Source organism: Taurulus bubalis (assembly GCF_910589615.1).
Source record: "Taurulus bubalis genome assembly, chromosome: 10".
NCBI classification, from domain to species: domain Eukaryota; kingdom Metazoa; phylum Chordata; class Actinopteri; order Perciformes; family Cottidae; genus Taurulus; species Taurulus bubalis.
The window spans coordinates 16810516-16882604 of record NC_136598.1 but is presented as its reverse complement, the minus strand read 5'-3'; the positions used below and the strand labels follow the sequence as shown (position 1 = coordinate 16882604).

The following is a 72089-nucleotide window of genomic DNA, read 5'->3' as shown; positions in this document are numbered from 1 at the left end:
GGCCTGGTGGGGGTGCTGTCACCCCCAGTGTTTGGACTACAAGCCTCCGTTTGAACCCCGGCAGCCCCTGGCTTTCTGTAAGGAGTATACCAAGTTTGGATGCTGTGATCTGGAAAAAGATGAAGAGATATCAGTCAAGTTCTACACCATCATGGACCACTTTGACCATTCAGGTTATACGGCCTGTGCCCATTACATACGCAGCATCCTCTGCCAGGTAAGCGAAACATTCACATTATTACATGTGATTATGTGTCAACATGCTCCGCTTCTTGGGAATCCAGATGTTCAAGGGAGGGATAATATTTGTTTGTATTTACATTTGAGTATGTGACTGAAACCATGACCTTGAACTGGAAACATACACTTTTCTATAAAGTAATTTTTACAGTTCAATCCACATTAATCTTTTCAGCTATGAAGTCCCACATTTTATTAATCTAAATATGACTCAAATATGAATAAATGTTTGCAGTCCCAACTCGTGAAACCGGGTTTTGGTGTCCGAGGTATGACGCCACAATGTCTTGAAGAATAGCACAGTGTGCATTTGTGAGCAGTTTATTAAAATGTGTTTATTCCTTTGGTTTGTTTTGTCAGGTTACAACGATGACGTATACATTTCAGTGGGAAGCAAAAACACTTGCAAAAAAACACACTCAAAAGGAAACTGAGGTGTGGTTTGTCAGTAAGAATCCGATCTCAACGATGTACCAACTTAACGTGGTTTAAAGGCTACATGTTGGCGTCTGTAAACCAGAATTTACTCGTGCTTAAGGAGCGTTTAGTCTGGACTATTGTTAATGTTGATGGGTTTGCTTGTAATTGCACTGTGGGAACCTCAACAAGCCAAATAATACAGTGCAATAAAGCAAACTTTTCAACTGGAATATAGAACATCAACTAAGCTTTTGATTTCAACATCACACCTAAGCGCAGAGCCTTTGAGCCAAAATACTGCCAGATATGCAATAAGATAAGTCACACTACACAAAATGATTGACTTGAAACTGCTAAACAACGACCTGAAATAACTGACTGCCTTACAATTTCTCATGTGGGTAATGTGTGCAGTAAATCCACAAAGAGCTACTGTAGTGTATGCTTCATCCCTTCCAGATTCCCAGAAAAACTTTTTTTGTATTTGCTCTCACACGAGAGGCAAACATAAGCAACGTCAGCTGAACTCCAGACTCAGAAGCAGAATGACAGCACAATTTAACAACACATTACTTTACTTTTTGGAAATCCCACAAATTACATGTTGTCGGTTTAACTACATGATGAAACGAGCTGGAAGACTTTTAATGTTTTTGGCTTCTGCTATCACGCATATCCAGTCTTTCTGTTCTACCTTAAGTTGTGGATTGGAAAACTAAATGAACCTTAATTTGATATAAATATAAATTATGAGTGAATAACAAATTCTGTGTCGAGGAAACCATTCTGATTTAGTTAAAAACTTCTTACATGTACTGTGCTTGCATCCTTTTAAAAGCAATCATTGTATCAGTAATGCACGATAATCACAATACTGCAACTCCCTCCGAGTGGGGTTGTGGTATTTGTTAGGATTTGGGAATGTTGTTTAATTCAATCAGAGTTTCAATATCAGTATATTTTCATTTCTTCTCTGAGCTCACTGATCTTAAACAGATCCACCGCTCCTTCTCTGGCAGAGTGAGCCTTGAAGCCAGCCAACATACTGATTGCATAATTAGGTGCCGACTTTGCAGACACTAACTCTGTGCAGATGGTGTTGTGCAAATTGAATGATAGAAGCAGTGCAAATTTGTCCTGGCCTATATACCTCAGATACAATCTTCATTCTGCAGAAGACTAAACCCAGCTGCAAGTCTTCCTGGCAGTTTTACATCATATGCTATGTTGAAACCATTACAAAACTCCTTAAATATAGGTTTCTATCATTGTGATAATTATAGCCCACTGTGGTTCTTTCCAAGCAATGCAGACTGTGTGTGTCACGACAGCACTGCAGCTCACGTACGACTTCCCACAGTTAGTCTAGTTTGAGTTAGATATAGCGTGAGTCCAGAACAATGTCAATATAAAGCTCAGGGAGGGGTTCCTCACAACATTAAACGCAGAGCTACTTTTAGTAACAAGCTCATAGACTGTTATTTTGCAGACATACAGTTTACTAATTTCTTAAACGATCGCAATCATCTATCAAATAATTAAAATTATTTGGGTACCAAACTTTTTCCGTATTTTACGATTTCAGTCTTATATATATTATATGACTTGTATGTCAAATACAGTTGACTGCAGCACTGAGCTGTGTAAATGCTCTTTCTTTGAACTATACTTTATTTTTATTTTTTCATAAACACTTCCAAATCTTCTTTGGAGCCCCACTCAGACCCACTTTGTGCTGTTTGAGGTAAAAGATGGTCAAGTTACCCCACTGCCAAGTTCCTTATCCTGGGTAAACCCACCACACTGAGACCCTCTGTTTCAGCTTTCTGGCACAGATATCAATGAGACAGTGAAGACAGAAAGACAAGTGGAGCGAGAGAGGAAAGGAGAAAGGACTGTGTGTGTGTGTGTGTGTGTGTGTGTTTGTGTGTGTGTGTGTGTGTGTGTGTGTGTGTGTGTGTGTGTGTGTGTGTGTGTGTGTGTGTGTGTGTGTGTCAGGGAGACAAGAGGGAGATTGTCATCATCCCGGAGCTTAACTGACCAAGCAAGCAACCATTTCCTCCTCTGGCTGGGGGTACAGGATATATCAAGTTCCTGCAAGAGAGGGGTAGAGAGATAAAAGCAGTGAAGATAGATAAAGATAGAGTGAGTCATAAATTAAACAGAAAAGCAGGCAGAGAAAACTTAAAATGGAGATCAATAAACTCCAGAACAGGGGGCGGGGAGAAGTGAAATTTAAAGTTTAAAAGTGAAATGGTATAGTGTGATTATATTAGAATACCGTGTTTGAGTGTGTGTGTGTGTGTGTGTGTGTGTGTGTGTGTGTGTGTGTGTGTGTGTGTGTGTGTGTGTGTGTGTGTATGTGTGTGTTATAACTGTATTTTTGATTGTAGTAAATTCAATATTTAAAATGTAATACAACAACACACTTGGAAGCCACTTGAAGACACAGTGAGCACTTAAAATAGAACACTGAATTAATTGTTTCCCCTGTTGCATTTTTAATATGTACCCTTGCCGTGTGTGCAGGTTTTAGGCTGTTCCCCCGGCCGGTGTAGCTTGCTGTGACAGCAGCAGAACATTGTAGATGTTCAAGTTCCCAAACCGGATGTGAATGCACCATACCACAACAAATCTCTGACAATCAATTTTTGTACTTTTCCTTCTCAACAAGCTCAACACCTGAGGCATCTGAGCTTTCAAATCCAGTAACTGACTCCAGTCTCATTTTTTTCATCTTTTTCTGGGGGTCCATTCCTGATCCAGGTTTAAACATTTACCAGCCATCTGTCTTCTCTCGCTTATATATAATAAAACACCACCATGTGGACCTTACATTGCAGTATGTGGAGTCAGGAAGGCAGAGTGAAAAAAAAGCCTTATTTGCTGCTCAAGTTTTAATTTCAGTATATTCTAAACAGTGCGCGTAAACACAAATTAAAGTAGTTTGAAGTGGCTGCATTGTTAGGGAACAGCTGTTAGTACTTAAACACATTTATCCTACCCTATGATACAAGGAGCCAAAATAAGACTCAGAACAATGGCTCGTTTTTCAATTTGAGTGGGTCAAACAGGAGGGACACTGTCGACCGATGTAGTCATAGACCGGGAACAAATTAAAGTACTCTGTACTGTACTTTTTAATTTGATATGTCTCACATTTTCCTGAATATAAATACTATCAGACACATTTGCATCACCCTTGCTTCTTTACTATACAGTGTCCTACTGTATGATAAAGAAGTTAAATCAAAGTATAAACTATGAATTCAGTCAGTAAATCAAGGTTCCATCTGCTCCACATCCCAGTTTGCTCCAGAAACTGCTTGCATTAACAGACTCAGACTGAATACAGCTTTTGTTTTGCCCTGCAAAGTTGTTTCTCCCAGAAAGGCTCTGATCTCGGCCCAGCAACGTACTTTCATGTCATTTAACAAAGATTCTCTGTTCCAGTTAGCTTCTCTCTGTCTCTTTTCTGGTCAATAAAGATGTATTTATTATATATAGGAGTTCCATTGAGGTGAACCAGCAGCAGAAGTTGCTTGAGGACAAAGTTAAACACAGGCAGAAACATACATGCTTAACCAAAGATTTTAAACAATGCCACATACAAAATATGTTAAATTAATTATTTCAAGGAACCCACACACAAGAGTCCAGTGGTCTTGGCATTGTTTTGTCTGAATGAGATGGGATGATCAAACCCCAGGGGTGAACAGACATTTTGATAAATTTGATGAGTTATACAGTATATTATCATGAATTATTTATATGATAGTACATTCAGTATGAGGGCATTATAAGCAATCACTTGCACAATAACAATTCAGGAAATCAGTCTGGACTCAGAAAAGTTGAGGAAATCCAACACAGATGCCTTAAAAAAAATCAAATAAGATGATATTCTTTATTGTCCCCTAAAGGACATTTGTCTTGGATTGAAATGCTGCACACATGATATGGTACATGCCATATTGTCTTAACATAACACCTCCTTAATAATAAATAAACAGATAAACAAAGCAACCTGTACTGAAGCACAGAAAAGCCACATGTCACACATATATGTATCATAAACTTAAAGCACATACACACTCAGACCTACAGACACATCACTTTCTTCTCTTTCATTTTCTCAGTTATATTAATATTTAATAATGTGTCATATGAGAATGTTTGAGCTTGACAAGCACAACGAAATACAAGTTTCAATTATTTATAGGCAGTAGATCCAGGAATAAGTACACAGAGTTTCCTCGGCAGGTGTACACAAATTTCTTGTGTGTGTGTGTGTGTGTGTGTGTGTGTGTGTGTGTGTGTGTGTGTGTGTGCGCATTTTAGTTTTCATTTGTGCACTTTCTGTTGCCGCTGTGTTTTTGTGTATGTTTCACAGATTTCCCAGCAACATCTTTGTTATAGTTACAGCAGATTATTGGAAAACAGATTATTTTGATAAGAAACACAGAAGAAGAAATCCAATTTTTGTCCGCAGTGACATTATCGGAGAAGTGTTTTGGAGACTAAATCAACCACTTACAAAGTTGTTTTGAACAACAGCAGTGATATCCATTTGTACAGGCTGAGCAACAGAAATGTACTTTCCATCTTTTTGAAATAGGAGACAACAGCCTAGTTGCTTTCAAAACGTTCTATGTGGACTGTTAATACGACTTTACCTAAGTTCTTCTGATGTGTGCTGAATTATTTAAACTTTTTGCATTCAGTTACTTTCTCTTCCCAAAATGCCAAAATGTTCTTTAAAAAAGTGAACTCATGTCTGGGCAGGAGGCACACCAAACATGACAGCTACTTAACCGGAAGTCTTGGATCAGTTGACCAAGTCAGTTGGTTGTTTGTATTTGTGTTCTTTTACCACAGATGTGTTGCTTTTTGTGTCTTTGGTTCTAATTTTCCTGTTGATTATCGGTTAAGATGATCTGGCACTGAGTGTAAGAGCACCAGTCAACCACATGATGGTTTAGTTGTTGTGCCTCCCTGTGCCTGCAGCACACCATCCTGGGTGTGGACAGTGTGGTTGTGACTTAATAACTGACTGGACCTTCCTGGGATCCATTTATACCAGGCTGCACTCTCAGACAGCCTGTATATAACCCAGGCCTGACTAGTCATAGAGCAACTGTGGTGGAATAAGAGCACTCTTCCTGTATTTATGTGATCCATACATGTCCTTAACTGTAACTCTGAGATAAATACATTGACTTAATAAGTATAAACACACAATGACATTTAGTTGTTAAATCATCTTTCCTTTTGCAGGAGTGTTCGCCATACGCCGCCCACCTGTATGATGCTGAAGATGCAAACACACCCATGCGCATGCTGCCTGGACTGTGCGGTGATTATTGCTTCGACTACTGGCATCAGTGTCGCTACACGCTCAGCCTCCTGCTGGAGGACTCGAGGAACCCGCAGCAGTTTGACAACCTGACTGCAACTATTGAAGAAGATCGCAGAAAGTTCTGCAACTTTTTGGAGCTGAAGGACAAACAGTACTGCTATCCTAATGTATTGACAAACGCAGGTATGGTGTACACATGTGGGACAGATGCTTATGTTCAGCAGCTGGCATGGACATCTATTGAGATTATTACTTCTACTTACGTAAACAACCAACATGAACAAACAGGTTGTCATAGAGTGCAACAAATTAATGTCTTAATTCTCAATGGCAAGAACCTGAACTTGTGCTAACAAGGCAGTCTAATTATGATTTATGAGCCGACACTGCCACTCCTTGGCAGACTTAACATGAGGTTGTTTGAATGGAAAAAAAAGAAGCAGAATTAAAACATTTGATGATGACATGTATATCAATTGAAAATAGTTTGGGTCTAAATTCTGGCAGTAGTAGGTTGTACTTGTTGTTTGTTAACCTTAAGAAACCTAGAGAAAGGCAGCTGGACTAATTGAGTCTCAGACATACTCAGACTTGAATACACCTCATCAACCCATTCTGTCTTGTGTGCTAATAATGATTCATTAATTGTATATGTTTACTTTTGTTTCCCCTTCTCATCTCCTGTATCCTCTGTTCTGTCCCCAGAGCTAAATGCTAACCTGGGCTTGGTACGTGAGGATCCCAAAGGATGTCTGGAGCTGTGCTTGCAGGAAGTGGCCAACGGGCTCCGTAACCCAGTGGCCATGATCCACGCAAATGACGGGACTCATCGATTCTTTGTGGCGGAGCAGCTGGGTTACGTATGGGTCTATCTGGCCAATGGCTCCAGGATCGACCGTCCTTTCCTCAACCTCACCCAAGCTGTCCTCACATCGCCGTGGGCTGGAGACGAGAGGGGCTTCCTCTGTATAGCCCTACACCCAAGGTTCACACTTTCATTATGATGCATAGACATTAAAAGTCATTATTTGCATGATTCTCAATGGCAAGGGTCACTGTGCCCATGTGTGAAGAGTTTTCTGCTTCTTTTCTGTGCATAGGTTTACCACGGTCAGAAAAGCCTACGTGTACTACTCTGTGTCTGTCAAGAAAGAGGAGAGGATACGTATCAGCGAGTTCACACTGCAAACACATGATGACAACCAACTGGACCACTCCTCTGAGAGGTGAGGATTGCTCTGCCTCTGCATGAATGTATAAAGAGAACTGGATACAGCTTAAGAAGCGGTGCCCCGTTCAGAATTCAGATGAAATGATCCAGTCTTACGCATTATGGAACCCATAGAGCAAGTAACCTACTTACTTAAATAAGGGACATTCATGGGTTCATAGTGGACAGTTGATCTACCTTAAAAATAATACTCACAGATAAAAACTGATCTGAGACTCTTTCTCAATGTATGTCTATTTGGGAAAAATGTTTTGGGCCCTATTGCTTCACATGACGTACATGGAAGTTGTAATTCCCTCCTTCAGTCAAATGTCTAATACAAATATACAGTAATGACATTTTGGACATACATGTATGTAAACTATAACTACGACTGTTTGGTGGAGGCATGCAATTGCCAGGTGGTAATTCTAGTTAATATCTGTGTTGATAGACGCTGAGATGAAATGGAATATTAAGTTCTGGTTCGTGTACTTCTTGATTTAGGACCATTCTTGAGGTGGGAGAGCCGGCATCCAATCACAACGGAGGACAGCTTCTGTTCGGCTATGACGGGTACTTGTACATCTTCATTGGTGATGGTGGTCGAGCGGGGGACCCATTTGGAAAGTTTGGCAACGCACAGAACAAGTAAGTACAATTTAACAAATTAAAGAGCTTGATTATGGCGACTTCAGTAATTTCTAACACCTCATATCAAATTCTTCAAGTAGTACACTGTTGGGGTAACAAAATATATGTTCAGATTACAGCAACAAACCTGGAAATGTGAGCGAAAGGAAAAGTTCAAATTTGTTAACATTTTAAAAGATAAAGATGCTCATCATGTAAAATGTTGGCAGACACCTTGAAGTTGTTGAGATTTTGGCTACATACACATCAATTAAAAAATACCTCTCAAATTGCTCTGCAACTATACATTATAGCTTCTTGAAGACAGGTTATATTCCACTCATAAAAATTCCCGTAAACTGAGAATCTTGCTGGTCTGGGAACCTGCTCACATAATTATAATTATATGGTACAAATGAGTTATTTGTGCACACAAATGATCATAAAAAATATCATTGATACTTGCCAGGCCCTGTAGAGCACTTATTTAACTAGGATTGCAATGATTCACTTATCATACATTCTCGAAGGTTTTTTGAGAGGATCTCAATTATGTTTCATTTAAATGTGTTTATATATTTGATGAACAATGTGTTGAATTTTACAGTTGAATGAGTTGCTCAGGCTACTGTATTAGGGAGTAGACAGGTCAAAGAGAAAGCTTTTAGCTACCATACATATTGTCACATGATCAATTAGAGAATTGACACACAAAAAAAGAAGATATATATATATATATATATATATATATATATATATATATATATATATATATATATATATATATATTACCCAGCAATAATCATTGCAAATCTGGATATGACAAAAATAAGAAAGAAAACAAAGAAATATTTGTATAATTTATGTAGACTAAACATATAATTTTGTTGTAAATTGCAACTGTCTTTACAAGAAAAGAAAAAGAAAAATATGATGGAGATAGGTTTGCCTTTTTGAGTGCTTACATAAGAAATGGCACCATTTTGGACTTGGCCGAATTTTTCTTTAAAAATCGACATATTTCAGAAACATCAAGGCGACTCAATTGCAAGGGCCTGTTCTCTGCTCATTACGTTGTTGGAGGCCCCGCACTCTCGATAAGGCCCCCGCACCTCACGGGCCTCTATATTTATGTCCATGAATTACAGCAGTAGCAGAAAGAACTATCTGAAGATCAGGAGGCATAGAAGGACGCATTAATAGACTGCATATCTGGAGTAATGGTGGACTGTATCACTCCATATTGTATCTACATTCTTCTTTTAGTAATTAAAAATGTAAAAGGAAATTAACCACACAGCATCTGGTGGCAGCCCACAGAGGCCAATGGAAGTTGTGGCATGGTGTGTTTATGCAGAGAGCAGTTTCCTAGAGTGTAGAAAAGGGGCTTTCATTAAAGGGACTGCAGGATATTACGTGTCTTTTACTGTGTTGGTAAACATTACTCTCCTCTCCAACCACATGACCCTTTACAGTTTAATTAATCGGATAGAGAGCTAAGCCATATCTGTGTGTTTATCTGTATTTTCACGTATGTGGACATGTATATGTGGAAGCTATTACGTGTGTGTTTTTTTCTCCTGGAGTGAAGGGTTGCCCTTCATTGAGCTCTGAGCTACAACTGTCATTCTTTATTCTCAAGTGGCTTAAATGTTAATTACAGCCAAAGGACAACAAGGTATGAAGGGCAAATATTACTGCTCATTTGTAGTACTCCAAGAATGTCATGCAGTTACCCATTACACTCTTGAGTTGACAAATACTTGAACAATATCATTTTAAACATTTCATGTTGCTGGTTCATGACAAAACTAAAAATAGCCTTTTTTATCGCCTAAGTATATAGAGAGGGTAAAGCTAAATCTGAATACTAAGGGTGTTTATCTCAACAACCATGAATTTAATCAGAAGCAGGTTAATGACATATTTTAAGAAACATTAAGCAAGGTTTATTTGAGAAACTGACAGCTTTTCTCCAGACAGTTATAGTTTAGCCGCATAGCTGTTTCTGAGGGGTTTTGTTGAAAGCTTGTATTAACCGTTCTTGGAATGAGTGAGGATACAGCCTGCCAAGTCTAATATTGACTCTCTACACATTGCATCGTCACAGACTGGTATGTGGAAGAGAGAGAGAGAAAGAGAGAGAGAGAGAGAGAGAGAGAGAGAGAGAGAGAGAGAGAGAGAGAGAAAGAAAGAAAGAAAGAAAGAAAGAAAGAAAGAAAGAGGGAGACTGAGAATGGAACAGGGCTATTAGGAGAGAGCGACCAGGGCAGAGGGAGGAGAGAGGTGCAAAGTAAATGAAAAGGGAGGAGAGAAAAAGATGGACAGAGAGATGTGAAGGACACGACCCAAATAAAATATGTTGGATGAAGAGGAAGACATGAGTATGAGGAAGAATAAAGATGGAAATGTTTTTTTGAAACAAGTAGAACAATAGTTTGGTGGGCCAGCCTTGTGTTTCACCTGTAAGATCAAAGGTGAATCACAAGGAGCACTCAATGAGCTGCTCTGTCTGATCTTTCTGCCTCTCTGACTCTTTCTGCCTCTCTCCTCTCCTCTCTGTGTTGATAGATCAACTCTCCTTGGCAAGGTGCTGCGTCTTGATGTTGACGACAACGACGATGGTGCCCCGTACAGCATCCCCTCAGACAACCCATTCTTGAGGGAGAATGACGCTCGATCCGGTAAATCCATTCAACTGTTCTATACCTCTGGAATAATGCAATTACATCTGGCTTTTAAGATCAAGTCCTATAGATGAATCTATAGGACCTATAAATAAAGAAGACCATCATAAAAAAGATTGGCAAATCTTAATACTTTAAAAAAAACATGTCTTTAGGCTATGACAGATCATCTTTCAATACAGAAATACATGCCTTTGGTTTCTGTGAGCAGCCGCACAAAGGATGTATGCTATTTGTGTCAACATTTACATTTCTGTGCAGAGATTTATGCCTATGGAGTTCGAAACATGTGGCGTTGCTCCATTGACCGAGGTGACCCCACTACAGGCCGAGGCGAAGGCCGGATGTTTTGTGGTGATGTAGGCCAGAACAAATATGAAGAAGTGGACCTCATTGTTAAAGGTGTGATGACTGTTTTACTGTTGTGAGAGATTTTACCTATTTGTTTTCTTTTAAGATTCTTTTCACACTTAAGAAATGCTTCACTCTTGCACGAGATGGCCGTCATGATCTAGTCATTCAGTGAGTCAGAAATCATAGTTTAATCTTTAAAGTAGTCTGCTCGATAACAATTAAGGTCATTGGGATCATATTATGTAGAAATCTAAAAGTGGCCTGCTCTGATATGATCACAGCCAAACAGAGTTCTGTGAGTCTAGAAGTTATTTCAAAGTATATTTACTGCATTGTGAAGCAATTAAATTTCAATAAAATGGTACAATAGCTATACTGGTAGGAGACCCCGGGGAAGACCGAGGACACGCTGGAGGGATTATATCTCCCGGCTGGCCTTGGAACGCCTCGGGATCCCCCAGAATGGGCTGGAAAGTGTTGCGGGTGAGAGGGAAGCCTGGGTCGGCCTGCTGAACCTGCTGCCACCGCGACCCGACCCCGGATAAGCGGCTGATAATGGATGGATGGATGGATGGATGGTACAATAGCTTTTTCCCTGATAAGTTGCTCTAACGTTGTCATTACATGTTTAAAGGAGGCAACTATGGATGGCGGGCCAAAGAAGGTTTCAGCTGCTACGATCGCAAACTCTGTCAAAACTCCTCGCTAGGTGAGGACACTTTCTACGTTGCTGTCGCTCACCTTCTTTTGCTTTTTACTTTTTACAATTGACACTAACCTACTGAGAAAGAAACCTTTTTTTGACCATATTAGTATTGTCATTGTTAAAGGCTGTGAAGGCTCGTTTTAGCTAAATATAATTTAAGTTTGTGGGCTCGAGGGACTTTCCATATACACTATATATATTAGGGTATATAACTATATCTATATACATATACAATTCTCATTTGTCCTTTTCAGTGTGCAGAATGTTGCGATAGTTGTTGTGATGATAAACTGATGTGTTTTTCTATGCCTATGTCTAGATGACATCTTGCCTATCTTTGCTTACCCCCACAAGATGGGCAAATCAGTGACAGGAGGATACATTTACAGAGGCTGTCAGATGCCCAACCTCAATGGACTCTACATCTTTGGGGATTTCATGAGTGGGTTAGTGATTCTACGTTATTCTAAAATCAAAACTTCTAAATGACAGATAAATGATCTCCAATCACTGCAGAGACCCAGGTCCAATTGGTGGTAATTGTAACATCATTAAAACACAAAGCCTAATTAAAAAATGCATGGATCTATCTTTGTCTTTTGGTTGTGAGTTTTTAGCCGAACCTTTTCAAACATTATTAAAGAAGTTACTGCAACAGTAGGTATTACAGTAAGTGTGGCTGGAGAAACCCAAACACTTTCAATAAGCAGTATTTGTGTTTATGTGTCATTGTTTCTGTTCAGGCGTCTGATGTCTCTGAAGGAGAATGTCACTTCAGGTGAATGGCAGTACAATGAGATCTGCATGGGAAGAGACCAGACCTGCAGATTCCCCAGACTCATCAACAGTTACTTTAAATACATCATCTCTTTTGCTGAGGATGAAGCTGGTGAGAACATGCACAAACAGTCTTTGTAACCTTCACACATATTGCATTATTTAAAAGAGCTCACATTCACATCTCAAACCAAATGAGATCATAGAGATGTGGGACAGTTATGTAAAGTGAAATGATATGGTTAATTAAGGGGTTTGTTTCCTGAAAATGTAATTACTTGACTTGTGGAATTGTTGACATCCAAAAGCCTCCAGTAGAGGGTTCAGTTTGACCTTCAATCTGGTTTGAATTAAACAGACTGCTGGTCTTAATTATTATCTTCCCTCCCTCTGATAGTGACTGGGGGAGATTTAAGTTGAACAGTTCAAGTAAAGTCCAAATCCTCATGTTTACCGTAACACACATTTTGAGTTTGTTAAGTGATTTCTCTCCTCTTTCTACCCTTTCTAAATCCTTTATGTTTAAATTGTCTTGCTCTTTCACTCATCCACACTATTTGTAAATATGCCTGTCCCTCCTTCCTTTCTCCCTGCTCTCCACCATCTTTCTCTTTTAATCTGCTCCTGTCTCGGTCTGCCTGACTCTCTATCTTGCTTTTCTCTCTCTATCTTTTCAGGGGAAATCTATTTCTTAGCCACCGGAGCCGCGAGTGCCACAGCTAGAGCAGGAGTCATCTATAAAATAGTGGACCCTTCCAGGTAGATAACTGTTCTGCAGCATCACTGCAGCAACAAATACACTTTCATCATACCATGGGTGTGTTTGTCTACTTCTTCTTGCCAGTTGTGTGTGTCTTAACTTCTTAAATTTGGTTATTAACAAACTGTGACTAAGACTTGAAGTCAGTAGGACATTTATATTGTTTTTAAATTAGCTGCTCTCTTCTGTTAGTGCTTACTAAAGGATCACAATTTTTTTTTAAATGTCAATCTTTTTTTCTGTGATGATCTTTCTTTTTGTTTAGTGACTGCAATAAACATGGACACATATGTATCAGCGCTAAGCTAATACCAGCTGTCAATCAGTCTCACCAATTGACTTGTCTTGCTCTAGTTAAAGTAGACTAGCTGCTCTTAGAAAACAATACAATTACAACAAAATAACTGTAACAAGCTACAGAACTAAAAATACCTGAAATAGGTTGCATGCATATGCTTATTTCTTTCTCTCCTGACCACACAGGCGAGCAGCACCAGGAAAATGCAGCATCAAGCCTTCACCTGTTAAGATAAAGGGGAAACTGATTCACTTCTACCCCAAAGAAGGTTAGGACATCTTAAAATAATGTTTCTTTCATTGAAACATCCTGGTTTCCTTCTGTTACACTCTTGGTTTCTCAGTGTGTTTTCTCATTTTTCTTTAGTTGTTGTTCTTTATAATAGCATTAGACTCTTAGCCACATGCACTCTACAAAACCTTGTCTTAATATGTTGAATGCTAAAACAATTATGATGTCTATTATTCTCATAATCTTGTCAATATGCTACAGTTAGTTAATACATATTTATATATGTATCAAAGTCTCAATATTTATTTGATAAAAATGTATTTCTTGTTTGCAGAGTTTGTAATCAACAAGAAGCCAACCACCACACCCATACCCACAACAACCACAAGAAAACCCACAATGAAAACACCACCAAGAAGAAAATACCCAATAATAATAATAAAAACACCATTGCCAACAAGAAAAACATTAAGAAAAATACCACAACCACCAACAACAGCAACAACAAGAAAAACAATATTACAGACAACAAGAAAAACAACAATGAGAAAAACTTCACCACCACCAACAACACCAACCTTAAAAGCAGCAGCAACAATAAAAACAACAACGATACCAACAACTGTCCAGATGACCATGGCAACAACCCCCGCCACAACCTCACCCACTGGTAGGCCTACTGGTGCACCTGTTTACCAAGCCAGCTCCACTGATTATTCAACCACTAGCTCCACTATTTACACAACCACTAAGTCAACTGTTAGTACTAACATTAAACCCACCAGTACACTAATGCACACCTTGTTGCTGGGAGAAGCAACCGGCAACACACCAAGTGGTTTCTTTCTTTGCACTCTGTTTTTGCTTTACATTTTAACATGCTATTAGCTGAATTAGCTAACATCTCTGCAATTTACTTTCCTTGGATGATTCATAGAAATTTCCTCTTTGATAAAATCAAACCACTTTAAAATGTAGAAACTATAAGTTAGAGTAGCAAATAATTGCCAAAGGGGTTGCTGCACATGTTAGCTACAAGTTATTTGAATACAAAATATGAATATAAATAGTTTGGAAGCTAAATTGAAGTTGGTCAACTGTAAATATGGATTTTTTTTTTACCTTACTTTTGTTACGTAACTTACTTACTTATTTAACGCCAATAACGGAAGTGACATAACTAACAGTCATTTTGCAGAAGAAACATACTTACCTAAACTACAATCTTTTCCTAAAACCTAACCAAGTAGTTTTGCTTGCACAGGCACACTGGTTGTTCATGCTGCTCAACATTTGCAGGAGAAATAACTTTTTGTTAACCGCTGTATGAGGATACATTTACCCAATAGTACATTATTCAATCCAATTTCCTTTCATTACTTCTGCTTTGTATCAGTCTTTGCACTTTAACTGGAAAAGTAAGGGGAAAACCCTACAGAAAGGTCTTTATTTCCCAAGATTAGTAGTATTCACTTCATTAAAGCCAAGTTGTTAGAAACTTATATAAAGTACAGTAGTGTTCCAATGTCTGAACTTCTGCTTATCTTCTGCTTATTGACCGAAAGCAAATTAAAGACAAGTTTGCCTTTGCGGAGTTAGAGGGTGAGAATAATGCTTCATTCACATGGAATCAGGTGGACGGAAAAACAAATATCCTGTTAGTGGACGAGAGCAGGATAGTACATTTTGGTGAGGCCCTCAGAGAATATCGTCAACAGTAACGGTAAAGGGCATTGCTGTTCAGAGTTAAAACATTTTAAGATTTAACGTCTTTGTCCATGGAATTTATAACTGCATATTACATAGCTTCCTCGCTCGCACAAAGATAACGTTTGCAAAAGAATATTAAAAGACAGCTGCATTTTATGGCTGCATGCATTACTAGAATAATTACATATAATAGCTGTCTGCCGTCGACCGGCTGCCTGATTCCATGTGAATGCAACATGAGCCAGTCAAACTCAGGTACAGGAAAATTAGCTTGTGTTGCAACTTTAATTCCTGCTTGAATGATATTCTTTGGCTGGTACAAGAGTCTAAAGCAGGATCAATGTTGCTTATTTATGTTTGGGGTATTACTTTAATTTAAATAGGGTACTTTGGCATTATTTATTTTGAATAAATGGTTCTTCATCAGCTTCAGTTTGGACATTCATCTTTGTGTGTCTGTGTTTATGTCTTTCCTTGCCTGTCTTCAGGAATAATGTTGCTTTAAACGGCTTTAGTGAAATCACAGCTTTGTAAAATACTCCAATCTTAAATGACCAATTTATTAATTAGAGATATGTTTGACATTTTGGGAAATGTGCTTATTCGCTTTCTTTTAGTTATAGATGAGAAGATTGATACCCCTCTCGGCAGATAGGAAAGGGGTATTAATATTTTCATCCCAAACAGCCGCCAGTTAGCTAAGCTTAGTTTAAAGAAAGCAAGTAAGCAAATAAGCACAATTCCAAAAATGCTTTAAAGATCTTCAATCTTCAGCACATTGTTAAACTACATATAAAGAGGCTGATTCTGTCTCTCCATCAGGTTATCGCACAACCATCATGACTGCAGCCTTCTCTAGGATTGCTCAAATCCCAATCACCACACTTCCAACCAGGAGACACTGGAGACCCCTTCAGTACCGCCATTTTACCACCTCCCAACCCTTGACCTCACCACCTTCTCCACACACAACATCCCTATACTCTGAGCATCCTGAAGCGTTGACCACACCACGAGCGCCATATTGGAGCCAGAAACCCACGGCATCAGGCTCCAAGCCCCAGAGACCACCAATCAACACAACCCTGCCCAAATCACAGGAAGACAGGCTGTGGCTCGGAGAGAAGCTGGAAAGCGCCGGGGAGGGTAACCAAGTATATAAGAGGCCTCGAGGAAGAAGTCGCGGCCCCAAGAGAGGAAGAGAAGGAAGAAGGCTGCGGGGCGGCTCGGTGAGACTGGTAAGCGTCGATGGTTTATCAGATCGAGGTCGAGTGGAGATATTTATCCGTGGCGAGTGGGGGACAGTGTGCGACGACCTTTTCACCAGCAAAGCAGGTACTGTAGTGTGTCGACAGCTCGGCTTCACAACAGCGTTGGCGGTGATGAAGAGGGCTGCGCTGGGGGAGGCAGACCGCAGCGTCAGGATCCTGTTGGATGATGTGGAGTGTGAGGGCGGGGAGAGATCACTGCTGGAGTGCAAAAGATCCAAGGTGGGGAAACACAACTGCTCACATGGGGAAGATGTAGGGGTGATCTGCGGTTAGCACAGTGTGAGAAGTATAGGAAAGAAAAGAGGAGACAGTGGAGAAATAAATAGATGTATCACATGCAGAAAGTTACAGGATGAAAGAAGAAAAAAGAACAAGAGAGAGTTTGAAGAAGGTATAAAAGGCTATTACTGCTCATTAATGTTGGTGCTGTCAGTTTGCAAAAACATCTATGAACTGTATTTTTCTGTTTTCCAGTTTTCATATTGTTGTTTTATTTGTAATTTCCCGCCCACAGCCAAATGCAAAAATAATGTCCATATATATCACCTTAAAATACATTCTGTTTTGGAATTTATTTACACATTCCAGAGGAGCATAGCTTGAGAGTTTCTCCAAAACTCACTCAGTCCACTGTTTTGGCATGATTTGGCACTGTGAAGCGCAACCCTGCTGATACTCCTGCTGATACTACTGATACGAACTGCTCTCCCTGGATAAATATTATCTCAAATTTGGAAAAACTAAAAAGTGATTAGAGTGAAGCAGACAGAATCGTCTACAAAATGGGGTTGTATAATACATCCAGGATGTCAAACTGATTCAGTGGCAAAAACAGGTTAAAAAGATAAAGATGGAATCGAAAACCTACAGATCACAGTGTAAAGGTGAACCTCCACATCACCTGACAATTGAGACAGATTTCAATTAAATTACAATCAACATGTGTGTGTGTTAAAATCAACATGTGTATATGTTACAATCAACATGTGTATATGTTACAATCAACATGTGTATATGTTACAATCAACATGTGTATATGTTACAATCAACATGTGTATATGCTAAGATTGGCCAGTCTGCATTTGAGGGGCAGAACATAGCAGAGGGTCAATTATAATAGTTCATATCAACACATAAACCATTATTTAGGATACCTTTCCCTAGGAACTTCTTGGTCTGAAGAGTGAAGCCAATGCAGAAGTGCCTGGATTTAGATTATTTCTAATGGCCATCAGGTGGCAGCTCGCTTGGTTGCAAAGAGAAGTCTGATTGGATATGGTCATATGAGGAAATGACGGTACATCTAACATACATTTTTTCCTCAGTAAACATTGAAACCATTAGTTTATGGTCTCAACCGCTAGTTTCAAGTCATCTTCAATACAACTTGATGTTCGTTTTGTAAATTATGGTCCCATTTAGAGTAAAATAGATGATAAACCAGAGTATGATTTAGGGCGCTGTTATTTTAAGATTAACAGGTGTTAATCGCTGTCTAATCTGGAAGTTTTCTGTGCAGCCTAAACATGTTTTATTCAGTTGTGTTTAGCTCCGTCTGGTTACAAAAAGAAAACAGATGGCAATGGTCAAAATGCCGACCTCGAGGCTTCAAACTGGCCGTCCACAAACCAATGGGTGACGTCATGGGGACTACGTCCACTTCTTATATACAGTTTGTGATCTCTGGCCAAAGCAACCTCATCATCTTTTCCAACCATCACTCATTCTCAACCACTGTGTAATGAAGAACCTGGTCATATCAGAATGCCTTCTAGTTGTATTTCAGAATGAATCAAGTAATTACAGTGGAATTGCTTGCGGGCGCTTATTAATGATACTCAGAGATTTTAACTTTGACAGACAGATTTGCCCTGTTGATCATCCAATTATATTTAACCCTGCAGCTTAGACTGTAATGTATTCAACAAAAGAGCTTCTGCATGGTTTCAGGGAATGTTATAAGTTCATTGAAATAACGGTGCTAACTTACTGTCTAGTTAGTGACCTAATTGTCAGCACGTCACCAAGCTTCAAGTGAAGGACGGCCAAATTAATTTCACTGTTGATTAAGTATCATTGTAAAATGAACTACAAAGTGTTTTGATGTTTGTGGTGTTGCATTAACACTTCTGATTTTGATACATATTGGTTTGACCCACTAAAAAAATGATTAAATGACTCAGTGAGTGTTGGAGAAACTTGAATCATATTCTGGATTTGTGTTCGGTTCGGAAATTTGAGTGCACTTTGAATGTCTGTTATATTAATAAAAGTTTATTGCAAAATTAGCTCCTTTTTACTCTCTACCAATGCATTCTAATATGCCAAAGAATGATGGCTGTCATTGATTTGTATACAGCAGCGAACACACACACTCTTAAAGTAAAATTGTTCTTCCCATTTTATGGCTCTGGGAGGGAGATGGTGTCCTTGGTAACCAGATTTTCACTGTCCAGTGTCTTTACAAATCTTAGGAAACCCTGTGGGAATGGAGATGTTGCTCAACTTTGATCAAACAGAAAGGAGTGCAATGAAACAACAATATTACTGATTAGCATTGATGTCAGTCTTCATTCACCATATTAGTCAGACAAATAAAAATAAAAAGAGTTTTCCACAATGCAAGTATTCTGTCCGTTTAGTACACTTTTTCTCGGAAGATACATGGTTGGTATTTCAAATATTTAACAACATCTTGCTATCTGAAAGAAAATTGGGGATGGAAAGGTCTTTTGTAAGAATGCAGGACAAATGCAGAACAAAACTGTCTGTAAGAATATCTGAAGAATCTAAATCATTTACATCAAAACAAGAGCAGATAGAAGCATTGTTGGGTTAACGAAAGAATAGATATAGCCTAAACAGAGGTGATCTTGCTCTGAGCTCTGTGAGTGGAACGTGTTAAGTCTCTTGCATGTGAGAAAACACCCAGCAGTGATGTCATTTTGCACAATAGTGTAAACTTTAACATTTTTTCCAACTGTTTGTATATGAAGACTGAGTGCAGGACGTTCTGCTGTGAAGTCTAACATGAAGCACATTTGACCTGAACTGACTGAAGCAAAATTATTTTAGGTATGAGTCTATATTTAGGTATTTTAGAGCCCAAGAGTCTCCAGGCAGTCAGGCAGGTAGGAGGCATTGGAGCAAATGAATAGAGACAGAAGATTGCGGCCTATTTTAGCTCTCAATTTTTCCAGTGTAGAACCTAAATATATGCACAGAGGACAGTTTTAGTTTCATCAAAGATTAACCTCTGTTTTAAATTAAAATAATCTATATGAACACACGCAGAATGGTTCAGTTTTTCAACAGTCTACTGTGAACAAATAATCTGTTATACATTTTGCTTCTGCTTCTAGACCAGAGGGAGGCAGTCATGTATCAAGTTTCATCACCAGTTGAAGATGTAACAGTGCATACGACTCCTCATATGAGCGGTAACTGGTGAGTCTAAAAAAAAAGGAACATCTCTTTGCACAATTTACTAATAATTAATACATTTTCAAAAGTGCATGTTTTCAAATGAATGGCTCTGTGAGGAACCACGCTGGCAGGCATGAGGAGCTACATGTGTATTAAAAACATTTTTTTTTCAATTCACAAAAGTAGGAAACAATTTACAAAAGTGACTAAATAAAAGTTATGGCTCCATTAAAGAGGTAATTTTTGTTAGCCTCTCTAAAAGCAGATTTATTTTATTTTAAATGAGGAAAGTTTGTCAGACTTCAGTCAACAGCTTTTAGGTTCCGGAATGTCAGATTCCAGAATGTCCGCGTTAATACATTCATAGTAATGCCAATAATGTTGTGTACTTGTTTCCGCTGCCCCCAAGTGGCCCAGAAATTTTGCAGATTTATGTTGATTTGAAATCCTAGCCCAGAATCATGGCAGTTCTTGAAATTTGTTCACTATTTTCGTGTTGCTCGCGTTGCTCAGCACGAAGACAATAGTTATGGAAAGTCAATTAGGATCCTTTTTTGTGGTGGACTCAACAATTTAACGCATCCATGTAACTATGCAGCAGACAGAGCTAGTGAAGTAGCATTAAACAATGTAAAACACAATTTACAGTGTCCCAAAGTGTTCTTACTGTATGAAGTGACACGTCCATGACGGTTTTCCTAAACCTAACTAAATGGTTTTGTTGTCTAAATCTGTCTTTGTTATTTTAAGAGAAGGAGTGGCAATAATAATATCTATATTATTATATAGAGTCTATACATAGTCTATACATTGTTTTGTTTTCCAGAAAAGTCCTGCATACACTACCTTTAAAAAGAAGATGTTGACTAGATGCTCTACTACTGGTTGGCTGAATTAAAGTTCATTATCATATTCACACAGATCTTGGATACACATAAAGACTCTTTGAAAGACAAGACAGGCGGAGTTAAAGCGCACTCTCCTCGGTCAGTCAGGCATATAGTGGATGATGAACAGACGAGATTAGAAAAAGCATAGTGGATCAGCAGTCAAGCAGAATTTCAGCCACAGATGAAGATGTATTCCTCTGTCACATTAGGAGGAGCCTTTAAAATTAAAAATAGGCTGCAGCCATGATGACTTGAAGTGACATATTTGGCACAAAAATGCATCCGGCATTCAGCCCCTAAATGGATGAATATTGCAAGAGAGACCAGGGAGACAGAGTTTTCACTGTAAAGAATGTAAGATGGAGATTGAGTGGGCATTGCCATGGCAGTATATTCATGTGTAAAGACTAATCTTCTTGACAGTCCACTTAGATATACAGAATGAATAGTGGGCCATCTAAATGTGTTACCAGTGCTACAGTGCTGATGCCTCTGTCATTCTTCTCCCCACACTGTGTAAAAAACAATACTTTGCTGCTTCAGGCAACGATTCCAGAGACAAAGCAAAATAAGGATTTGTCTAACCACTGAGTGTGTTTGAATGACTGGAGAAAGCATTGCTGAGATATCTCCCACTTCCTGTTTATGTCTTCCCTGACAACTTTGTCACAGCAAAACGGTCAGCAACGCATGATAGATGTTCATGACGGAACTGTGCAAATGTTGAAACTGTTCACTCAATATATAAGAATGTGATGCGTCTATTCAGCTGTTATATATTGTGACTCATGAGTGAATCAACCATTATTAATAATACATGCACTCTCAATTGAAAGGTCATATAGCTTTAAACAACTGGCTATTACTCATGATTGTAAGTTCTACATTGTAAGTTGATTCGACCTGATGAAATACGCCCAATATTTATAACAAATTTTAACCAATGTTCACCGCAGAATAAAAGGGAATGTTGGCTAATTATCAGACTCATCAACCCAATGGTTATAACTAAACCATTATCTTCTAACTGGAGTCACCTACAACATGGACATGAACCCCTCAAGTCAAAGATCATATTTGTAAAAGAAGATATACAAAACATTAGATGCTTGTAGTTATTTGGATGACTCTTGACTAGACTGCAGTATATTTGCTGAAAGAGAGCTTGGTTTTATGAAATGGTTTGAGGTTAATATTTAATCTTTGCCAAGGAATTTTTTTATTGACTCCAAAATGCGCAATGTCTGACTGGTATCTCGATTGAGAATGCCAGTGTGTGGTCATAGCCTCACGTGTCATGTATCACATATTCCAGATATCTAGTGGGAGCTACAGCCAATGAATAACTACATGGTTTTGTTGCCTTTAAGAACTATAATGTACTACATTTGCAACACTGACCAAAGCTGTTGTTGCACCCAGAGAACGCAAGCTATTTTGTGAACATGTGTGCCAATGACAACATCAGCAATCGTGATTACAATGAATGAAAGTCTGCAGATTGCTTATACAAAAAAGTCCTGTCTCGTGCATGCTATTATCTTATTTCCTGTGTCACTTCTTGTGTGTTAGTTTTTGTGACAAAACGTAGGTTGGAGACCAGACATACTCATCTATAGTGTGAAAACCACAACGACTTCAAGACTCCCGGTTGCAAAACAAGCAAGTTAACGACTTTAAAAGTTGCATAGTGTGATCTTGTGTGCAGCCAGTTGCTGCTAATAGTTTCTGTAAATCTGTATTACATGTTCAGCTAGGTTTTAGGCTAATGAATAAAGGTGAATAGAAATGTAAAATATAAGTAGGAAAATGAAGATACTGACTTTTTTTTTCCAGAAGCAGTATGTCAAAGACATAAATAATTCTTCACTAAGGTTTATCCTGAGTCTTCATAGACATTCAAACATAATTTCTACCAAACGATAACCAGCATAACCAATGACGATCACACACACGCACACACACATTCGTGCAGATACACACCCCCATCTGGTTGGCAGGACAGATGGTGGCATTGGGTGATGCTAGAAGCCAAAAGGACAGCTCTAACCAGTTACACACACACACACACACACACACACACACACACACACACACACACACACACACACACACACACACACACACACACACACACACACACACACACAAAGAACGTTGTGATACATGTAATAGTTTATAATATGTAAGCACAAATGTTAAATACGGAGCAATACACAGATCTTGACACAACATGCAGACAAACACACATAACTCTCACAATGGAGCTGATGTTTCAAATGTTTGTTCAAAGACTCTGTTGCTGTTTGTCAAACTGAATTTCCATTTCAAATGAGAGCATATGCACCGTGTATGTTTGGCAGATGAACAATTACAGATGTTATGTCATGCTGCAGAAAAACTTCCTTCATTATCGATGCCTTCAGTGTGTTGTGTATGTGTGTGGGCGCACTGTGAATGTTGCTCAGGTACATGCATAATACAAACTGTATGTTTAGTTTTCGGAAGGATGTCTGGTCTTTTTTGTCAGCCAGATGGAGAGAGAGCGAGTGCGAGACAGAGGGAGTGTGTATGTGCATCTTTCACATACACACTCACATGAATATGAAAGAGTTGTGTGTATTGTTTGTGTATTATTCATGTGGCATGGTTATGAATGGTGTTCATGTGTCCTGAGAGCTTTCAACTCCAAGAGCCTGGCCACTCTGTTCTCGAAGCTTCTCTAAGCGAGTGGGGGGTGAGGAGGGGGGTGAGGAAAGAAAGAGAGAGGGAGGTGGAGAGGTGGTGATGGAATAGGAGGAGAGGAAGAAGATGGAGGAGGAGGAAAGGAGATGGAAGGAGAAAGTGGGAAACAGAGGCAGAGAAAGACAAATTTAGAGAGAACGGGAGCAAAGTCTGTGTGAGTGGGGACGTGGGGGTGGAGGAGGGAAACATAGTGGGAGAGACAGGAGGTGGAGAAGGGAGGGAAGAGGGAGGCTGCATTTTGGTGATAGCACAGACTGAGACTGCAAGAGCAGACAGAGAGAGGAGACAAATTAAGAGAGAGGAGTGAAGCATTGTCAGAGAGAGCCAGGATTCCCAGACAGGTAAAATATAAAATAGCTTCAAACTATTATCAAACAGTTATAAAAATATATTTGTAAGTCTATTCATATTGACTAATCAGAGACCGGGAGGAGCCCTTTTCTTCCATGACAGCTGCATCAAAGATTCCCTGGATGTCATAGAAGAGCAGTCAACCCGTCAAAGCATCCATCCATACGCACATGTCCATCTTTCACCCTCCATCCAGCCATGTGCTTCCATCCACTCATCCATCCATTCTTTCCTTATCCAATCGTCCAAGCCTTGCTACATATCTACAACCCCCCCTTTTTTCTTCATCCCACTCATCTTTCCTTGCCTCCTCCCTCACACTCCATATCTCCTCTGCTGTCACTTTCACCGATCCTGAGGGCATGTCTTTTTATTGTATTCATCTGCCCATATGCTTCTTCTCAATCCTTCTCTGTCCCTCTCAGAAAGTCTCTCTGCTGTGTGTTTTCAAAATGTACTCCTTTAGCTTTTATTCTTTTTTTCCAGACTGTGAAAATGTGTAAGGGAGCAAACTTTCATCACTGACCACAGTGCAAGTGAAAAAACACTTATGTTGCCACAAGAGGAGAGAAGAAACATCTGTGATAAAACTATTAGCAGGTGGGAGAACACTGGGAGAGAAAGGCAGACTCCTTTTAGTGAAAGTGCGTCTCTTTCTTTTTTGTCTCTCTGCTTGACTTTCCATCCAAAGGCTGACCTTCCATCCGTGTCAACAGGATGCAAAGGTGCCATGTTGGTGCCCGGGACGAAGATAAATGCTGAATGGATCCTGAACGGATGTTAGAGACAGGGTAAAAAAAGAAGAAGAAAAACAGAGTTATTTTTTTAAGCTTCTGGAAGGAAACGGGAGGAGAGAGCAGTATGAGTCAGAGCACAGCAGCTATAATACTGTGTATTCAGAATGCAAGAGAAGAGGAAGAAGATAGAAGAACAATGAGAGAGATATAGGGGGGAAATAGAGAAGACATAACCAGAAATGAGCAATCATTAGACAGAAGAAGGACATGATGAGACAGTAGCAGCTACACTGCCAAGCGGGGAGTGAAATATAGGCCAAGTGAATCAGCTTGCTAGAGGGAGAGGAAGGCGAGAAGAGGGTGAGTTTAGAAAGTGGAGGGTTTGGTATGACTGTGAAGGGCTAAAGGAAGGTTGAATGAAGGTTTGCTGCAGGGTGGACAGTGGACAGAAAACAGGGAAGTACAGAAGGACAGACTTAATGAAAAACTATGTGAGCAGCTCCAGGGGAGAGTCCTGAGTGACTGTGTCTTGCTATGGGGAGGGAACTTAACTGAGGCTTGCATATGACAGGAAAAGCTTCCAGAAGGTTGATCGTAAAAAAAGAAAATATCATGGATTAACGAGGTTAAAAAAGAGCAGCGCTATAAGGAATACCCTGCAGGCCAGAGAACATGTCCTCCAATGCACAACAGCGGGAACGTGGGAACTTTAATTGTGACAGCAACAGAGCAAGAGGTTCCAGTTAAATATTGATGCAGACAGGCCACTCTTGAAAGAGCTCGCTCTTTGCACCACAGAGGGGGAAACAGAAGGAAACACAGCTGCATTTTCATTCTACGGGATTTTTACACCGGAATAGACGAACGGTTAAGTGTGCCAGAAGACAGCCAAGTAGGCTAAGTTTAAATGTCCAAATTAAGACAAGACATTCAAATTAGCAAAGTTGACTTCGTGGAGTTTTTTTCTTTTTTCCTTTTTGGCCAGCTGTGCATTTCTTGCCCACTGACGGAGGAACTGGACCTTCATCGTGTGTAGGAACAACAAGGAAGAGAGATCACTGACAGCACATCAGGACCAGAACGATTTCTTCTTTTCTACAAGAACAAGAACCAGATTTGGCTGATGAATACAGATTCACATTTTTAGATTGACTGCTGTAACTGCTTTGACAGGCAGTGTAGGGCTACATCACTGCCAGATGGGAGAAGCCAAACACTGCTGAAGCAATCTGAAATGTTTCCTATTTGTTTTTTGTCTTGGACTGATCGTAACTTTTTCAACTATTTTTGAAAATGCCCTCATTAGTTCAGTAGAGGATTGCTGCCACGGCTTAAGGAAATAGGAAAAAGTGTGGAAACGCTTTAAACACCCAGGATCCTTTAATTGGAAGAAGGATGTATACTTTGCTTTAGTCTCCGTGACTACATAAGAATGGTACTCCAACTTAATTTATTCAAGAAATGAATTAGAGACTTTCTGCGGTCCGACCGGAATCCCAGATTCCTCAAAACGTCATGACAGTAACGCAGGAAGACTCAACGCCACAGTCTCCACTCAGCTGCGGATAGACCAGCAGAGTGTTTTGAGCATGTGTGGCTGTGTGGGGGCAAAAGGACTGCCGAGGAGCTCAGCTGTGTTTGTGCATATGGTTGTGTGGGTGTAGAGGTGTGTGAGCCCAGCTGTGTCTGAGCGCATTTTCAAAGCATCGCCCGCAGCTGTGTGAGCGTGTGTTTGTGTGTGTGCGTGTGCTTGTGTGTGTGTGCGCGTGTGTTGACTGGATTCTCCCACCAGCGACAGAGCTGGACCTGAACAGCAGTGGCGAGAGGGGGGACAGGGAGGGGGAGGTGGAGGATGAGAGGGAGGTGAAAGAAACCAGCAGGACGAAGGAGACAAAAAAACTGACAACATGCTCGGATAAAGGGAAGAAAGAAGCAAGTTTTTGGCTGACCCCCTGGTGCAATGTGTGGTGAGTACACGTTGGATTGTGCGTCGTCATGCTGCCATGTGTCTCAGTTTATGTGCTTATTTGTGAGTGCATGTGCACTGTTTATTCACAGCATCATATTACCTCAGCATGTTGGCCAAGGTCAAAGGTGATGGTCAATTAGAGGACTCAGAGTTCAGGGATATGGAGATAGTTCATGTTATTGGATAAAGGTCATGTGAAATGTAGGTCCACTGGGTCACCATATGTTTCCATCCATCCACTGATTCACACAATTGGTCACATGCTACAGTGCACATCTGGTCACGTGCCACCAAGTCTGGCACCTGAATGGAAACTGAACCAACCCCATAAACAAGTGTTTTTGTGCCACAACGCAATTGTGTCATGGCACACCATCATCAAAAATACTTCAAAATGAAACATACTAACCATATCATAGTCCAAAATATTACAAGGATGTATAGTTATACTCACACTCTAGCATCGTGTTCACAATGGGTTTGCACACATATAGCCACAGGCAGTTTAAGTGCACAGCTGGCCCAAAAGAAGAAAAAATGTGCATATTCAGAAACTTCAGAAACTCCCAGCAATCATGGCTATTAAATCCGAAAAATCCTTTCTCTCTGTCACTCTGCCTAAAGTTTTGAGAATATGCCTCTGCACCTCGCTGGTGAGGACATGTAGCTGGCAGTCTGAAAATAAAATAGTTATTTTGCTCTCTGCCTCCTGTGTTTTTGGTGCAAAGGCAACAGTTATACTCTGCCTCGTGGATAATTGCAATCGGACTCCAAAAAAGCTAATTGCAAAACTTGCTGTTGTGTTTGCTCTGTAATATCCTAAGCACACAAGCTTTTTGTGAATTAAACCTTGTTTTGGAGTGATGGATGTTTCATTTGAAAATGGTGTTTAAGTTGATGGGACCATGGCACCGTGGGACTGTGCGTTGTCACTTGCGTTGTCACAAATGTTTAATTCAATGGACTGAAAACAATGAAGTCATCACTCATTTCCACCATCTACTGCCACCTGCAGGCACGACAGAGTATTTAATTAGACGTTGACTTTGCTTACCACCAGCCGCTCAAGAGAGCTCAACTCAATTTATTTACTGCAACTTAAGATACATTTTCTGGACGAATTAAGTTGAATTGGTCAATTTCCCACTACACACTGGACAATCTCTGTTCGCAGTCGTTGAAAAACAAGCCCATAAACCAAGGCATATTTAACCATACAAGATACCGACAGTATTAATGTCAGAAGATGATTCATATACACTCATTTGTTTCAGTAAAATGCTTTAGTCATGCATGCAGCTTCAATAATGTATTGAACAGTACTGTAGTTCCCATAAACAAGCACACATTTTGATAAACTATCGTTTAAATTATCATCAATATGTATAATATCAGTTACATTGGAGGATTTCATTACCAGGGAACACACCTCTGAATACAGTAACTGCTGTGTGTAATTTGTTAACACATGGTCAATTAATATTTGTGATTTGTGTCAATTCATATTAATATAACATTAACTTTCTCCCAACACCAAAAACTAGAAAAGATTTATGATTCCATGAGACGTGAAGTCTGACGCTGAAATCAGAGATAATATATGGACACCCTGTCCTATAGATGCACTACATTTTGCGGAGGAAGGGTTTTACCTGTGAATTATTTTACAGGCAAAATAAGCTCAGATCTTGTGGTCGTGTGACAAATGTACTTGATATCATAGTTCCAAAGGCATCACATGCTGCAGGGGAAATGTTTGAGTTTTACAACTGAGAACCTCCCAAAGCCTTATTGATCAACTTAGTTTATTAAGCAAACATATGTAAGTATTTAGTATTAAAATATCATCTATCGTATTCAGATTATCTCCTTGAAAGCATGTGTGTTTAGAATTAGCAAACTACACCAAATCAGACTAAACCAAACATATATGCTTTCTCTCACGCTTTCTCCTTGACACTCACTGACACACTATCCCTCTTCCCTTGCTGTTATGAATACAGCACATATATGGAGTCACGCGGTCTACAGTAAGCACACTCATGCTCGCTTACCCTCTCTGGGTCTTCCTCACAAACACACGCACACACGACAAAAACACACGTGCACAAAAGCAGGAGGAAAAGGGGTCGTGTCTGAGGAGAGGAGACAGTCGCTTCATGGCTGTTGGCCTCGTGTTCGAGCAGCGCTGGCCAGCCGAGCTTGTAACGAGTCTGAGGAACGCTCTAGTATCATACGGATCTGGTTCCCACACCATCGGCTCAGTGTGTGTGTGTGTGTGTGTGTGTGTGTGTGTGTGTGTGTGTGTATATATATATATATATAGAGAGAGAGAGAGAGAGAGAGAGAGAGAGAGAGACAGAAAGAAGAGACTTAACCAATGTATGTAAAGCATATTTTTCATAAAGTGACTTGCTGTCGTATTGCCCATCATGCAAAGGTTTATCATTTGGCAACTCAGTTGTGCGAGCTCTGCGAGTGTCATTGAGCTCTGCGAGTGTCATTGAGCTCTGCAATGACTGAACAGTGTCTGTATTGTAGCAACAACAAAAGCTATAAGATAATTGATTGAGACTTTCTTTGGACTCAAAAACACTAACTATCAATGACTCCATTCAATACCTGCAATTCCTCTTTTCCCTGTTTGCGACTGGAAAGAGGGCTCCACGTAGAATTCAATTTGTTTGTATTGTATTATACAGTATTGGTATTTTGCCTTGCTTACACATATTCAAATACCTTGGAGCATGATTAGGGTTAAAAAAGTCAGATTTCCTCATCATGAAAAGTCCAAATCAATATGCAATGAGAGGAAATATCTCTCCCTATAATCAACGGTACACACAATGCTCTTGACCCAATGTTCTCAAATCATTAGAATTGGAGAACCCATGTTTTAACCACAGTGAATTCAATAAGAACAATGCAGCTTTAGCTGGACCAGGTCACTCTTCAACATGATGTCAACAACATCATTTTTGGTTATGTTCATGTGTCAGACCGAGATGTGATAAAGATTGCCTTTATTTGTAAGTATTTGGCAATTTTGCTTCTATTAGTGAGCTGAAAAGAAATGAGGGAGAGAGTTGGGGGATGACATGAAGCAGAGGTCTCCAGTGGGACTCAAACCAGGAATATTGCGATTGCATGTTCAGCGTCTGAAAAGCCCAACTCCCCCCAGGACACAGATTAACTTGCAATGAACGGCAGATTGTGAAGATGAGAGCTTGTCAGAAAAAAGAAAAAAAGTTTTGGAGAAAAGTCCAGAGTCTGAAGAAAGTCAAAATTACAAAAAGTATTCAGTCCATCAAAATAAATTGGGGGGAGTCTTTATGTCTGTCCTTCTGTCTCAAAATCAGTTTGTCAGATCGACTTCACACTAGGCGGAAGTCTTGCTGGGGACAGAGGACGTGAAGTTGTTGAGGAGAAATGTGCAAGCAGCAATAATGAGGGCAAGCAAGAGGTCAAACGAGCATTGCACTAGTTTATACACATTTGATAAAATATCGATATTTTCCTTGTTCCCAACTGAGATTCAGCTGGCTGGTGATCCGAGAAGAAGTGAGATAGTTAATGTGTTAATATGACAACCTGACAACAGCCGATATTTGTTGATGGCATCTATACTTGTAACAGACTACAGGTCTTTAATCATACAGAATTATGCACTTTTAATTTTTTTTCACATTACTAAAAAGAGATGTTGGGAAAAGGTTGAGCAATAAAACGTTAATTCAATTGTTCACTTTTTTTGGCTCGATGACAACAGCTGCCAACCATGTGGCCCAGGTGACATGCTGGTGGCTGTGGGAAACAAAGTTAAATTTACTGTTATCAAAACGACCATCAACCCTGCTATGATTATGACTCTGATTGTTGGGTAGATAAAGCAGTGGCTTGATCCAATGCGACTACATCTTTCCACATTAATGTAACAGCTTAATTAAACAATCTACCATGTTTCAGGGATCTGATTTTCATTCCACGCTAAATCATTCTACAATAATGAAGATTACAGTTATCCACCTATGGATTAAATACCACCTTGGGAAATCGAAAGTCAGTATCCAATGGGAATACAGTGACGATGAAGAAGACCAAACTATTTATGCACAGTCAGTTGCTGCAACCTCATTAACGGCATTGGAGTCAGCGCCAGTCAGCTCTAGTAAAAAAAAAATTTGAGGACATTCAGTAGCGGATCTACTCCTCTCACATGGCAGTAAACTAGGTTCTTACAAGTATATGTAATGTACTGTATATTTGCTCCTGAGAAAGAAACAGCTTACAAAAGTGTGAGGATAGAAAGCAAAGCGTGAGATGAAAGCCTGTGCATGATGAATGTAAATATGGTACCACCCTCTCGACAAATTAGAGTACAAATGAGATGATCAGAACAAGATTAGAGAATCACTCAGAGAAAAATTGCTGCTATTTGAGACTTCATGAAACTCTAATTATGTCTGCATATTTGTCAGTCTGCCTATTACTCTGTTGGTCTGTGTGTCTATCTGTTTGACTCTGTCTTTGACCATCTGTCTCTCGGCTTGCTTTCTATCTGTCGTGTTATATATTTGAGCCCAGCTATCCTTCTATCCATGCACCTCCAAAAAAAGCTGGATATATGGACTATACTTAAAATACGGACACTTGTGAAAATACTAATTCAACTGAAGCAGTCTGGCTACAGGCAAAAAAGAGTTAATCAGTCACTCCACAAATTAGCAATCCTGAGATGTAACCAATTCCAACATAATTTGTAGAAGATTTTGTAAAAAACAAACCATTTTCCTCCTGAAATAATGCTATGTAAACCCCTGGAGATGAGCCCACATCAGATCAAATCAAACCTCATCCTCAGCAGACCTTTTTCCCCGAGTAAGGCTTCTCAATCAACACAGTGTTTTCACTTACAAAAAACTCTATACATTAAAATCGTACCAATAAAACCTTAAAATTCCAGAACACCACACAGCCTCATCGGAAGCAGGACGTGTGCAATGGAGGATTTATAATATAAAACAGTCCTTTAAGAACATTGAACCTCTTGGTTATGTTGGCACAGATTAGTGGTTAACAGCTATTTTAGGAACAAAAACAACTGCTCACATTTACCAAAAGGAAACTCTCTAAGACAAAACTTTTAAGGTCATTATTTTACGACATTTGTGACTTCTTCCTTCTTCCTTTTCTCATGCAATGTCGCAGGCTCTTATTTCCATTCTAGATGTTTCCATGAGATTACCCCTGTAGTGAATGTAACCTCTCAGCGCCTCACACTGCACTGCAGATGGACCATCCGTAGGGAATTCATATCACACCCTATATAAATTAAGTTGACAGTGAAATAAGCAGAGCAGCTATCTGCACCAATTATGAAGAATATTATGCATGGGTTTCATGGGGCAGACTGCCTTTCATTGCTCATTCAGTAGGGAAGTCGTTGGTGTTTCCTACAGTGCTCCTCTGTATTTCTACTGCACAGCACAGTGTCCTGCGTGGTGCTGCTAGAAACATGAATACTATTTAACTTTTGACATATTTTACATACAATTACTATTACTGCTACCATTGCTGCTTTTATTATCATGCAACTCTATTACATCCACTTATGCTGTTATTAATAGTCATCATTTTTATATTATTATTCTGCTATTATTGGTGCTACAACTGCTATTACTACTCCGTATAATTTATTTTAATGATTCCTGTATTTAGCACAGAGGATGCATAAATACATTTCATTGACAAATTGGGAAAGCAGACTTTAGAAAACAGCTTCAGTCAAAGCTTCATTTCTGAATAGAAGCTCCCTGATACTACAAGGGAAACTTAACATGAGATGTAATTTACCAATAATGTCACTGTCTGGGATTCTTGGTGAAAACTATCATGATGACGAGTAACTAATTAGATTTTAGTATTTTGCATTTTTGTCATTAATGAGGGTCAAAGGATTTACACTATCTCAAGACAATCACATCTGATTGCTCCTTCTCTTTTGAGACTAATGTGGTTGAACAGTGGAGGTTTGAATGACTGAAATAGAATGGATGTGTTTAAATATTGATGTAAAAGGCTAAATGCTTGACCTGCTGCAGTTCATTAGGATGTGTGTTCTTGCAGGAATGGAAGGAGGAAAGGAACGAGAGTAGAAGAGAAAGCAATCTTGGATAATAACTGCATATTGAGAATAGCATAACCTAATGTGTGAGCTTGTGATTAGATGGTAGCGTGTTGCAGTTGTGTGGCATAATACTATGCATGATGTGTATGTGGGATGAATCATGCTTTTCTTTATCTCTAGAAGGGTTCACTATCCCCCTTATTTTCAAGCCCATGTATGCCCATACAATCACAATGTACAAATTAATCACTTATTTGTACACATTGTATTCAAAGTCATATTTTCATGTATGAAAACTTAAAAGACACCAAATTTAAAATGGGCACGGTACACTGAAAAAAAGGCCATAATCTGCACAAAAACTGAATGGTTCAGTTTCATGCAATTGTGAAAGTGTATCAAATGGGAGACACTCTCACAAGTGGCCAGCTGTTTTCTTTTTGCAGTTTATCACTGTAACACCACCTGTTTTAGACAACACTTGGACACATATATATAAAAGTGAAAATGTCTGAATGTTCAAAAATATTCTTTTTTCTTTCTTTCTATATTTCCTTTACTCTTGGCTTCTCTTTTTACCCCCCATGTTGTCGTCTTCTCATTTTTTTCCTTTTTCTCCTTTGAGGGCTTTACGGCCCTGAGTTTTGAGGTGTGCCATGCATTGCCTCTAATTGGGTTGGAAATAATCACGTTACACTGTTGAATGGCTAAGCTGCATCAAAAGATAGTGCTATGTCCCTGTCCTTATTACTACACACACACACACACACACACACACACACACACACACACACACACACACACACACACACACACCCCTGGGCTGCTCGAGCAGCTGCTGGATGTTTGCCCAGCGCACCAACAAAATGAAAAGATAAAACAACAAGTGGAGGGCAGAAGAAAAGACACTTTTGAAAATGATTTTGAGTATGTGCGTGACAAAGACTTATCTGTGACAAAGACTTATCCAGGGAGAGGTTGAGATTGTCCATAACAATACATCATAAAACAGTGCATGCTCAATTATCTATGTTTCGTCTGTGTATTAATAAAGGAACGTGAAATATTTCCTAAAATAGTCGAGGTAACCGACTATAGTGGCTCGAGCTGTCAACAGTTTAGTGTTGTGGAAATCTCACATCCTGTTTAAAGCCCAGGAGTCATTCTCGTTTTAGCACACATATAGATATAAATACACACACTGTCCTCATCGTAACCTCCCTTTCTCTCTATGCTCCCAAACTGTCTCAAAAGACTGCAGATTCCCTCATCATCATCCAACCTTATTCATTTTTAACAGACACCATTGATCCCACATCAACACTAATGCTCAGTGAGGAGGAAAGGGGGAGCAAGGACTAGAATGAATTTTAACACCAGCTTAAGTGTATTGATGTTCATGTATTTATTGATCAAACGATTACATTTGATCTGCGATCTAATCGTTACGAATAGGAGGGCAAGTAAAACGGTGGGTGAACTATTTGAGGAGGAGAAGAGGTGAGTGAAGGAAGATGGTAGTAAAGAAGGCCTGCACACACCATGAGCGATTCCTTGAGCCCTCTACAGGAGTTGGCGCTGCGTGGGATGTTGTCTTGTTGAGTTTGAGTTGTCTTGCAGTTGATGGGAATGAGAAAGAGGTGAGAAAGGTTTAGGGGAGGAAGAGGAACAGATAGTGAGAAGAGGGGAGAGGTGAGAAAAAGAGCAATATAGGTGAAGGGCAAGGAAGAGTAGAAAGGAAAAAAACACACACAAAAACAAGATGTATGACACAAAGGGGGAAAAGGGAAGACACAATATTACATATGGGTCAGGCAGCGAAACTCACTTCATCCTCTACTGACTGTTAATATTTTATGTATTAATATTCAATGCCTAAATGCATGCAGGGAAATGTGTGTGACTGAAAAGATGTGTGTGCATGTGTGTGTGTGGGTGTGTGTGTGTTTGCTAGAGGGGATGACTGCTACTCTCTGTTAGAAATAAATGACCAGTTTCTTTCTCTTCTGCACCCTATTTCCATTTGCCTCTCTCCTCTCTTTACTTTCAACTTGGTCCTGCCCTTCACCTCCACCTCCGATCCTAATCCCCTCATCATTGTCTCCACAGGCATCGCGCCCTGTGGGGGTGGGGTTCTGTGATGGTAACCATGGTCCCCGGCAGCCACTATGTCTGCAGCGCTCACGCAAGAGAGGAAGACGCCTCAAACGACCGCGAGGAGCGGATTTTAGCCGTGCTGGGCATCATCGGAACCATCCTCAATCTTTTAGTGGTCATATTTGTCTACATCTACACTACAGTCACCTGAGGTGTTCTGCGAGAACTTGAACAAGAGACGTTGGCTCCGTCCCCTACTTCTTCTCCGACCTGCCACCTTCCTTGTTAAGTATTTATATCAAGAGTTTACTGATTCAGAGTGAGCAGTAAGACGCGAGGGTCATAGGCAGTGTGCTCAGCTGGATAGTAGCCATATGTATCTACACCAGACCCGCTCTGCTCTGTTAGCTAAAGACTGCCGCCAATCAAAGAGAAGGAGCTGCAGGTGCAATCATCTGCACTTACCTCCTATTTCTAAACGGCATATGTGCATTTTTAAAGACAATTTCACATACCCTCATGTCAAAAGACTGTGAACAGATACGTCTCTGTAGTAATATGACTGGGCCAAAAGACAAGTGTCTTTGATCTGATGATGGCCATTTTTGACTGTGTTGCATCCTGTCACATAACTTGTAAAAATGTGTTTTTCAACAATCAAGCTCCTTTGTGAGATTTAAGATTTAAGATATTATCACTGCCAGTTAAATTTATCTTAAAGTTCTGACAAACAAGACACATTTGAAGTAACTTGACCCAACAAGTGAGAGATGTGGTATGCTGCTAAAACTATTAAAAGGGACCAACTTTGCCAAGTGAATTATCAACAGAGGAACCCATTTTCTACTTCTTAGCCCAATTAAATCTACATGAATATAGGATTTAAACAAATATACAGGTATTCACTCACACCCATTGTTAGATACTAGTTTCTGTGGTTAGTAGAGTGAAACAGATTTACATGGACCTAAGGTGTCCACACCTGAGCACACCGGAGGAGCGATTCCTGGCTGTGCTGGGAGTCATCGGCATCGTACTCAACCTCCTCCTGCTTGTCTTCGTCTATATATACACCTCCATCTGATATAGTGCCTGAATACAGTATCAGCTATGAGATCATCTTTCCACGGCTAACAGCACCCGTACCTTAGAGTGTGTTGTCCAACCACACTTGTATATATTGTACCTATAAGCACACCCTGGTTCACGGTCAATTTGGGAATTATATGATAGGCAGGTTTCTTTGCCTCATAATATAGTGTTACTAATAATATTAGTAGCTGAAGAAGATTATATTTATTCAAAAACAAATTTATAGTTCAAATATAATTTAATAATTTACCTTTTTTTGTATAAATGTGTCCTACATTTGATGGTTTTGTAGATGCAGTACTCTTTCACATATGTGCATGATGAGATGTTTACTTAAGTTTATATTACTATAATCTTGATCACGCTTTGACCAAAATACCTGATGTGAAGACGGACATTTCTTGCAGTAATTGTGTTTGTTGTACATGCACTGATGTTGAAATCACTCAGACATGGAACTGGGTGGGGTTGATGTATCAGTCTGTGCAGTGGCTCCGCACACCATGAAAGATCCCTCTGTGGAAGGCCGGTACCGCAGGATAATGATGTATTTTCTGGTGTCATATATCTGTGATTGGATCTGCAAGCCATGCGCTAAGCAGCGCCGGAGAGAGCAAAGCGTGGGACTGACACAATGTTGCAAAAATCAAAACAGCGGCCGACTGCAGTGCAACACGACGGAGAGCAACAGCAACAAGAGAATCACGTTGAACCAGTGTGGATTGTCTGAAAAAAGAGGACATAAAACCTCTGTACAAGACCCCACCATCTGTCTTGAAACTCATAACGGCACGAAAAACCCGGGATTGGGTTACAACGTTTCCACTCGAGCTGCACGTCACAATGGATATGAGTTTAGGCCAAAGCACTGTGCCTCTAATGGAGGATCAAACTTAAATGCAGCTGACACGGGTGCAGAGAGGACTGGCCTGAATCTTCACCAAATCCTCGTCATCCTCTTCTCCACCAACAAGCTCACTCCAGAGAAGACATAGTACTGAGGGGACCCACAGCATCTGCTGTTGTTTCACATCGCACAATATCTTTATATATATATACACATACACAGACTTAATTTCATACACCATCAGTCAGAGGAAAACGAAGAGTACCTAATAATGAACGAGCAGCAACTCTGACTGCTCAGCTAACAATTTAGTATTGAGATTGTGATAATCATTGCATATGGGATTCCAGTATGCTCTTAGTATTAGCATCAGTTTATCATCAAGTGTTACATTGGGACCGGCTTGCAAGCAAAAGGCACAATCACTATATTCGAGTATGTTTGTTATGAAATTCAACACATATCTATCATTTTGGTGGCTGCAGTTTATTTCTACAGAATGCTGGGTAAACAAGTGACCACAAGTTCCCTGCAGGAATTACCACCTGCCTTAGAACTCGCAATCACACAAACATTCCAGAAGAACCTTTCGGCATATTGTAATTCAAGTGGTCTAAGAGGAAACTAGACTTCTGCACCTCCTCTTGGCAATCACAGGTCATTTCAGAGAGAAGGCGCTCCTATGGCGGTTCTACAAATGCAGATGTAAGAGCACGTCCCTTTGGCGAAAGCCTGATTCAATGTAGGAAAACATGCTATTCCAGCATTTGCAGCAACATGCAAACACTACAAAGCAACCCAAAAAAAAGAAGCTTATCAAAAAAGAGAGCCCGACACCAGGGGCAAAGCATTTCAGTAATGGATAGAAAATTGCAGTGGCTCTGCTACGGCAGAGGCTTGCAGAAGCCTTGACTAATGGCAACCTTTTCTCTCCATCTCTCTAATAGTGGGAGCGTATCTATGTTCCCCACTTCAATGCTATGTTCTTTTTGACAGGTTCCCACAGTGAACCATGTCATATTATTCAAAGAACTGTGGAGCATCTTTTTCAGGTTCCCATTATGTGCTATATAGAGAGCTGGGCTACCAGCCCATTCTCCTTTCCATGTTGTCAAAAAAAGCATACTAGCCTGGTTTTATTGTCTAAACCTCAGTGACGCCAATGGGTACCCAGTTAGTAAAAAGTGACGCCTGTGGTGACGGCTATGGTTAGCAGAAGGCTGAACTATTTGAAACATTTTCTCTCCATCTCTGAATCGCTTCGCCAATAGTGTAGCCTCCAATGTAGCTCGCTATCGCCTCCAATCAGCCACACATTTGCACTTATAACAGAAAGGTACTTCTCATATAATTGGTGCGATATAACGACATCAGTAATGTTTGAAATGAGTGACTAGTACTCGTAAATGCGTGTGCATTTGCCCTATAGCTTTGGATTGAGAGAGGAGAGCTGCAAAATGTGGGTTGTATTTTAAAATTCTGACGGGGTTTTTGTTTCACTTTTGGCCTTTTCCAGAAAGCTGCCTACCCAGGGGTACCACTTTAATAACACAATGATGAAACGTTATTGTGGAATTTTGGCCCAATGATATAAATATACTGCCCACCCCAGCTTTAAGTAAGTGGAAGAAGTGAGAATCAGCCTAAATATCCCCGAAACCTTCTCACTCTCTACACTTAATAGTCAAACTGGTCCTCACAAAGATAGAGACAAGCCCCCATACACACACTTGCTACTTGCATCTCTCTTCATGAGTTTAATTTTTCAGCACACATCAGGAGATTTGACCGTTAGCACGTTGAGATTGATGTGACTTGCACATTTACTTCCTGTCACATCTAATAACTGTACAGTGAAGTTTGTTGAGCTAAATACATTTTAAGAATGCACCAAAGCCACATTTGGTTTGCCAGACATCTACTGTCAGACTGTGACAGTTGAAGCCACAGCTGTGGAGAAGCACATTCTAATAGACTTTGAAATACTGACAAGCACTGGAGATATTTTCAGTTCACTTTGTGTTGCCAGCTTGATGTTAGCAAACAAACAACATTAATACGCATACTCAACTGATTAACTCAGGTTCACTGGGATACTAGCAAAGGTTTAAACATTCCACTTCTATAAAGGCCTCCTTATAACAGGTTAATAGGCTGTACCTAATGGCTTTATTAATGGTAATGATAAATTATCCACTAATGCTATATAGCTCAATTTGAATCCATTGATAAGGACAACTCTGGGTTGACCTTGCTGGAACATTTTTTATAAAGTATGAATAAGTTATTTGTAATATGTTTATTAGAGGTTCATAAATAATACAAATATATTATCATTTACTACTGCAATATGGCTTCGTATAAGATGAGGATCCTATGAGCATTAATTAAGTGAATACCAACACGTATAATTATATTACCATATCGAAAAAGAAGAAAACAAAACACGAACAAGCACAATCACACTAACATTCCTAATAAAGTTGTCCACCGTTGGTTTCAACTTAACCCGTAAAACCCGTAAAATGGCACCTCACTCGAAAGCGGTACTACTTTTATCAAAGTGTGTTTTTAAAGGCCAAAACTCTCTAAAAATGCTTTATTAAAACAACTGAAAGACATTTATTGTGTGCTAATATTAAATGTGTATTACTCACTCATCTTATCCAACACCAATTGTTATATGGTATATTGAGCCTTTTCCAATAACATTCGCAAAGGAATAAAGTCTAAATCTTTGTAGATGTATAGTCTTCACTGTAGCTTTGTTTTTTTTTTGTAGCTTTGGTCAGGGAAGAATTTGATAACTGACTGATACAAGTGTCGTATTTGTCTGCAGGATCTCTTGATAAGTCGACCTCCTTGGCTACAGTATCTGGGATACATGTTATTGTGTGTTCTGCACGCAATTCAAGTTTGTGGTTAAAACCAGTGTTATTATGACAAACTCTCTGTCAAACAGGCCAATGTGAGGAGGCGCCTAGAGAGTGAGATCTGACCATCTGCTGTCCCAATAGACATTCAGCCAACTACACACACACACACAGCATGGACTTGTTTTATTATAATACAAATGTCTCACTCTGGAATTGAAATGCAGAACTGTTTTCATTGTTTATGATTTTATTTATGTTATGCCTGTTTATGATATTTTCTTTTATCATAGCCAAACATGTGCACACATAGTATGCTATGGAAATAGTATTCAATGCCAGAGGAAAAACAGGTGCATCAAAGAGCACCTGGGACTCCTAAGCACTGCCCCAGGCACAGGTTGTTAACACAGAAAACAAGAAAGCAATGTTTAAAGGCGGGCAAATGCTCATTTTGGAGTCTGGATTCAAACATGCTCATTCTCTGAATATGAGCCAGACAGTGACTGTGTTATGTTCAGCCAAAGCGAGGACGGATCCTCATGTTTTTTCATGATGAATGAGCTGAATTGATTTTTAGCCTGAGAGGGCATATTGGACACAGACTGTCTTGAAATATAGACAAGAGAAAATAATATGGACAAGCAGATCCCTAAGATATTTTAATGTTATTTCAGAGCAACAAAGCTAAAGAATATTTAGTTATCTCAGTTTCCTACAAATGATAAGTAACTGAAAAAAAGTCTTTCTGTGCAGTTTTGTAAAAATGTGGGCAAAACAGATTCCAGTGTTGCAACTTTCTGCATTAGCTGTAGCACAATGTTAACAAAAGGACCTGGCATGCATGAACACAAATGTTTGTTTCACATTTCTCTTTACTTTTGAATGCAAATTATTCCATGAGCAGGCAGGTGACTCCTGATTCAGGCAACTGCCAGGTGTAAGAAAGCATGAGGAATTCCCTTTAACCAAAGTTTTGTGTAACATGCTGATTTACTGAGTAACATTCCAGGACAGTGGCCGCTGCAGTCCTAATCAAGCAAATCAAACCGTAGATTTGAAATGTAAGATGGACAGAATTAATCCACGGAAGAAAATTGTGTCAATTTCTGATGTAGCTGATTAAGAAAAGGTTTGATACGATCCTATGAACAAATGCTGTGAGATCTGGTGTACTTTCATGTAATGTGAATAATTGATTGTTATAGTAATGCCAATAAAAATGCAAAACACCACTTTCAGAGAGTTTCACTGATCTTTGATATAAATGTCTAAATCTAAATCCTATAAAATCAAAAGCTTTAACTGTTGGTATTACAATATATGGCTTAATGGTCTACTGCTTTGGTTTGATAATTTGATTTTAGACCTCTGTCGATAGAAAATGTAGCTGATTTAGATGGGAAAGACTGCAACACTTTTTAAAATCCTCTGGGAATGCAGGATAGAAGTCAAACATGCATGCATTTATATCTCTCGTGCCTGTTTTGATCTGTGTATTTGTACTGCCCACCAAGAGAAGTGTTACAATCTCAACAACATCCAAAAAGGCATTTAAACAAACTATTGTTGTGACTCCAGTTTTAAAATCACCTTTGCATGTCAAAATAAGTTTCTGCCCCAATGACTCTTGTCTTAAATTAAACTGGGTAAGTGCTTTCAGCTGACAAGATAATCAAGCGGAGCTCCTCCAAAGTCCAGTTGCGTTTTCAGTTTTTCACTGTTTATCACCCTTGAGTGCTTGGTGCTGTTGATGCTTCAGCTCCTCTGAGGGTTTTCCCTCTTGTTTATTATTCCGGCTTGTCAGTAGGATGCATCCTAATTTCATGTTGTCTTGAATGCAATATCAGGATGAAAACAAGGGCATCACCCACATAGAAGAGCTCTTTTAAAGTAGCATAGCTGCGTTGGTAGACCTGTGCCGTCGTGTGCAGCCATGCTCAGCCAGCCAAATAAACTAACAGTGTGTCCTCAGGCACCCCACGAGACAGCCACTGACCTGGCTAATGTGGGTGGCTGCCCTCTGTGCACACACAAACACAAATGCAGTTATAGAAGACTCATACACACCATGGTTGCCTGCATACATCTGACTACAGCTCACATGTATAATCTAGTATGATTTAATAATCTAGTGTCTCCTTCCTCTCTTCCTGTTCTCCCTTACCCTCTGCACTCTCTGTACCGCGAACACTCATGATCTCTCCTCGGCGCTCTGGTCCATTATTTGCCGTGATCCTATTTTAGTCTTTAGTTAGTTTGCCAGCTCAAGCATGAACCCCGTCCCTGGCTCTGAGCCTCAAGCCACTGTCACTGGAACAAGGAAAGATGTTTTATGTAAACAGCAATATAATGTCCTACTTGCCTGTTGAGTGTAACAAGTCCCTAAGAAGTTCACCAGCCTCGGAGGAAAATACCCACAGAGTCACATAGTTTTTCGCTCATGTTTATTGTTTCTAACCTTCGTCATATGCACCTTGGTCTGGGTTTAATGCACAAGCTACAGTGTGTCGGGACACATGGAAGTCACGGCAAGTTTTCCCTTTCAAACCGGATAATTTTCCACGAAATCAGGAAATTGTTGACTGATTTGTTGAATTCTAAAAATAAGTCCTTGATATCTTTGTCAATGAGGACATAACGACTCAATGTCTTGTAGTTGAATGTTGAATGCTAATTCAATACAGTTATGTGCATTAGTAATCAACAGTGATTCTTTGTCATTGATAACATGTGATCATTTTGATGTTTCAGTCCTAGCGCTGTTGGGTTTGCCCTCATTCCAAATAACGTATCACTCGTGCAGCCCTCAAAACCTGGAGCTCAGTCAGGACAGATGGGACTGAGTGACGCGCACACACAGACACACACACACACACACACACACACACACACACACACACACACACACACACACACACACACACACACACTATATTGAAAGAGAGATAACTGATATTTGAGGATGCGAGAAATACTTGTCCAACTGGCTCCTCAAATGAAGATTGCCGATTCACACGTCCCGTGGGTCTCATTATTATCTGCATCCCATGAGAGTCTCTGATCAATTGATTGATCACTTATTTCACTCATTCGATGGTCTGCTACCTCTGTTCCAGTGAGACCAGGTGATACCTGAACATACTGTATATACATATATTGTTTTGCATTTTATAGCAATACAGAAAGAGAAAAACATTGTAGGTGTTTCTACCCTCATTGATATGGAGTACATCATAATATAAACACATGCCAGTATAACACGTTACAACAGCACTACAAACTCCAAAAGGATCCTACAGTTGAATAAACACCTATGCAAACAGTTAAGCACAAACTGAACTCATTAAGGTATAATATATTGCAGGACAGTTGTAGTCGACTGTTAGCTTTAGCTGTTGGACACACTAAACTGCCACCAAGTGTAATTATATTTTTGGGGTCTCATTCTGTCCCAGTTTCTTGGGACAAATTCCCCCGGTAATTTATACCCTTACGGCACACACAGACGATTTGAATCCAACTTGGGTACTTCCAAATTCTGATCAAGAGTGAGAGCTATGCTTTAACTCTCTTTTTTCAATTCATGGTCGCAGCGATCAGACATTATCTCTTGCCGTTTTTAATGAATAGTTTTGTTTTTTCCCTGAACCTAAAGCTGATGTTTTCTAAATAATTAAGTGGATTAGCCCTTTCATGGACTAGTCAACTAGTGGTATTCGATAAAAAATGACCCGAGGGAGGTTCACCATAACCCTAACTGACCTCTTACCTCTGCCCCTCAGCTTTGCCTGTAATGAAGCCTCAATGTTGCTTTATTATCAATTTTCTCTAATGGCAAACTCTCTGCTTTAAGATAGATGGATGTAGCGCTGCACTGCGTGTGTCTGTTTAGCTTAATAGTTTCAAGCTGAACAATGAACAATGATGTAAATTGAAATTCTCTAAAGGGAACTGGATTCATTAGACAAGACAGCGGCTGGTAGTTTTAAGTACAAATAGCTCTATTGGGAGCCTATTTATCTTAATAAACAGCTTTCAAATGGTCTCCTCATGCGCACACACACACACACATGCGCGCACACACACACACACACACACACACACACACACACACCTTCAGAAACCAAGTGGCAAATAGTATCCATCACACATAAAGACACAGCCATAATTACAATGCACACACACAAACACACAAAGCCTCTTAGTTACACATTGAACACACACTCGTGTTTTTATTTTGTTCACATTACATTGACTTACATTAATTTTCTGGAGACTTACCTTAACCCTAACCATTTCTCTCAACCTTGACCGTAGCCTAACCTGAAACCAAGCCAATAACAATATGACCGTTTAAACAGATTTACGTCCTCAATAGTCATGAAAACATCCCACACACCACACACACCCCACACACACACAGCAGCAGCAGCAGCAGCAGCAGCAGCAGCTAGGAGCCCAGAATATATGACCTGGCAGCCGAGCAGCTTTTTGGCCTTGTGTTACAATCTGTGCCATGAGCTGCACAGCGAAACAAAACAGCATCCAATAATCCTCTCACTTATGACAGACCTGTGGGTCTCTGGAGTCCTGGGAGAAAAATATAAAGAAGACATTAATTCAGAGAGCTCCTGCCCGTCATTGTCTCTGTGCATGTTTGGCTCTATTTGTTTTGGGACTGAACAAGATTAAGGTTGAAGTAGTTTTTATTGCGCTCTGCGTGAGTTTGAAGGCTGAGAAATGGAGCCAACGGATCTGAGGAATGACAGGAAAGAGAAACAGCAGGGAGGTCAATTTCAGGGGGAGGAAAACTACTTAAACTCATCATCATCATCATCCTCATCATCATCATCTCCTATCAAAATACACGGAACACTTTTCATCACGACTGTATATATTAGACAGAAGGGAAGAGAATTGAACAGAATATCTCTCACCACGTGTCTATAAATCGATTAAATATGACAAACTGCTTTTTATTAGGTACATTTTATAAAGCACTGTACTTAAATACATGTTTTAGGCAGTTGTACTTACCATGAGTATTTTCATTTTCTGCTACTACTATATTTTCACTACAATCCAGAGGCAAATATTGTGCTTTTTAAGTCCACTATATTTGTTTGGTAGTTTGAGTTACTTTGCAGATTCAGATTAATTATACAACATATAGTTAAAATATGTATTATGAAGTAACAACATATGTTAAGAAAAAAGTATCCCCCAGATTTAATTCACAAACTAGTAGTAGTATATAAAGTAATCAAACTGAGCTGCACCTTTGTACACATTAATGCATCAATAATTACAATCCAATAATAGATTAATCTTTTCATGATCATGAATGAAGAGATACTGCATATTCTGGTACTTCAATGATTGTCTTTCAATAATAATACTTTTGCATTTTTACTTATAGTTAAGTATAATTTTGATTGCATGAGAAGAGTCTAAAGAAATAATACTTAAGTATTTCTGGTTTGGTTTTATACTTTTACTTAAATAAAAGATCTGGGTACTTCTACTATTGCATTATACATAATACATGTATTACACATAATTATAGATCGCAGATTATGTATTTAAGAAGAGAACCGGACAGTTGTGTGTTGCGTTTCATGAGAGTTGTCATGTCTGTATCGATGGCGCCATCAGGTGGCTGAAATACGTCAAGACACTAAAAGTGAATCTAATAATTCCTGCCTCGAGTCGATGCACATTGTACTCACATTGACCACAAACTGCACATCTCTTTCAGGTGGCAGATTCTGTCAGTTTGATACGACCGACCTTTGTAGGCGTGTTTGTAACTGTGAAAAAGTTTCTTCAAAGCTAGTCCTTTTTTGTGAAGTTTGGCCAACCTTGGGCAAATTGTATGTGTTGTTGACTGTAAGTTACCTTATTTTTGTGAATTGTTTCTTCAATATGTATTTAATGTTTATATGTCTCTCTGCTTGTCTAATGGTATTGTTTTTATACTTATATAATACACTATATTTGTAATTTGAAAGTAAAACAATTATTTAAATCATCTCAACCTTTTCTTTCATTCAAAGCCACGTCAATAAACCATCAATAGCAGCTATGGGATCTTGTTTGTTTTTTTAAACCAGACAACACATTTAAAACCATTTAACAGCATTCAAGTTTTCAACAAAAATATGTTTATATTATTGAGTTATATTTATGTTACAATTTTAACAAACAAGGAAAATAAATTATTATAGTATGAGAGCAAGTATGCGTTCTCGACCTATCTCAGATATTAAGATTTACAAAGGAAAATATATATATATATATATATATATATATATATATATATATATATACATACATATATATATATATATATATATATATATATATATATATATATATAGAGAGAGAGAGAGAGAGAGAGAGAGAGAGAGAGAGAGAGAGAATAAATTCTAATCTTAAACAGTGTGACAAATGTTAAACAGTGTGACAAAGACAGCTAGAATATAGGAAGACAGAACATAATTTCTTTACATAAATATCCCCAGGGGACAGACAAATACATATAAAGTGTGACTGTATATGTAATAAATACATATACATATATATATTTATTTAAGGTACAGGAGTAGTATGATGATTTTGATTATTAATGTTAATGTTGGGCAGTATTTGACAGCTGGTGATGATGTCAATCTTTTCGGACACAGCCTTCAGGTCATCCAGGATTAATCGGATGCTGTGGGACGCATTGATGATGGCACTCTGCGAAGTATTTAACTGAGCTGTTGCACTGTAAACCTTTCACAAAAACAATCCAAAAAAAAATAAAATTAAAGACATTTCCAACCACAGCCAATTAGCTGTTACAAGACGTATATCATAGAATCTCTGATGCAGTACAAGTAGCATCCAACACATCCACGTACCTCTTTACTGGCACTGCCGTAAACCTGCCGTACCATCTGTCCCACGTCAGAATACAGCCGGCTGTTCGATTCCTGCAGCTTCTGTTGTAAAAGCGTGTCACCTGGAAAAACCAAATGACATTTTGAAATAATTGACAACTAAACCTCCATTTCATTTCTCACTTATCCACTTGGTCGATACCATTAACGACTAAATATTGATTTGAAGTAAATGTTAACCACTGAAATACACTGATCAAACAATATCATTTACTATTGCAACTGCAATTTCACAATGTATGCTCTTAGAAGGGGCTAGCCATATTTTTGATTACTTTCTATATTTTAGGATGGTGAGTGAAGTTTGACCATGAGGCTCATTCCTGACCTTTGTCACTCTAAACTCAACAGTTCACTTTCCACCCTTTTCAGGGTTTTCAACCACATCTCAAATGCATCAGTTTTAAATCAGCGAATGGAGCTGGACCCAGTCATACATGGCCTACATTCATTTATACAGCCGGGTGATCCACTCACTGAGGAAGATCATCAGAAGACATGCCAATAATGACATTGCTATCAGGCGTTCCTCACCTTGTGGTCTGTGTGTGGGACTTGGCCTGTCTTCCACTATGGACTGTATATCAGGATGGTTCCTGACTACAATAAGAGGAGGCAGGTCTCTCCTGAGGGTGTGGGCGCTCTCCTGGCTCAGTGAGGAAGCTCGGCCGGGCAGCTCCTCCTCATCCTCACTGTCTGTTTCAGATGCCTCCCCAGGAACCTGACATCACAGCAGATGGGATAGATTCATAACAGAAGGGGTGGAAACATTTGGAAATGCTCTTATACTTCTATGAACACACACACGCTCGAACACATAGACATTAAAGACCACCTTGGCTCCGACTGTAGCAATTTGGGGAGCGGTCATGGAGGTGATGTAGACTTCGTCATCAGAGTCCGTCTCCGAGGCCTCACCCTGCACCACTATCTGGAACCCGCCGGACATGACTACTACACACACGAACACAAAACAAAACTCCTTTAGCTAACGTTGCATTCAAACGAACTATAAATTGCACATGTAGCTAATCATAATAATAATAACAACGATACGTGATATAGTAGTAATGACACATTTGCTCAGTAGAGTAAATTCAAAGGAATCTGCAATATTATGTGAGATAAATGTTAAAAGTGTCAAACCTTCCCTGCTGATTTAAAAAATAAAGATCACATGAGCAGTGAGGAAGTGGCTTGTTTTCTAAGAACCAATCCGGTGTGAGCTATGGTGTCACGTGATATTTGATGTATCAGCGATGACAACGTCTGCGCATTGTCAAGAGTTCGTTTGTAATGAAATCGGCGTACACCGAAATAAAACATAATTTTCTGATACGGTTTCAGGCTGTGTCTATGGTACTAGCTTTATTAACCCTACACATGAGAACAATACTTTGTATTACTCGTAGTATGATGTATTCTTGCTGATGTGGTTGAACATGTATTGTAGACCACCGGGCTTTTCTTCACGTCATGACGGGGGTAAAACTCCTGCTAACTCCGCCTGCGTGAATCCCGAGAAGAACAGTTTCCCTGGTAGATGTATCGAGTGTACCCAGGAAGCTGACTTGTGTTTACTTCGAGTAGCCTACAGTCTGTTGACAGGTAAAGTATATTTAACAGTTCCCTCGGTTTAATTTATTTAGATAACTATGCCACATATAAGGTTAGATGCATTGCTTTGTCACATTTCTTTCTCATACCGAAATATGAAAAACTCGGCCTGTACCAGCCAACAATACATGCTAGCTTTCTGACGCTAACTGTCGAGCTAACGTTAACATCGTTGAATGTTTTCACATTTAACTTTAGCTTTACTTAAGTTTAACTGATGATTTTCTCTTTTAAGGCAAAGCTAACCAGGTTGAGTGAAACTGTTTTACTGAAGCGTGATATTGAGCGACATAATCACGACTGTGTGTTTGTCAGGAATGGCAGACGAGTCTCTTTTCGACTTTCTCCATATGGAGATCGTGTCACACATTTACAAGGAGCAGCAGTCCAGTAAAGAAGAGATGGACAACAAGGTATGTTCAGTAAAGACATTCATCAATCAACTGAAATGTATTTAGACACTGTGGTCTGTAATCACCTTGCAAAACACCATTTACTTGCTCACGGCACCTAATTAGTTGCATATTTGTATATAAAGTTACTCCTAGACAACCTGCTAATCAACCTGACCATGTGTTTCCCTCTCCCAGGCCTCACAATACAGCTCATCGTTACATTATAATATGTTAGCTTCTGCAGGACACACCACACTAATACACATGTGCTATATTTTTTCCACTGAGCAAATTGACAGCTTGAATGTCTTCTCTTCAGGACAGAGCTGTCTGTGTTTCTGTCCTTGAAAGCATGGGCTTCAGGGTAGGACAAGGACTCATTGAGAGGTAGACAAGCACACATTTTGTGTAATGCCAAATGCCAAATTGTCACATGCATCCTCTTCACTAATGACTAATGACTAGTGTCTGTATTGACATTTGCTTTGTTTGCTTGGTCTAGGTTGACCAGGGACTCTCCCAGCTTCAAAGATGAGTTGGATGTGATGAAGTTTGTCTGTAAAGACTTCTGGACAAAGGTGTTCAGGAGGCAGGTTGACAACCTCAGAACAAACCACCAGGTAAAATATAAGTCCCAATCTCTCTTTGTGATATGTGTATATATATATATATATATATATATATATATATATATATATATATATATATATATATATATATATATATATATATACCACATGTCATTAGTTCAAAGAAGTGCTTGGAATGTCTTAATCGTCAATCAAACTCAGTTAAAGTGATAGATTATTTAAAGCCCTCTGAATTCTCCGAGTCCTTGTTGGTAAATTGAGAAATTGATAATTACAGAAGCATATTCATTGTTTGTTACTAGTGTTGTTACCAAACATGCTTTTATTTTCTGCCATAGGGTACGTATGTCCTGCAGGACAACAAGTTTTCTCTGCTGACTCAGCTCTCCAATGGAAAACAGTATCTGGATCAGGCTCCTAAGGTTAGTATTTTCTCTCTCTCGCTCTCTCTCATTCCCACTGTTGTCACCTGGGGATTACTTAATGTCTTTTGTTGGTTTGCAGCCAAAGAAGTAAGAATACATCTCATTAAAGCTAATGATGATGTATGTGTAGAGACACATGGCCAATAAAGCTGATTCTGATTCTGATTTCCCGCAGTACCTTGCTTTTTCGTGTGGCATTGTGAGAGGAGCTCTGTCTAACCTCGGTCTGGACAGCGTGGTGACAGCTGAGGTCTCTGTTATGCCGTCCTGTAAGTACTACCAGAATACCAATCACGATTCTCTTTATTTTGGGAAAGAGTGAGGTGAAATAACATGCTCATTGGCTGCCAATTGTACCTAGACTGTTGTAACTTATCCAGTCTTTGGATATGTTTCTTAAAGTGCAAACACATGTTACACTTATCCTTAATTTTGTCTTGATAGGTAAATTCCAAGTGGTGGTCCAGAAGTTGTGATCTGATCTTCTGTGCTACTCTGGAGCTGATGAACAGGGTTATGTGGGGTTCTGTTAATCCTCTAGAGAGAGGATAGTAGTACCTGTCAAACCGAAGAGGGAGTCAAACACCAACTTAATTTCCTCATCTGGATCAAACAGGAGTGGCCAGGTTCTGCTGACAACCAGGTACCTGTGACAGAGTTGACCTTTTACTGGTCCTACTCTGACACAGAACACAATTTGTTTTATTTATTTTGCATTTTAATATAGTTTATTTCCCATTTGAGTGAAGCAATGCATGGTGTTCTCAACTTTAGTTTTCCTTAAAGAAGTGGAGTCTGGCCCTGACTGTCAGGGATATCAATACAATAATGTGAATGTATAGTACATCACAAAGTAAGTTAATATTCCCTGTACTGTGTTACAATGTTTAGTACCCAAATTGAGAGGATTGACGAAAAAACCTACTAAGAAATAATTGAACATGAAAAAGAATTTAGGATAAGACATCAACTGCCATACCATCTCTTTTAGCATCCTTCCAAGTAATAGCGTGTGAGCCTTTGGACGTTATTACACATGGCACATCAGATTCATGATTAAACACTTGTTTCTCTGCAAACACACATCACCTAGTTCCTGGTGCTTTGTTCTGCCTTGGAGCAGATTGCCTTTAGGAGCTGACTGTTTCACGCATGCTGGTGGTCTTTTCAATTTCAGTTCATTTTAAGGCAAAATGCTTATCTAGAATGAGTCATTCATACAGGACTTTAAGTTTAATAATGTTTCGATGTTATAATATATTAGATGTGATTACAGTTTCTGAGAAGCACTCAACTGAATTTACAGATTATTATTTTTTGTACCAAAATGTAAATGTTTTTTACAGTATTGATGTGAGTTGTATGTACTGTTGAGATGTTCCTAGCATATGGTGAACTGCAATGTGGATTTATGGGTTATATTTGTTAATGTTACTTTGCTTTGTATAAAAATCTACTCAAAAATGAATACTAAAACAGCTTATGTATAAGTTTGTTTTCATTATTACATTTTCTCAAATTACTCAAATAATGATGTTGTGACAAGAAAAGACAACACAATAAAAAAAAATTAAAAAATCTCACTGCTGTACTCTCTTTGTGCCACTAGAGGGGCACATAAAGCTGCCATGCTTTTCATGTCTTGCTTTACCCTCATGGCATGTTCTGTCATGTGTCTCCATGTCTGGTCTAACACGTTCCCTCAGATCTGTAGCACAATGTTTAGTACAACACAAATATTTTATCATTAATCAGTGATAACGTAAGAGGTATACATACCCATTGCATATTCTATTTAGCATGTTTGGTATTTTATTTCACACAAAAATGTTTACGTTGATGTACAAAAATAGTTTGCTTTATATTTGTGTCAAGAATTCAAAGCTTGTTGACACTTTTCATGGCACTGTAAAGAACAAAATACATTTTGAAGATAACTATTTAGCTGAAATCTTCTTCTACATGTGTGTAGCTTTCCTATGTTTTTGTTACTCGTCTGCATAACAACAGTTACACTGTTTGCGTGAGCTACAGCAGTTCCATTTCCCATCATCCCTGCTTAAGTTATAAATATTTCTTTCAGGTTGCTGATCCATATCATGAGCTTGGTATTAAGAGGTTCTACTGTATGTGAGCGTACTGCACTAATTTCTTTGAACGGTTTTGAAGAAAACCATGGTCATTTTCAGTTAGTGTTCAGAATAAGTGTATCAAGGTTCTGTCAAATCCATCATCAGATTTGGAAAAGTATTTTACACTTTATTAACCTTTGGCTTTTATAGATACATTTTGGTATAGCACCTCATGGACTTTATTTTGTTGCTCACTCTGCTGCTCCTTTTAATTTAGTCTCTACTTTAATAACAGTGTTCCAGTATTCTAATGCCATCAGTGGGATAGTTTTACACAACAAAGGGTCTTAACATGTAACTTTATCCTTTTAATGAGCCTCCAATGTGACTCGCTCAGGCTCGGCCCTGAACAACTACTGTGTGCATGCTGTGAAAACTCACTGTCTTATTAGACCCAACATGGAGGGTGTATATCACCATACAAGGAGAAACTTAGCTGCAGTAATTCCGTGAATATATGATATAATGGCTATAATCATGAATGACGGCATCAGAGCAGAATTTGCAGTCGATAGCGTCGGGGAAACCACACTCCGTAGCCAAGGGATGTGAACGTCTCGTGCACAGCTATGGTCAGTGAAGTTTGTGCACAGCCAAGGTTTGACTGAAATGAGAGCAATGATATATATTTGCACGTGTCATGTTATAATTCCATCTTTAAAGTTTTTCACTCCTGCAGCACACAAAGTCTCCTGCCACGTCACAGAACTGCGTTTGTTCACAAACCCCACCATGAAGCATAGATGGTTGAAATTAGTGAAAGAGAGAAAGCGAAGGAGTTGGATCGCATCTTAAAGAGGCACTCCACCAATTTCCAATCGGCATGTGAAAACAGTTGTTAAATGGCTCCGGTGGCTCACGGGGGAGCATTTTATAGTCTAAGAAAATAACTCTGTTGATGTCATCAGGGTTACTCAGACTTGGGTTTGGACAACACTGATTTTGTTAACGAAAAGCCTCCATTACTAACCGATGGTATGGAGTTAGAGGGTCTAATACAAGATTTGCTGTTGGTTACATAATGGAAGCGTAGGATCTAGTGTTTTTGGAGCTTGACCCATGCAAGGGATTAAAAGTCAGGATGCCTCGGCTTATGCTGCGTCAGTTTTGGTCATTCTATCAACAACAAAAATCATGCAAGTCCATCAACTTCATGGAAGGGCAATATTACATTCCCTTTAATATATTCTGAACTCCTTTGTCTAAAATGTTGGGCTTGCCCTCAAACTGGGGTATGTCCTTACTTAGTGCTGCCTCTCAAGACCAAGAGTTCTTGAATGAGTTTAAGAGAGCAAGATACGTTAAATAAGACCCCTGGCTATAGTAGACTGCCACTCTAGCCCTGCTGATCTGCATCGTGCATTTGAGGTGACAGCTAAATTATTTTTTTTCTTTTCTTTTCAACTGTAGAGCTGTGAAAGAAAAATACAATCAGGAAAACCGAGTTAGGCGTCTGCATAATTGTGCAGCACCTGACTAGAGCTCACTCTTTTAACCATTTGTTGCAATCCATTAAACACTTTGCCGAAATCCTGTCTGGAGAGAAGGGGAGAAACCCGAAAGTGGGATTAAAGAGAACGCCTGGGAGGGGGCAGAACTGTAGAAAGCCGTTGAGGAGAAGAAGGGTGAGATTGGGAGAGTGGACAAGAGGAAAATGAGATGGAGAGAATGAAGAGCCTCTACGGGAGGCTGGAGGGAATTGAAAGATAGAAAAGAGATGTTTATTAGAGGTGGGGGAGAGTGGGGGGCAGAGAGAAAGAGGTGTAGGAAGAGAGAAGGATGAAGAAGGTGAGAAAAGTTTCATGTACCTGTATGAATGTAAAAAATATATACAGTGAGGAAAACTGGAGACTGGCTAGCTGAAATAGAGGAGTGATGTTCTGTGCTGCTCTACACGGCTTCGCTCCACTTCCTCCTGCTCGGCCCCGCATCACAATATCACCCATACACTCATAAAGGGAAACAGTGAATGAAAGGTGGGAGGAGAGAAGAGGAGGAGGAGGGGTGTGTTCAGGGGCAAGAAGAAAGAAAGGAGGCGTTGGGGGCTGTGCAAGTAAAACCAGCATTCATTAACTCAAATTGAGTAACATTGTCCACACATACTTGGCTAGGTTTCCTGAAAGTTCACTTTAGCTTGTAGCTGAAACCAACAAATGCTGTTGTTAGTGCCAATACTAAATTGTCTAAAATAATGTCAATTCAGTAGTTAAATAATACTTTTTTTTGTTTTCTACTTGGATGCCACCAGAATGACGGTATTGATAGTATGCTGGAGCTAGATGTTTGTAATTATTTCATATTTAATATAAGTATTTAGCTGATAAGTAAAAAGTAACAGCTTAGCCAATTGCTAGCTAGCTTCTGATGTGTTAGCTTGCACTAAAAAGTGAGTCTTGTTTTTAGTGTTTCCACATCTTTCTTTTGAATTTTATCTGCGTATGTTTTTGTTGTTGTAAAAAACCTGTATGATCTCACAGAATGCCTTCATCCTCTCAAATTGTTCCATCACTTTGTCTCGGACCTTATTTCATGAAGGCCTCCAACTATTACCCCACTATTATCCCAATTTCTGCTCATTCAACTTCCTTCACCCATGCATACCAGCCTAAGAGGGAGATTCTCTGTCTCACACACACAAACAAACTGTGTCTCTCGGGGCCATATGTTGACCTGTGGTGGACCTGAATACAGCCATCTGCCTGCCTATATGTCCCACAGGGCAAGAGTGTGGGAGAATGTCTATCAGACACAATCCAGCACACACACAGAAACCATACAAGCACACACATGCCTTTAACCCCATTCACAGCCACTAATCACTTCAAGACAGCCAGCCCATCTCATGTTAACAGGGACAGCTCTTGTGTGCATGGAAGAGATTTCTGGATCGTCAACCATGCGTATGCATCTATATGCATTGTGGAAAAATAAAAATCTTACCATCATACTTTTTTTTTAAGTGATGATCATGCAATACGTTATTGGCTTGGTGTAAACACTCCTTGCACACTTCATTTAATGAAGATAATTTTAGACCACAACTTGTTTTTCCTATACCTGGCTGTTTAATCATATATAGTTAAGATTGTATGACTAATTTAGTTTTGTGTTTAACCCTTCGTATGCCTCTACACACTTCTGTTCACCATAGCAACAGAAGATTAAAGTATAGTACGCAGCTGCTATGCAGAGAGTAAGAAAGTGTTGAGAGGATGTAATTGATAGAAAGGAGAGGAACAAAGTGAGGGAGGAAGGATGGATTCAGAGGAGGCAGTGAGGGAGAAGGGACATGGGTGGGAGCCCAGGATTGGTCAGATTAAACCCTAAACAAAAGACTTCTTATCTCCACATGAAATCTCAACGGCATGACTACACACACACACACACGCACACACACACCAATGTCTTACTATCCTACAGCAGACTGGTTGACTATTATAACTAACCTAGCATACATGGATTTTTGCTATTTTACTTCTTTTATTCAGTGTAATTAGAAAAAATGGCCCTGAATTATACTCTTATGAATCAATCAGCAACACTATTTAGAACATGAAACTGCATCACAGAGTACCTGCAATTATCTTCCAGTTCACCTAATTTGATCTGGGAACATGGACCTGTTGTGTTTCCCCTGCATAGTGTAATTTGTGGATGAATATACACGTTTCTAGCTGTTGCTAAAACATGCTAGTTGTTCTGAAGGAACTGTGAAATAATCTGTAATACAAAAATCACACTTAAATCTAAAAATCCTACATACAAATAAATTGTTCTCATCATCCAGTTTATGTCCAGAACAATAAAAAAAAACAAAAAACACTGGCTTATCAGTCTAACCTAAGATAACTGCACAGTGAAAATAATTCTTACTTTTGACATCGTTCGTGTTTGTATGTATACAGTAAAGGGCCACTGGGGGAATGTGATCTACAATGAAAATCATAACTGACAGTTCACTGGTTTCCTGCTCGCTTCCTTCCTTCCTTGTTCACAAACGTGTGAGCACTGTTGCACACATACTACAGCCAGCATAATACATGCGACTAGGCAGAAAGTCGAAGGAAACATACAAGTCTTGTAACCTCTGCATTGTTGCATCAGCGCCTCAATACAAGGGCTCTGAGCGGATGTGTCACACAGGACTATATAGATAGATTCTACTTGTAAAGTATGTTAAGTGTAACCCCAAGAAGCTGATTAAGGAAAACAAAAAGTTAGTTAAAAAAAAAAAAATCAAAAAAAACTTTATTTCCAGTACAAAATAGCAACAAAAAAATAAACTAAAAAAAAAGAGAAACCAAATATATTAAACTTGATACAAGCATCACCAACTCAAAGTCCTCTATAAATATGTTAAAATAAATTAAAGAAATTAATTTACTAAAGATCACCTTTAACACTAAACAGGCCTCAAACATGTTGATGAAAAGGCGATTTTAAATAGACCAGGAACAGCACAGTGTCTGTTCTTCTAACAAACTACGTCATAAACACACAAGTAACATTTCTATAACAGTAAGCATACATACCCTAACCCTACAGAATGCTGGATCTAGCTCAGTAAGGCAACAGACCCGGACACACAGTTCACATCCATGTGACCGGGAACGCTACACATTCTTAACAGTACAAAGCCATAACAGAAGAATTAATATTGACGGAGAGATGAAATATGTTTGTGCTGGGTCACAAAAACATGCATATTTATCAAAAATGGAAAACCAGTGCTGCCTTTGGACAAAGGAGGGAATAAACGCTCCTGGGAATGTTGTGTTTAAGATAATCTAAAATACATTTTAGCACCACAAAGTATTTAGGAAAAATGCCAGAGGTAAAACAGGACATGAAAGATGCACATGACTTGATTAAAATGTCCTTCTACACCAAGTGCCTTGCAGCTAAAGCCATTTTCAGATCATATCAGGTCGCGCAAAATAAAACGCAGAATAATGTGATGGCATCTCATTTTGTTTTGGGTCCATCTTTGACTCACAATATTGATGGATTTTCCACAATGCCTGCCATTTGGGCTGGCCCATTTCACATATCAAAGCCAAACAAATACCCATGCCCTGCTTTACCAGTTGGCAAGTCATGCAGTCAGTGACGTGTCATGAACATGGGATTTGAGCCCACTTAAGCTCAAACTGCATCCCCTTCCTCCCCCTGTAAGGCAGGTCATATTAGGTCATTTGACATTTTACTGGTGGCAGTTTATCAATAACGCACAAGACACAAAAGAACACTTGTAGTCATCCTAACAATGAGACTTGAACTCTAGCTTATTTGACTAAATAAAGAGACCTGCACCCCATCCACACATCTCTAACGAACCAGAAAATACTGTTTCAACACATGACCTGGTAAATAACGCAACAGGCACTTCAATTGTTTAAAAACTTAACATTCGGGTTCAAGGCCAGTGATCTAAACATAACCTCAGACTGTATTCTTGCCAGAAAAAGAAAAAAAAACAGTTTCAACAATACTGTGTCCACTTAACATGGTGTGTTTGTGCTACCATAATCAAAACGTTTGAGCTACAAAGATGTCTTTGGCACATTTTTTTGATCACTCAGAAGTTGGCAAAAAGGTAATATAAATGGTGTTGTTGGACTCACCGACAGGCGGCAACGTGGCTAATCACACTGTGATTACAATATCTTTGTCGCCATTTGCCTTCTTATTAACATACGATTTTGGTTAAGTATCAATCACCTTGAGCACTACTTCTGTCGTGGTGGCATCACACATTTCAGGTTCTTCACTGTCACTTCCCTTACACATTCGACAGTGAAATTTAAACTACATAAATCGAATAAGCAAATCTCTCTGTGCTTTCTGATTTAGTCAATAAGTCTTTGTTTTCCTTTGATGCCACATAGGAGTAAAGAACGTCTGAGGTGTCAGTGCAGTGTGTGTGTGTGTGTGTGTGTGTGTGTGTTTATAGGGTTCTAGTGTGTGAGCATTGTGTGTGCGCTTGAATGTGGATATATGCATGTCCAGTATATATTATGTGGAATATCCTGGGTCTGCATGTTTGTGTCTGAATGTGTAAATATATAAATGTATTATGTTTGTGTTCACGGCACACTGTAGCCTAAAGGCACAACTCGGTAGCATCCTCGGGAACAGAGAGCTGGCTGAATACAGCCAGACGTCTGCCGTTGACGTCATTAAGGCCTCCGCAGGATTCAGAGCCACTGAGCGAGCTAGCAGAGCTGCTCCCATCCTGGTCCTGGTCTGACAGAGAAGTGGAGGAAAGGGACCGTGCACCCAGGGGCCCTGGAAAGACCTCGGTAGCGTTGGGACTCTGCCTCAGGGAAGGGGAGGCAGTCGGAGACAGCCCACTTGGAGAACAGCCGGAGTCTGGCGAAGGCAGGAATGGAGACCGGGGATCCGCTGCGGTGGCCTGGCCCATGGGGGGCTGGTACTGGTGGGAAGGGGAGGCCTCAAAGGCAGAGTCCATCTCCAGGAAGGCATGAGAAAGGAGGTCAGTAATGTCAGCGCAGGAAGGAGGAGCGCGAGTGAAAGAAGAAGTGACAAGAGGGTGAACAGGAAGGGCAGGCTGAAGGGCTTGCTGGGGAGCAGAGGGAAACCCAGCAAAGCTGAAGCTCTGTCTGACAAGAGGAGGTCTGTGCGAGCGGAAGGAGGAAGGTGGCTGCTGGGGAATGCTCGAGGAAGAAGATGAGGAGGAACGAGAGAGGGCATGTTTAATTTCCTCCTCGTTGTTGTGGACAAAGTGGCAGCGGATTCCATAGGGGCAGAAGCCGATGGTGTGAAACGTACGACACGGCTCAGTTTTGTATCTTGGATGTCTGTTAAGATCCCGCAGCTCATCCAGCCCGTGGGCAAACTGGCACTTGCCACCATACTTGCACAGGCCGCTCTCAGTGAAAGATCGACACAGTTCAGTCTTATAGCGAGATGAGGAGGACGAAACAGATGAGGAGGAAGAGGAGCTAGTGTTCAGTGCAGTGGGGCTGATGTCACCTTGGGAGTGCATCATGTCAGTCCCTGGCCAGCCAAGACTTGCTGCTGTGGTGCTGCTGGTCTCCACCATGCTGATGGAGCGCTGAGCGAGGAAGCCCGACTTTCCCCACTCGGCGGAATTCATGAGCTGGGTGGGCAGAGGGCTTTCTGGGTGCTGCTGCCCCCATTGGCTGGCGGTCATAAATACACTGTCTGAAGGATCGGTGGGGAGGCAGGAGAGAGACGATAGGGAAAACGATGTGTTGCTACGTGGCTGACCGATGCAACCCGGTGTTCTCATGGCGTCACTGAGGGATGGTGGTGATCGGTTCTGCTCCCTCAAGTCAAGATTCAGTAACTGCTGTAAAAAGAAACAGACAAAACAACATTAGCAGATATATTTTACAATTAATATTGAGTAATTAGTTGTGTTTTTTTAAATCCCTGTGGCAGGATTATTTGTCCATCAATGATTGTACATTTCTATACACTGACATCTGTTGACACTTCTGAAACTACAGAAAATTAAGGAACAGTTATCCTTCTGATTAACCATTTCATGGTTGTTCAGTTTCCGCGCTGAACTACGGAAGTTACATGAGGACATTTTTCAATCTTTTCTCTCCACTAGATTTACTCAATTATCCAACATATTTACAGATGCATTAAGCTCATAGATTTGTACAAGCAATCTAGTAAACTCATCTTTTATTATTACAATGATCTCCTGATACCACTTCTCAGTGTGATTTGCACATTACAGGGATTATTTATATCTGGCAGAATAAAATCATGGATGATGGGTATTAAATACAATGTATTTAATGAAACATGAAAACAAACTTTGGTAAAGTATTTACTTTTGTCTTATGAACTTCTAACAGCCCATACAGTTTGTGTTTTATTGCCATTTAAAAACTGCACTGCAACTTTTATTATATTTTTTTGCTTTTTGACCGTTTTTTAATGTTCTTAAATCTTGTTTTCTTCTGCATTATGTTTTGATGCTTTTAATGGTTCCATGTGATGCACTTTGAATCGCCTTGTTGTTGAAATGTGCTATACAAATTAACTTGCCTTGCAATACAGACACTACAAAGTTATCTGCATGGGACTTCACTTAGCAATACTTCTATTGTGACTTCCCCTCTATTAGATTGTATTATGATCGCTCCATCTTGACTTTGGCTATAACAAAGTCCTTCTATTGTCTTACATTAAGCAGCTACAGAACCGAAAATGAAAGCAGGCATTCAAATGCAGCCATGGATGACCTATATTGCAGATTATCAGACTCCTATTTATGGTTAGGCCCAAAATAATTAATGAAATAACAATTCCAATGCTGAAATTTGAGCAGTGGGATACAGCAAGTCCCTTTCAAACTTGTACGGTGGGTTTGCACAGCACTTAATAGACTATATTTACGAAATCATTATCAAAATCCTCTTTCCTGCCTCTATTCATCCACACTAACGTGCCCCCCCCCCAAAAAAAACTGGCATCTTCTCCTGTGATGAAAATGAGCACATGCAGGATATAACCTAACGAGTAGCGGGATACTGCTACGCAGCGCATGGAGGAAAGTCACAGTAAAAACCTCGTGCAGTCGATCCGAAAATATAGTATTAGTTTGTTACGCAGCTTGCGTCTACCTACTCGCATGCTTACAAGCAAATATCCGTGTTATCAACGCAGATTGACAACTTTAAGTGAGCACTTATTGTTATTTGGAGTATAAAGTTGCCTCTATAGTTTAACTAGGTCGTTACCGGTGGATCAACTGGCTCTACTGGTCGGCGTCGTCCACCAGTAAAGTTGTAACCGGTCTGTGACCAGCGGTGGTTCAAAAACTAACGTTGGCTTTAACCAGGTCACGTGAGCTCACAAGTACCAAATACAAATAAATACAAATAAATCACAAAATGAGCTTAGCGTGAGTTAGTATACGGGTTAACGGGCCCCTGTTGCATCGCAACAACAACTTTAAACAGCGTTTCCACTTTGTGTGACACGTTAGCTTCCCGGTTCCCCCAGGCGAGTTAGTTTTTAGAGCACGATGGCGCCGCCGAGAGCTCGACGGACCCGCTGGTTAACGGCAAATGGTTGGTACGGGACCGCCGCAGCAGCAACGACACTTTAAACCGGCGAGGAGCGCTAACGGTGTGTGAAGTTAGCGGTGTAGCCGTTTAGCTAACGTTAACACCCCATGACCTAGCCAACTTTTTTTTGGTGCGCTCCCCGCTCAACTTTCTTTGCTCGTCGCCCTTTTTTTTTACCTTGCACATCATCTCTTCCAGGTCAGCAAACTGGTTGCGGGGGAAAGACGGCATTTCGCAGAGTTGTGTAAAATAAAAAAAAAGTTTGGTCCGTTCTCTGGTCTGCCCCCGCAGTGAGTGAGAGACGTGGGCAACCCGCTGGCATGAGTCGCTCAGAAGTTTCTGGGTGTGTACGCGGTGCTAAACAAGCCCAAGACCCAGACCACGTGTGGATTTAAAACCTAACATTGCTGTTAGCCACTCCCACGCCCTGCGAGTCAGCGGCAGTTGTTTTCACCAGACATACAACTGTGGGATGGGGACGGCTAGAAAAACCGTCGTTTTAGCCGACCTATTTTTTATTGCTTAAATATTTTTATTATTTATTTTAAAGTATATTTTCTAATTATTTTCGACATATGGTTTTAATCAGAGTTGGCACACTAGTAGGCAAAACCAACTGAAGTAAAGTTATAACACAAAAGGGTGGAGGCCTGAAGAAATAGAAAGAAGACAAACAGGAAAAGGCAGCCACGAGGTTCAAAAGTCGTGGACACATGGTTAGAAAAGACTGTATGGAGACAGCTGAGCCCCATGAGACAGACGAGGAGGAGTGAAGTCTTTGATTTAAAGGTAGATGTGTGAAAAATTCCACCGCAGAGCGGAGCCATGAGCATATCTGACAGTCCTACTCAAACACACACACACACCTACACACGCACACACATTTACACAGGCTTGTTCCCCTATCTTTGCGAGGACCAAAATTCAAACTGTAAACTAATCACAACCCTAGTATAACCCTAAACCCTATAGCCTGGAGAAATTGTCACGGTAAACTCTTGACAGAAAAAGGCCCCATTCTCCTTTCACCTCCAGGAAGACATTGGTCCTCACAAAGACAGCATTTCAAGAACAAAACACACACCTACACAGGTCTGCCAAGAGTGAAGTTGTCACACCTCTGGGATTGTAAAGAGGATTGCGACAGTATGCCCAGTAGCCTGACGAGTTGGCTGTTGCTACAGGGGAAAGAAACTGCTTTCAGTTTGCTCTGTGCAGTTCAGTGCTTCCAGTGGGGGTTTGATTCCCTCTGGGCCACTGCTTCAACTGAGAGTGTGAGTACGTACAGTTAGGATAAAAGCATCATTCTAGATTTAAAAAAAATTACAATGTTCACTTTGAGAGGGGACACATTCTTATGAGTTAGTTGGCTGAAAAAATGTAGTCGGTGAGAGCAGAAAAAAAAAGAAAACATCAGAAATTGGTATTAAAAAAAGATGTACACTGAATTACAATTGTAATATGCTGGTAAAGTATGGAAGTTCTTGAAAGCAGGATATAGCTCTGAGCCCCTTTAGAAAGATGAGTTCAGCTGAGAACAAAGCCTGCCGAAAAGCTTTGTTTTGGTCCAGCCAAGTGGTCACCATTAAATGTGTGTGTTTGTGTGTATACATGCTTGTGTGTGTTTAACAGAGGGTCTCGGCCAACTCATCCCCCCAGTACTGTGATGATGTAATGGTAGGCATATAAGTCTGCTCTATACAGCCTGAAGGTTGCCTCAGCCAGCTGTGTTTTTACTTGTGTGATTTCTGAAGCTGAATTGGTGTCCTTCCTCACATATCTGCAGCTAAAGGGGGTTAAGAGGTATCACGGTGTCCAGCCGTCTTGTGCCCTGGAAACATTACATCCCAGGTTATATTCTTTCAGCGGGTCTTCTTTGTCCTGTCAAACTCTGCCGTCACCATCAAAATTGCCACAAAGCTATATCTTCTTGAAGAAAATGAGTATTCATTTCTCGTGTATGCCTCTGAAACCATCACCTCAGCTTCATCACGTAAAGTTCAGATGCAGTATCATCCAGATACATCAGATTGTGTGGAGATTCAATTAAGATGGACTGTAGCATCCTAAATGTGAGTGACATTTGAGTGGCCTTTTGTCATTATATTTCACTTCCTCATTCACGTCTAAATTCATCATGAAGAAACGTAATGGTTTCAGCATTGCAGTGGCTCAGACAGTGTTACAAATTCAAATGGAAAATAAGTTAAATTTCATTCTGCAGTATTTTTTATTTTGGCAAAGCAGCAGTTTTGTTGTAGAATATGCACACTGTTGTAGAATATGCACACTAAAAACTTCAATGCAGTCAGGACTGTATTTTAGTCTTAAAAGGTCATTAGAGAGCTGACAAGAAAGGAGAAAGGGAGAGAGGGATGACATGCAGTAAAGGTCCCCGTCTGGAAATCGAACTATGAACTCTATGTTAACCACCAGGTCACCAGAACATATGTGGACACGTAACCAAGATCCCAGTCTTCTTTTTTGGCCGCGTCTCCTCCTGTATACAAAGCTGCCTGCTTTCACCCAAGGTGCAAATAATGCCAAGTGTGATCAAGGCCTAATTATGTGCTGACTGTCCTTTGGGTGCTATTCCAGACGTGAGACACTGCCCTAATTAATTCATTGTCTTAAGAAGTTTGCTCTGCGTGTTTGTTTTTTAACCTGAGATGAAGACCACCACTGTGAACAACAAGCAATTAACAAGATGTCAACAACACAAGTGACCTGAGGTAAACCGGCCCTTCTTTTAATTTGGTTAAGTAAACACGGGTTATCTATAAACAAGATATTTGGTCATCAAGTACAGTTTACTTCGATAAACAAATCCCTCTTAGGTGAGTTGGGGATTACTGGGAGTAGAGAGAGAAAGGGAGTTTTCTGGAGGAACGGGGGATGGGGGGAGACATCTGAAAGAGAGTTCTTGCTTCTTGTTGAGTCCAGCTGGGCTAGAGGGCCTTAGGAGCACAATGAGCTCAATGAGCTGCAGGACCAACTAACAAACTAATAGCCCGCCCTCTGCGACGCTACCCCCGTACACACACACACACACACACACACACAGACACACACACACACACACACACACTGAGGACTGTGAATGGGTGGATAGAAGGGCTTGTTAGAAGGAAAGACATGGGGGTGAGGAGAGGGATGAAGGGGGAAGACTGGGGGCTATTTCGAAGAAACAGGAAATGAGAGGGAGGCATTAGGAAGGAAAGAGGTGGTTTCGATCTGCAACCATGTTCATCTACAGATTTGGGATTAATCAACCAGATGCATAACTATGTGTCATGGGACACATTCCCTTTGCTTTGTCACATAATATTACTGCAGTGAAATATTTAGCCAAGTCATTGGGAAGGCATTTGCTGATTCAACATCTGCTTGATATTAGAAGAGATTTACAGAGGTGACTCAGAGTTGCCCTTTATAACGACTGACTGCAGGATGCTGCTGTTTGACACACAATATGTTTTTTGGAAGAAATGGGACGAAACAATAAAGTACTGAATGAACTATTTGAGGAAACTCCTGATGAAAATACATTGCAGTGTGTTTCCACTGCAATGTATTGTCTGAGAGCTAGCTTGAGGATGTAAGAAAAGGACAGAGGGGTAAGTAGGCACGGTAGGAGAACTAATCCATAATCACAATTATGTGTGTGTGTGTGTGTGTGTGAATCTGTAGAAAACTTATGAAACTATTGCATTGTAACACCATTTGTGTTGTGTTTATTAGAGAGAACAACACCACACACACACACACACACACACACACACACACACACATACACACACACACACACACACACACACACACACACAAACACACAAACACACACTTGCACACCCCTTTTGAAACACTCATGATTAAGTGAAGTCATTCCTCTACAGCCCCTCACATGCTTCTTCAGATAAGAGGCTACTACTGCCATTGAAATATTAAGGAGAGGGGGGAGGGATCTGTAGACCTGATGAACATCTGCTACCCCCCCTCCTCACCATCTTCCTTCTTTCACAGTGTACCCCCTGCCCCATTTGCCTGTGTGTGTGTGCATTTGTGTGTGTTTGTGCTTACAGGGAGCATTTGGGAGTCACAGAGAGAGTTGGGGATTTGGGAGGAGTTTCCCTGACAGAGAAATTTACAAATCTACAATTGCTACCCTCAACTAAGAACTAAGCAATGTCCACTCTACTAGGTTCCCATTTTAAAATGCATATCTTTTGCAAAAACCCTGGTTTTAAATGTATTAATGTGGATGTAGCCGGAGCCTGTGTGATGCAATCCATCGCAAAACAACACCACATTGTCTTCTATTGTTAGCATCTATCTTGTGATGCCATACTATATAAATTATATCAACAGTTTTTTGTTGATAGGCCAAAACAAAAAGCCATTCTGAAATCTCTTAAAACTGTTATTGTCTGTAAAAGAATCCAACACATAAAAGACAGCTTGGACTATTAAGTAAGACTGCCAAATGAAGTAAAGCACAATTTATCAAACCATTAACATAACAGGCTAACAGCTATGTCAAGAATAGACACCAGAGTGAATGCACTCGATTGTTTAGTTATGCATAAATACAAGACAATTATGACTCTTGTTTTTAATGCACACATGCACACACATCCAGGTTCGCGACACAGTCGGGTTCTACTCACAGGCAGAGGTCATCCCATGACCTTTGACCTCTGACATCACCTCCTCCCACTTCTGCCCGCCAGAATTCACTCCTGTGGATTCAATTAGAAAGCGAGAGAGAAGGAGAGCGAGAGAGGAGTACATAAAGGTTTTTACAAACAAGATAACAGTGACAAATGTCTAGAGAGGGCGTAGCAATGGAAAAGGAGACAATGACTCAGGGTGGAGAGCGTGAGAGATTGATGGAGGAGAGTTCAGATCGCTTCATTTGAATCATTTATTTAGAAGAAAAGTGGCAACGAACCTGGGGGTCCTACACCAGACACAATGGGGTACACTATATGGCCAGAAAGATATGGACACTGATCCCATATCTTTGTGCTTTTGCTTTGGGGATGTTTTAGTGGTTTAGGCTAGCCTCCTCACTTCCAGTTAAAGGAACTCACAATGATAGTTCATGTCTTGCACTTCACTGTAGCTGCACTGAAATTCTTATTATACTGTTTAATCTGTTTTGGTTTATTCTTGTCATATATTTTATTCTTTTAAAATATACTTTTTGCACGTTTTGTTGCATTGCACCTTTATGGCTGTGTGCGTCATCTATATTTTGTCTTAATGCCAATTGAGTCATATGTAAAGCACTTTGTATTGCCTTGTTGAAAAGGTGCTGTAAAAATACCATTTCCATATTTTAGACTGTATGCTATGCATTCAACTTTGTGGCACAAAAAAAAGAAAGGGCCCTTTTCTGTTTCAACATGACAATGTCCTCACGCACAAAGCAAGGCATGTATAAATAGTTTTCAGAGAACTTTACTGGTGTTCATTTTAGCATTCGCTCTGTTCTACTGCCCTCTTGTGGATTAAATTTAGATAACAAATAAATTCCACGACCACTCACCGATTATATGAGGTTGGACCCAACTGTGTCACAGGATTGGTTTTGATGTGTTATTATGAAGTGGTGCTGAGGCAATGTTGACTGCAACGTTCGTTTTGTGTGTGCGTATGCGTGTGTGTGTGTGTGTGTGTGTGTGCGCGTGGGGCCTACTTTGTGTATTTAATAATTTAAATTCACGACCACCTGAAATAAATTATCATTGTACAACGGGTGGTTAGAATTTTTGTACCTCGGCCAGCTAAGCAACAGGGTCGCCTCGTCAGAAGCTAATCATGCACCACCTGGCCAGGTGCGGAGTGACCAATTAGAAACACACGCCTACGATGGCGCGTGACGGCCAGGTGCATGCTGAGCGCTGCTATGCTAATGGTGAAAGGCTTCCGGTGGATCTCTCAGCGTGATTGACTCCTTCTGCTTCCGGTGAGGTGTGCAGAGCCATTCTGCTGCTGTTGATAATAACTCACTGATGTGATTGCAGAGACTCATTCAACTCTAACTGTTTGACAACTTTGAGGACGGCAGTGGGGCCAGAGAGGCTGAGTGGACCAGGCCGGGTTTCATTTATGCTGTGAGAATGAACCAGGAGTGAAGTTGAACCTGGAGCAGATTGAGGAGGACTTCGCGGTGCACAAGACTCAGCAACACACTGAGTATGTTGTGGCTGTAACTCACTGTGCAGAGAGGGACATCAACAACCTGCACACCAAGGTAGGCCTGTGTGCTTTTTACTGCCTTGTGATGGTTCGGCTGTCATGGTGGCAGGTTATTTAATTTCTGTACCCTGCTTATTGGATTCTGGTTAATTCTCGTAAGGCTACTGAGGAAGGCCTATTGATAATAGAAAATCAGCTGTGTGTGTACATGCACAGGCTGCAAAGTGCTGTTTATGAGGAATAGGCTATCTATGCTGTTGATTTGGACATACAGTAAGTGGCGTAATGTTGTTGGATGTTGGCTTGATATTTAGCCTAATGCAGTTTAATTAAGACTTGTAACTCATTAACATGTACTCTGTTTAAAGTGAAAGTTTCTTAAAAATATACCTTAAGTACCTCTTTACACAACTAGCATACGTTTGTCTTTAAAGTAGCAATACTTTGACTTAAGTAAAATGTTATCTCTATTTCTTCTGTACACACACTTTGATTTAAATTCTCAAGTGCTTCATCTCAACTTTTTTTTTCTTCTATTTTTGATAAAGGCTATATAACCATTATGTTGTGACACATCCAACTTTTCCACTTGTAGATTGAATTGGCACAAGAACATGACACATTTCATATTAAAACTGTGATGTGAGATAATGTGCAGTAGAATGGATTTAATGACAAAGACATGTTTGTGAAACACCATAATCTAATTTACAATTCCTCTGTATGTCTGATTCACCAGTGAGGGGAGCTGTTGCACCATTTCCAGCTAGTTCTGTGGACTTCACTGAGTGGGTTATATTAATTTGGCTAATACAGTTTTCTGTAAAAAGAAATGAGAAACAACATCTGCATCTTTCACCTTAGGCTGTATATGAGTATTAGTTTTTTTTTCATGTCTGTGCATACTTTTCACATGAAACAAGTGCATTTTATGAGACACAAATACAGCCTAGAGAAAGAGGCCAAGGCAGGGAGCCAGAGCACTGTTGGGCAAGGGAATTTACTCTGTGTGTGTGTGTGTGTGTGTGTGTGTGTGTGTGTGTGTGTGTGTGTGTGTGTGTGTGTGTGTGTGTGTGCGCGCACGTGCGGCAACAGTTCCTGGAGATCCTCCTGAACCCAAAACAAACAGCCAAATCTTTGTTGCAATAACAGCGATATGATTTATCTGTTTGCCTCATGCGTGACCAGAAGAAACAGCAAAGCCTTAAATGTGTAGATCATTCAGGAAACGATGAAAAGGAATGTGATCAGAGATTTCCACCGAAATATAATTCATCTCTAGCTCCAGTTTTACTGTCTGTGATCATTTTTGATTAGAGGGAAAATAGAGTCTTGATGTCTTAAATGATTTGGACGAACATGTTGAGCCAGAAGCAGTGAAAAGGGAGAGGCAATAAGTGTGCTGAATGCTGATGGATACTTTAATTGTTTTGAGAATGTTTTCAAATTCAAGAAACAATAGACGTGTTTGTGATTGGGCCATGTGCATTTCAAATATTCTAACTTGAAATAGATGTGAAAAACACAGTCACAGTTTGTCCTGGTGTTCTCACAAGGGAGTTTATCAGAAAAATCCAGCCCGAGAATCCAAATGTACTCCTAATTAGATCCAATAATTGGACCTAATTAGTACAAATCTACTTCAGTAAAATCTCTGAAAGGGACTTTTTTCGTAACTGCCTCAGGTCTAGAGAGGAACGACATCACTAACGTATAAAGAGTGCTGAGTGATGTCAGGTGTTTGCACACTGAAGTGCAGCCAAATGCAGAACGAACGTCATAAGAAGCCATGTTGCCACACATATTTATTTATTTATTGAAGCTGGTTAAAGAGGAACACACAGACAAAACATCGGATCTGCTCCTCTGCAGTGTCAGACATGTCTTGTGTGCAAAATCCCCCAAGATATTTAGCCATTGTTTTTTTTTTTTTGTCAAGGCTGCTGAAGACGTGGAACGTGTATGACATCATCACATTTGTAATCTTTGTGACGACTGAACGAGAACAGGAATGTTTATTCCAATTAGATTCTTTGGTCATTTGGGGGAGATGAAACTGCAATAATTATGAGATGATGGGTATGCGTGTTCCTTATCTGACTACATGTAATGACAGACTGTTGTTTAGAAATGTGTGCTGAAACCCAGAGGCCAACATTTTTTTTTTAAACGAACAAAAACATATATCAATTCAAAGTAAACAGAATCATGTAAAACAGGAGCACACATATTTCCTTTTGGCAGCATTCTGTGTTCCTGCTGCACAGAGAAATGTGTGCACAGATAATGAGCTCCCTTGTGCAGTCCAAACAATGGTTCTTTAACTGCTCTTCTGCTTCTAAAAAAGGCTCTCAGTAGTAAATGTATAAACATACGGAATAACAATATTCAATGTGAATATACTGTAACTGATGTCTTCACCTCACAGCCTTGCAAGACATATACATCATAATATGCAGAACGGTATATAGGATATGTTCATTTCTGCTATATAAATATCTTATATGGTACTGTTTATGTCTGTGTGAGGCTCATGTGGTAAGACTGCTATGAGTCCTAATAGCTAGTGTGTTATCAGTGTGTTTATGAATGCATAGTTGTGTGCACATGTACTTTTCAGTGTTTTGACCCGGGCCACCTTCATTTTACACCTTGAGAGCTTTGTGTTTACACTCTGTGTGACACGGTATTATTTATACATAATGGCCATGGTATGTGTGTGTGTGTGAGAAAAATCCTCCTTCAACCTGAGTCGTATAGTAATGCTGATGTGTGGATGTGAGCACCAGCTTGTGTCTCCATGTCACTAAATGTGCTCCTAATGATGATTTCTAGTCTGTATCTTCTCCCACTGCACTCATCCGACTGTATCCACGCAACGACTCATAATATTGATCTGTGTGTCTGATCAGAGGGATATTGATGGAGCTGGAATCCTATATCAAATTACCTCTTCCACATTCTTTTCTTTATACTTTGGAATCCAGGAGGGGTCTCTCTCGTGCTCTTGTGTGGTAGTGGTCCTTCCTCTCGGTTACTTATTAATATAAAAGTTGAAGGGATGTATTTTCCTGAGTCTGCATTTGTATCCCTGTGTGTGTGTGTGTTTGTGTCATTATAGTACGCAGGTTTCTGTGTGTTATGGGAAGTGTCTTTGACATATTTCCCCAGACGTTTCCATGTTTTGTACCAGCCAGCATGTCTGTGAACTGTGCCTCATGACAATGACACTGCCACTTGTTTCATAATGTTACTTTGTCCTGGAATTTGGTTTGTAGACCAAATCTTCTTGTGCAAGATTCACACAACGTTCCTCGGAAGTATTTAGTGAGATGTCTAAAGTTTGACCCGGAGGGATGAAGCATATCTATTTTATGTGATTGAGAACATATTCTTGTGTTCTTTAAATTGTTACTCATGATAACCTAATTATTTATTTCAGTTATATACAGTATCTGTAATTTCTTTCCAGTATTTACGAATTGCTTCCATTCCAGTGCTGTAGAGTCTGTAGTACAGATATAGTTTGTCATTGACGACTACTGCAGTCCAGTCGTCCTTGGTTGGGGAGTTTTCCTGCAGCCATTTCTGTGTGATAGCTTTCTTGCTCAGTTCATCTTGGAATTTGCCGAAGTCTAATGTGGCAAAGGAATACTCAACCCCAGTTCAAAAAAAAAAATATATATATATATTTTAATTTAGAAATATCTCCAAAAAGTATGAAGATGGTATACAAAGCCATTCGTACATCACCACTAGCACTGTGTTTTTGGCTCTGATAGTCCGTTTGTATAATTTAGTTTTGGAGTCACAACATATTAGGTTCTGTCTTTCGAACAAAAACCTCACCAAGAACTTGAATTGATGGTATTAGTCTTCATTATATATATACATATACATATAACAGTCAGCAGTTATATCCTGGAACGATTCTTTCCTTTTGATATATACTGCTTTTAGGAGTGCTTTGTTCAACATTGGGGGATGTTGTTTTTCATATTGTAAGAAATTATGCTGATTATATTACCATGCTTCAATGTACAGTAAAGAGTTAAATGTCTCCCTGTGGAAATAAGCAGATGCACATGTTAACCAGTGTTACAGCCTCATGAATACAAGCTTATTGTATTTAAGGTGCTTGTAGATCTTGTGCACAGCACAAAAGGCTGCTCATTAGACCTCTTTGTAATGATAACATGCTTGGCAAAGAAACCTCTAACATGTTGAAGACTTGTTGAAATATTTACATTTATTGACTTTATTATTTTGAAAAGTCAGGAGGTGATGACATACATTACCACACACACACCCATTCAGTTTGTGTTGTTTGGGAGCGTCTCTAGGTGATGTGCTTCTCTGTCTCCTCAGAAGGGCCAGAGTAATGTAAACATTATGTCATGGTGATGAACGGTACGTCTGTGTGTGTGTGTGTGTGTCCCAGAGACGAGGTAACATTCTCCTGGGGGGAAAAAAAAGGAGAGGAGCGCACAGACACCTTTAGGAGAAACCCTCAGTGTTTTTCTCTCCCAGTGCTCATTAACTCTTTGCTGGGCTGCGTCATCAGTATCTCTGCTTCCTCTTTTTTTTTTTTTACAGCCGCCAGGACCGCTACATCACCACACGCAACGAGTCACTTCCCAAAAAGTCAGATCGTCTCTATGTACGCATGCATGCCCTAACGTGTGTAACTTCCCAATTATGTGCTCTATCAGTTCAGAGCGACATGTGGTTGGAGGCTGTACACCATGTCTTGTTTGCGTGGAACGGTGATTTCTTGACCACTGCTTTTTTGATGACTGAGTGTCACCGTTTGAAAAAATCCCAGTGGGAGACGGGTTGGATGGAAGGGCAATACATTACGTGTGACGCTGTATATGTACTCTGAGGTCACA

At 39.9% G+C, this 72089-nt stretch overlaps 4 protein-coding genes across 4 annotated transcripts in view; 2 read left to right on the top strand and 2 right to left on the bottom strand.

Moving 5' to 3' along the window:
- The window catches only part of LOC306742047 (HHIP-like protein 2), a gene marked incomplete at both ends in the record, with an annotated part of 17006 nt that extends 77 nt beyond the window's left edge, over positions 1-16929 (top strand). Inside the window, 14 exons of the mRNA XM_079224388.1 lie at positions 1-217; positions 5938-6202; positions 6725-7004; positions 7120-7245; positions 7737-7880; positions 10434-10546; positions 10811-10951; positions 11538-11612; positions 11929-12055; positions 12353-12498; positions 13064-13145; positions 13630-13712; positions 14010-14510; positions 16208-16929. The exon at positions 1-217 is cut by the window's left edge and continues 77 nt beyond it. Coding sequence (XP_079080514.1) covers positions 1-217; positions 5938-6202; positions 6725-7004; positions 7120-7245; positions 7737-7880; positions 10434-10546; positions 10811-10951; positions 11538-11612; positions 11929-12055; positions 12353-12498; positions 13064-13145; positions 13630-13712; positions 14010-14510; positions 16208-16929 — 3022 coding nt within the window. The remainder of the gene's footprint in view (positions 218-5937; positions 6203-6724; positions 7005-7119; positions 7246-7736; positions 7881-10433; positions 10547-10810; positions 10952-11537; positions 11613-11928; positions 12056-12352; positions 12499-13063; positions 13146-13629; positions 13713-14009; positions 14511-16207) is intronic.
- A 29277-nt stretch (positions 16930-46206) lies between these two features.
- Positions 46207-47707, bottom strand: bloc1s3 (biogenesis of lysosomal organelles complex-1, subunit 3). The gene is made up of 4 exons (XM_079224714.1): positions 47593-47707; positions 47292-47478; positions 46719-46819; positions 46207-46590 (listed from the first exon to the last, which is right to left on the bottom strand). Exons 1-4 carry the CDS (start codon positions 47704-47706, stop codon positions 46405-46407), a joined length of 588 nt encoding a protein of 195 aa, XP_079080840.1. The 5' UTR covers position 47707; the 3' UTR covers positions 46207-46404.
- Positions 47708-48689: 982 nt separating this feature from the next.
- Positions 48690-51338, top strand: trappc6bl (trafficking protein particle complex subunit 6B, like). The gene is made up of 6 exons (XM_079224633.1): positions 48690-48787; positions 49089-49156; positions 49272-49389; positions 49698-49781; positions 49960-50053; positions 50229-51338. The coding sequence occupies exons 1-6, from the start codon at positions 48692-48694 to the stop codon at positions 50258-50260; spliced, it is 492 nt and encodes a 163-aa protein (XP_079080759.1). The 5' UTR covers positions 48690-48691; the 3' UTR covers positions 50261-51338.
- A 6681-nt stretch (positions 51339-58019) lies between these two features.
- LOC306742327 (mRNA decay activator protein ZFP36L1) lies at positions 58020-61224 on the bottom strand (the record flags this gene model as incomplete). Its single annotated transcript, XM_079224691.1, has 2 exons — positions 58020-59252; positions 61171-61224. The coding sequence occupies 2 exons, from the start codon at positions 61222-61224 to the stop codon at positions 58020-58022; spliced, it is 1287 nt and encodes a 428-aa protein (XP_079080817.1).
- Positions 61225-72089: the final 10865 nt, after the last annotated feature.

Bases quoted from the DNA above. Each gene is read 5' to 3' on its own strand.
- bloc1s3 (XM_079224714.1), bottom strand. From the start codon at position 47,706: ATGTCCGGCGGGTTCCAGATAGTGGTGCAGGGTGAGGCCTCGGAGACG. The intron at 47,479-47,592 runs GTGGTCTTTAAT...CTGTGATGTCAG, and splicing joins TTGCTACAGTCGGAGCCAAG to GTTCCTGGGGAGGCATCTGA. The intron at 46,820-47,291 runs GTGAGGAACGCC...TGGTTTTTCCAG, and splicing joins TCCCACACACAGACCACAAG to GTGACACGCTTTTACAACAG.
- trappc6bl (XM_079224633.1), top strand. From the start codon at position 48,692: ATGGCAGACGAGTCTCTTTTCGACTTTCTCCATATGGAGATCGTGTCA. The intron at 49,782-49,959 runs GTTAGTATTTTC...GATTTCCCGCAG, and splicing joins ATCTGGATCAGGCTCCTAAG to TACCTTGCTTTTTCGTGTGG. The intron at 50,054-50,228 runs GTAAGTACTACC...TTGTCTTGATAG, and splicing joins GGTCTCTGTTATGCCGTCCT to GTAAATTCCAAGTGGTGGTC.